The 69,237-nt window shown below is 55.8% G+C and overlaps 2 protein-coding genes across 3 annotated transcripts in view; both read right to left on the bottom strand.

Annotated features, from left to right (window-relative positions):
• Positions 1–3,683: 3,683 nt before the first annotated feature.
• Positions 3,684–45,889, bottom strand: PPM1F (protein phosphatase, Mg2+/Mn2+ dependent 1F). 2 transcript variants are annotated; one of them, XM_036741337.1, is made up of 8 exons: positions 45,808–45,889; positions 35,566–35,812; positions 29,332–29,483; positions 19,881–20,083; positions 18,097–18,285; positions 15,424–15,567; positions 10,957–11,050; positions 3,684–9,323 (listed from the first exon to the last, which is right to left on the bottom strand). In XM_036741337.1, exons 2-8 carry the CDS (start codon positions 35,769–35,771, stop codon positions 9,013–9,015), a joined length of 1,299 nt encoding a protein of 432 aa, XP_036597232.1. In that variant the 5' UTR covers positions 35,772–35,812; positions 45,808–45,889; the 3' UTR covers positions 3,684–9,012. The 2 variants fall into 2 exon arrangements, with proteins under 2 accessions (XP_036597232.1, XP_036597231.1); XM_036741336.1 differs by lacking the exon at positions 45,808–45,889 and adding an exon at positions 45,436–45,518.
• Positions 45,890–50,069: 4,180 nt separating this feature from the next.
• Positions 50,070–69,237, bottom strand: part of TOP3B (DNA topoisomerase III beta) — a 35,052-nt gene continuing 15,884 nt past the window's right edge. The window contains exons 8-18 of the mRNA XM_036741053.1: positions 68,029–68,142; positions 65,714–65,804; positions 64,529–64,683; positions 62,767–62,872; positions 61,857–62,003; positions 60,771–60,944; positions 59,528–59,656; positions 56,715–56,864; positions 52,987–53,087; positions 52,379–52,580; positions 50,070–50,623 (exon numbers count right to left, since the gene is read on the bottom strand). Coding sequence (XP_036596948.1) covers positions 50,142–50,623; positions 52,379–52,580; positions 52,987–53,087; positions 56,715–56,864; positions 59,528–59,656; positions 60,771–60,944; positions 61,857–62,003; positions 62,767–62,872; positions 64,529–64,683; positions 65,714–65,804; positions 68,029–68,142 — 1,851 coding nt within the window. The 3' untranslated portion in view covers positions 50,070–50,141. The remainder of the gene's footprint in view (positions 50,624–52,378; positions 52,581–52,986; positions 53,088–56,714; positions 56,865–59,527; positions 59,657–60,770; positions 60,945–61,856; positions 62,004–62,766; positions 62,873–64,528; positions 64,684–65,713; positions 65,805–68,028; positions 68,143–69,237) is intronic.

Here is a 69,237-nt window from a genome sequence, read left to right on the forward strand (position 1 = left end):
TCATGGAGGAATGAGTCCAGGAAGACCATCAGTGGCTGGAAAGCCCTCTATTGAGGGAGGGGTGATTAGACGACTTAAGGCCTTCCCTCAAGATCCAACCTCAAGGGACGTGGTTTTGGCCCATGAGGCCCAGGAGGTGGGAGCTGGTGGAGGTGTGACACAGGAGGCAGGAGTTGACTGTCCTAGGTGAGTCTGGTTTGGGAATCACTTCTGGAGCTCTGGAGAAGGCACTGAGACTGGAAGCCAGAGAACAGGAGGTAAGTGGCCTGGATCTGGGCTGACTCAGTATTATCAGAAAATACCTGTGCCTAGACTGCACTGTCCCCTCCCAGTGGGCTGACCCAGAAGTCTGGCGCTTCCAGGCTCTGGCAGCGTTGGCTTTCTTCACTGGACAGCAGTCCCTGGGGCTCCCCAGGAGCAGGTATCATCAAGAATGCCAGGCCACCGAAGCCTCACTGGCCTCCAGCAGGGGACATCTCCAAAGGAGCCTGACCTGCCTTTCTGGCTTTCCAGGACAGGGTGTAAGAGGGAGGAAGCTGATCTGCGCTGCGCATCCCAAGGATGGGGAGGCCTAGGCTCCTGCTGCCTTGGTACCCTCCAGCTCATTTCCTATTCTTTCTCTGCTGTCTCCTAGCACTCACTCTAATTACAGGCTTCATAAGCAGTTCTGGGGAGGAGCTGCACGGGCTTAGAGCGGAAGTTGCCTCGACACTGCTGTGTAAGGGCACCAGGCGGCTGCTCCAGGCTGGTCCTGGGAAGGGTCCGCTGCCCGTCCTTCAACAGGGACAAAGGCTTCTGAAGAGCAGGTGTTTCCCTCTTGTGTCCACCCCACCCAGGGACACCACTGCCTCAATGGGCCCCAATGTGCCGGACACACTTTGGAACCTCGGCAGCCCTGGCAAAAGCCGTCATCCCACGAGACGGTGCTTCCCACCCTCACACTAGGGGGCCTCCCTCAGGTACCCCAACTCCCAGTTTCTCAGCTGGCTTCTTCCATGAGCTCCCTCAGCCACACACAGAGCCTTGATCTTGTCGTCACCCGTGAGTGTTCCCTGAAATTCCTTTATCTGGCCATAATCGCTCATTATTTTACCTTTCCCTCCGCCTTATGACCCCAGTCCTGTTTGCCCTCCATTCCCTCGTGCCCTCAGCCTTCTCCCCTGCACTGACTACATTCTCCTCCGTCCCTCACCTTGACCCCTCGGCGGACCACTTCAGCCTACACTGCCCCCTCCGCTGGACTCCTTTGTCCCCTTATCCTATCACTGATCTTACTCTAACAGGTCTCAGTCTTGGATTACCCCATTGTCTGCTTCTGAACAAAACAAGAAACAATCACAAAACCACACTGACCGGGTCCACCCCAAATTTGTTATACAACCTCAACTGGGCCCTCGCTGCTGCACGGTGATCCTTTCACTCCCCTGACTCACCACAGCGGCTCCTCCAAATCCCCTCATCCTTTCTCAAGCCTCCCATGGCTTTTCCCCCTTCCCCCTTCTCTGCTGCCTCATATTTCACGGACAAAATTGAGACCATTCACAGAGAGCTCCCTCCTCCTCTCCTCTTCATCTCCCATCACCCAGATGCCTTTGGCCACCATCTCCTCCCCCCCCCCCATCTCACGGGGACAGGTGGTCCTTTCTGCTCGCCAAGGCCACCCCTTCTGCCAGCACAAGTGATCCCCTGTCAGCCTGTCTCCTTCAGCAGACTGTCCCCTCCATCACCCCTCCCTCTCACTCAGCTTCAGTTTCCTGGCTGCAAACATACCATCTCCCCACCTCAGAAACTCCTCACTTGATCCATCCATCTTAACAACAGCACCCAGCTCCCTCCTTTGGATCCAGACATCCTCACTGCCTATTGGTCTACGTTCCATACCACCTTCTTGTGTTGCTAGTGCCTTCCCTCTAAGATGGTCACTTCCTCCTGTCTAGACCTCATTTGCATATTGTCTTCTCTATTAGACCATGAGCTGGCAGGAAGCAGGGACTGGTTTTTTCTTATTTATATCCACTTAGCACAGTGTCTGGCACATAGTCATTTCAGTCATGTCCTACTCTTCGTGACACCATTTAAGGTTTTCTTGGCAAAGATGGAATAGTTGGCCATTTCCTTCTCCAGCTCATTTTACAGGTGAGGAAACTGAGGCAAACAGGGTTAAGTGACTTGTCTAGGATCACACACCTAGTAAGTGTCTGAGGGCAGATTTGAACTCAAGAGGAAGGGTCTTCTGACTCCAGGTTTGGCACTCTAAGAACTGTGCCACCTAGCTGCCCACCCGGCACATAGTAGACACTTAATAAATGCTTGTCGACTAGGGAGACCGCCAGTTAGGAGGCCCAATCAAATAGTCTAGCACTGATCGCCTCACCCCACTGCTGTCAAAGCCTCCAATGGGGCCCCCATTAGTCACAGGGTCAAGTCCAAATTCCCAAGCTTGGCCCCGCACAATCTATCCCTAATTTGTTTTTGAGCTTTGCATCCCTCAATAAAGACTTCTAGGGCACCTCCTGGGTTTACCCACGCTGTTCTCATCACTCCTGCTGCCCTTTTTTCTACTTACCTCAAGGTCCATCTCCAGGAAACCATCCTGGATCCCTGCTGGGCCCCCACTTCAGCGACAGACAAATGCTCTAGGTTTTGGGAAGAGATTCCTAAGTGTGGATGCAGAAGACCCTCTACAACCCCTGATTAAGGATCTGCACATGAAGGTTCTTAAATGTTTGTGCAATTAAATTGAAAAAGACAAAGGATAGCAGATTCTCGACAGAATGCAACCTCCTGGAGGACAGGGATCACTTCTGTTTGTTCCCCAGGAGCCTGGCGCAGAGTAGGCTTCAGAAGAGTCACTGTGGATTTCTGGCTGCAGACTCAGAACAGCTGGGCTCAAGGCCAAGCTTCACCACTGCCACTCCCCGGGCCTGTTTCTTCATCCGTATAATGAAGGAAGAAGAAAATGGCCACTCTGCCGACCTTTCAGCAAAGGATCAAATAAGATTCGGTTTTTAAAGTGCTTTGTAAACCTTAAAGTCAGTAATCAGCTCCAGAAAGAGGAGCCCACTTTCTCCAGAAAAGGCCAGAGACTTTATTTCTCTCTCTCTCTCTCAGACTCACCCGGTCTCCCCAGGCAGACTCAGTCCTGGGAAGGCCTAGTGTCTTTCTTCTGCCCCTTATAAGGATCCCCCAGCACCGCCACCTCACTGCTACCAAGGAGCTCAGTGCCCAGCATTCTTTGAGTGGGCCCTCTGCCTCAGGCCTTATGGCATGAGGAGGAGTACTGCAGAGCTCAGGGCCTGAAAGAGGGCAGTCCTGAGGGATGCCAACTCCTCTGGCTTGTCTCTCTCTCCCAAACAAGACAGGCTTTCCCTCATTTCCCAACTTAGGGGATGCGACATTTGCAACCAGCCTTCCTTCCCCAGTAGGCCTGGCTGCTGCCCTGGAGGAATCTGACATTATTCCCATCCCTTTAAGTGCAGCCTCAACCCCACACCTCTTAGGAACTCCAGAAAAGCACCTGGGAGGGGGAAGGTTGAAGAGTGAGTCAGCATGCGGCTTGCCTCCCAGCTGCCTACTGGGTCCTGTTTGCCTTTAAACACAGATGCCCACCTGTCCCCCTGTTTATGAAATGACTGTGGGTTATTAGAAAACTGAAGACACCCCAAAAACTCCAGGACCCAAGGTACTGATGCTCCTGTTTATTAATACTTTGTGCCAACTGAATCCAAATAGTAGAGACGCTTCCCCTTTTCCTTTGGTTTTGACAACTGCAATCCCAATGAGACACACACTGGAGAGAGAGAGAGAGAGAGAGAGAGAGAGAGAGAGAGAGAGAGAGAGAGAGAGAGAGAGAGAGAGAGAGAGAGAGAGAGAGAGAGTGTGAGTGTGTGTGTGTGTGTGTGTGTGTGTGTGTGTGTGGTCTCAGCTGCCTCTGAAGCTGCAATGGGAGCCCTGCTCTGAGATCTCTTCTCTGGAAAAGGGGAGAGTAACCCTCCCACTCAGGGCCTCAAGAAGAAAAGCTCCTTCTGAACAGAGCAGCATCACAGAAACGAGAGCGTCACCATAGTGAACAACCCCACGCTCTTCACCAGGATATATGCGAATGTATGCAGAGGCATCAGCCGATAAACGCAGTAGCAACAAGCAGCCCCCACTGGCCAAGGGAGAAAGGGGGACTCATTGGCAAAGAATACTGCCTTACTTCAGAGCCAAGGCACGTCCGAGCTGGGGAAGGCCTGAGGCCGACAAGACCACCCCCTCCCACGGAAATTGGGGCAGGGGGTGGGGTCTGAGGGAGGGGCTGCCCAAGAGAAAGCCCCTGGGCCTCTCCAGCCCAGGCCTGTGGCCGCCGCATCATCACTGGGAAAGGCTTCTAATAGGAATGGAAGGAGGCCTCCAAGGCCTGCTCCTCCTGGGGGAGGGACTAACGGAAAATCAGATTCTCTCAGCACTGTGCCACCTGGCTAGGGCCCCTTTGAATACTGACTCAATGTATATGTTGGGGGGGGGGGGCAGGGTGACCCCAGCCATTTAGCCTGACCTTGCGTGGGAAGGCACTCTGCCCAACCTCCATCAGGTCACTCTGTCCAGCCTCCAAGCAAAGGCCCCCATCAGTGGGGTACCACCTGCTGCCAGAACCAACCAGCCCACTTCTGGACAACTCTTAATCATTAGGCATTTTCTCCTCACATCGAGCAGAGCTGTCTCTTCTGTCACACCCACACTGTTCCTAGTTCTGCCCAGTCAATGCTTCTCACATGGCAGCCCTTTATCACACCCCACTCCTCAGGTCTCAAGATCCTTGACTCTTGTATAGCTTGGTCTTCAAGCCACTCTCCATCCTGGCTCCCCTCCTCTGGACAGCCTCCAGCTTGCATCCATCCTTCCTAAACATGATGCTGGAAGAGTACATGATACTTCCAGTGTAGTCTGACTGTGACATGATGCTTCTGGCCATGCATCCCTAGGGCCTCCTGTGGCTGCAGTTGTGCCTGGGCACTGAGGTGGGAAACATGTTTGTGTACAGCTCCTCTCAATCATTGGAATGCCAAGTGAGGCTGAGGAATACTTAGCCCTGGGCCAAAAAGCACTTGCATTCAACGCTGCCAGCTCTGAGCTCATCTGTATTGTTGGCAGACCCTGTGGCCAGGGATGGGCTATTCTCTCCCCATCCCAAGGCTCATACTCCTCAGGGGCCAACACAGCCTTTGGTTTGCCTTCATATGAAGCGCACATGCACGCGCACGCACACGTGCACACACACATACTTTCCTCTTTGCTCTTTCTTGGCCCGAGCCAGCCTTGACTCACCCAGGACACTTTCCACTCACCCTATAACCCGGGCCATGGAAGCCCTTGGGGGGAAGGTTGGCAGCCCTGATCCAGAGTCCAGCTGAGCCTGGAGGCAGCAGGGAGCAGAACTCCCAGGAAATGGAGCAGCCTTTAGGGCAGCCACAGAAGGGGGAGGGCTTGAGGGGTTGATGTTCACCTAGAAGGACTTCTCGCCCACCTCAGCTAACTCTCATACTACAGATGAGGAAGCCGATGCTCCAAGAGGGGAGGGGGCCTGCCCCAGGGGTCACCAAAGGCACTGTGGGACGTTGAGGTGTCTGGGATGCTGGGCACTGGGCCTGAGACAGTACCAGTCCCTTCCTGAGTTAGGCCCCCTGGTCTTCTGTCCTCCACCATCGACGCTGGGGGCAGGAGAAGGGAAGGGGACTCGCCGTGGGCAGTAGAACCCTTGGGCCAGCACCTGTCCTCACCTCCTGTCTCCCTCTCCTCCCACTCTCCCAGCCTGAAGAAAAGGCATCAGAATTAGCTGTACCTTAAAAAACACAAGTGTTGGGGGAGGGGGGCACCTGGCTCCTAGCATTTGGATCTCTGTAGAAGGAGCTGACATTTGCAGCTTAGTCTCCCAACCCACTTAATTTTAAAAATAGACACTAATAATACTTAATCATCCTTCTCTGCTGGAGACAGGGACACTATGCAGAGCAGTCCCAACCAACTGCTTGGCATTTGGCTGGGAGCGCCAATCCCCAGGTGGCATGAAGACCCTCAGGCTCAGTCCTACATGGCCCTGGTACTCCCCAGGGCCCTGTACTCTGAATGGAAGGTGCACCAAGCAACCAACAGACAGGAGATGCCATTAAGGCCAGCTAAACCCAAGAAAGCCTCTGCTTTCCCTGTTGCTGATCAAGAGGCAGCAGCTACGATGCTAGGCAGGGCAGACCTGGCTGGCCCCAGCCTGGAAAGGCACCCAGTCAGGACACTGTGGTTGTGTTCCCAGGCTAGCCCACCAAAGTCTATGTGAGCCAGAAAAGAGCTGCCTTACTCTAGGATGGAGGTGGAGCCTGGATTCTCAAGGGCACAGCTCTGGCAAATGCTGATCTGGGAAGGCTAAGAACAGCCCCAGTCACAAGCTGCCGGTCAGGGGGCCAGGCAAGTGTGGTCTACACTGGCATACTAAACAGTAAGTGGCTAATGCATTAAACCAGCGCTAACAGGGTACACTTGAGGGGTGCCCCTAGAAGCCAGCCTCCTCCAGGAAGGTTTTCCATAGTGAAGTGGTGGGGGCGAGGGGGAGGGAGTGCAGACTGAGGATCCTGGGACTCTGTCCTCTCCTTCCCTCTGCCACAGCAGCCTGGCTTCCAAGGTGGACCTGGCGGGGGTGGCGGTGTGCTGCTGCTCCCTTGGGCCCCAAGATGGGCAAGGAAGGGAACAGACATAGTCCATGTGGGATAAAGCATCTGTGAATCAGCCATTCCCCGTGAAGCCCATGTGAGCAGAAGGAGGGAAATGGAAGCAGCAAAGAATGAATCAGTCCACACTGGCCAAGCGCTCTAGGGCCTTCTTCCTCCTGAGGTCATTCTACCAGCTGCTCCCGAGTTGCTCTGGGGTCCAAGGCGCCAAGTGACCAACAGAGGAGGGGAGGACATGGTTTCAAGTGTGCCCATCGAGAGGCTTCAGAACCAAGGACGGGTGAGATCTGCCTGGAGCTAGAGCCTGTCCTTACGCAGAGGAGTGGGCACCACTGGCCAAGCTCAGACAGCTCTTCCTGATTCCCCTGGAGCTTCCCCGCAGCTGATGCTTATCTTTATGAGACATGCCCCTGGAATATGGCATGGAGGGGGTGAGCTCCTCATTGTTAGAGGTGTTGGAAGGGATCATCCATTGGGCCTTCCAGTGTAGATTCTTGAAGTCCCTCCCAGGCCTCTCTTCTAAGGCCCTGCAGACATGGGCATCCAGACTGTGCTGGGGACCATAAGGGCTCAGCAGCAGACCTGGGAGGCATCTGTATGGCCTGGCCGGGCCCTCTCCCCCAGGTTTCAGTCACCACAATGAACTTGAGCTTGGTTTGACTCACTGGGTCAAAATGAACCTGGGAACTGCCACTGGCAGGCCCTGAGCAAACAGGAGCCATCAGCAGAAACCAGTGGTTTTTCCAAGAGAAGACACTGACTCAAACCCGGGGCAGCCCCATTCACCCAATGTGGAGCCACACAGCCTTGGATCCTTGGTCTGGAGCTGGAAAGAACCTCAGAGGTCACAGAATCATCTGCATCATCAGGCAGAGGAAGAAACAGGCCCAGGCTGGGGAAGAGGAGGGGCCCACAGGGAACTCAAGCATCTGAAGCCTCTGAGTAAATCAGAGCCTTAGGAGGAGGAAGAGCCCATGAGCCTCCATCCCTGGAGGTGGGATGGCCACTGCTCAGGGATGCCGGACAAGATTCCTGTTCTGGTAAAGGCTGGACCACATGACTTCTGAGTCCTTTACAATTCTGGGATCCCCTACCAACCCAACCATTTCCAGGAAAGGAAAGTAGTGAAAGGGAGTGAGTTGTCCAAGATTTCCGGGCTAAGCCAGGTAGGTATGGCCAGACTCCTCAGGTCATTCCTAAAAAGCCCCCATGATCCTGTTTCTTAGGACAGGTCACGGGTCAGGCCCACCCCAGGCTTTTGGTGTGTTCTCCCACTCCAGGAAAATCCCTGGTCTCCCCTGGGGCCATTTTACAAACTGAAATCTTCAGTAAGGCTGGATTCCTGTCCCTTTCCCTGTGGTGGGGAACACCGTGCCCTGCCTGAAACTGCAAACTGTGCACCTGGCAACTTCCTGTCTGAGACTGCTGAAGGCACTTGGCGGGATGGCAAAGCCACCTAGAAGGGCTTTTCTTTTACATCTTCTTGAAAATAAAACCATTGCAAAGTAACACTGTATAGGAAGGGTCTGCCCTAACGTGCTCAGCCCAAAGTCAAGCTCACAAGGTACTGACCTCTGTGAAAGGGCCAGGACAACTGGCTCAGCCTGGCACGAGGGGCTGGTAACAGAGGAGACCAGCGAGGGACCAGCCTGCCCAGGTGGCTGGCACTGAGCTCTGTATATGACACCTGGCTTGGCCTGGCACGCAAAGAAGCCTGCTGTGCCCTCTCCCCACCCACTTGGGGCTGGTCAGGGAGGAGACTGGAGAGGGACCAGCCCACCCAGGCGGCTGGCGGACCCTGGGGGGGGGTCGCTGAGGGGGCTGGGAGGGCAGGTGGGAGGCTCTCCTTTCCTTTTCCTCCTCCTGCTCCTCCTCTGCCCCACTGGCTGAGAAGGCCTGGCACGTGGGCCAGCCTGCTTGTCTTTGGTCTGTTTGGTCTGTGAAAGCCTGCCCAGGACTGCCCCGGCACCAGGAGGGCAGAAGGCTTTACAGAACACTCTCTTTGGTAGTAACTGTTAACTGTTTGGGACATTTCTGTCCTGAGAATTCAGGGGACCATTGACCTAACTGCATAGGATGGAATCCAGTTTTCATAGCTCGGTGGGGAGGGGAGCTGGACATGAGACCCTGGGAAAGGGTTAGTAATACTGGAAGCAACAGCCCAGGCTAAGTCCTACAGTGGGGTGGGGAAGCAGGGGAGCAGGGGGAGGGGGTGCCCAGGTCACAGGACCTCTCAGAGCCCCAGGCTGCTGCCCACACTGCCACTCTGGGGCCCCAAGAAGGCAGAGACTGAGCCTCCTGCACTAAGGTCCTACTGGGCATCTGCTGCCTCAGGAATCCAGTCTTTGAGAAGCTCCTGGGGGTCCCTGAGGAAGACCACCAGGACAGTGATATTGTCACGAGAGCCCCGCTCACGAGCAGCCGCCACCAGCTCCTCAGCAATCCGCAAAGCACTGCCCTCACTCTGGACCAAAAGGTCACGGACCAGGCCGGCCACCTCGTCATGTGGGACAGAGTCGAAGAAGCCATCACAAGCCAGGAGAAGGTAGTCTTCTGTGCCCGTGAGATCATGGGAGGCCACGTCAGCCTCGCCAGATATGTAAGGCTTCTGGAAGGCATCCCCTAGAACGAGGAACCAGATGATCACCACCCATGCCCCACCACGGCCCAAAGGGATGTCTTGTCTTTGGTCCCTCCCACAGGCCTTGAGGCTAGCTGTGTGCTACTCTTCCCGAGTACAGGCCGCTTCCACAAGACTGGGGTTGCCTCTCCTTGGGGCCTGGCACATGCAAAGCCTCGATGGGTCTAGCCTAGATGGTTAGGTGGGCCGGACAGGACCTGGGGGCTTCTCTGTTCCAAGGGAAGGGCCTACCTGAGGAGCCATTTGGTCCAGTCCTCTGGTTTTAGGTTCCTAAAAGCCTCCACTGCGCTGACTGGGAATTCTGGCCTCAACCTCCCCACCTTCACTCACCCCCCAGGACTGTTTCCATCCCTCAAGCTACCAAAATCAAGGATCATCTCCCAGTCCCCTCTCTTTATGGCTGAGAAAACTAAATCTGAAAGGGCGCATGGCCTGAGCCGGGGAGTGTGGCTGGGACCCCTCCAGTCTCCTAGCTGCCCCGTTAGCACACTTACTTGCAGGGAGCATCCTAATAACGACCCCAACTCAGTTGGCCTTAAAGCTGACGGGTGACCCTGTGTCCTAGTCAAGGCAACCCTAGGTTGGACACCTTGGAGCCTGAGGGCCTTAATCTGGGGCTCAGAATACAGGAAGTAAGGGAAGTGCCTGGAGGCTGAAGCCAGGTTGGCCTCACAGTGGATGCCCTGCGCTCCCACAGAACCATCTCCCTGGGCAACTGGCATCAAACAAAGCTCTGCTAGGGAAGGCAACGTGAAGCTCCTGGGGAGGGGGGAAGTGGGCCGGGGACGAGCATCTGTGCGGGCAAAGGCTGATCCAGCCTGGATGGTCACTGGGGATCGCTCCCCTAGGGCCTCCTCCATGGAGCTGTGGCCACACAGATGGCCTGGCCTTTGAGGGAGACAAAACAGGAAATGAAACGAAAACCACCGTCCTGGAGGTGTGGGCTCCCTGGGGAGGTGGGGGTGGGGCAGGCAGGACACATCCCACCTCCCATCCAACAATGCAAGGACCATTATGTAGAGCGAGATCACACTGGTTCCACTAGGCTTTAACAGGCAGGAGGAGCAGAAGGGGGGTCTCTATCCACACAATCAAAGCTGTCCCAAAGGGGAACAGGGTGCCTTGGGAGCTAGTGAGACCACTGTCTAGGGACATCGTACAGGAGAGTCACCCTTCAGATCTGCCCAACATAAATCTATGGTCCTGATATCTGAAGGGCCATTGTGGGAAGGAGTGATCTCTGGGGAGAGGCTCAGGAGGGAACTCCTGCACCAAGCAGTGCCTGGCCTGGCTGGCCCCTGAGGACCTGCCTAGCACCTCTGCATCCCCAGGCCTCCAGAGGCCCAGCCAAGACAGCCCCGCAGAGAGAGGCCAAGGAGATGCAGCAGATCTGTGGGGGTCTCCAGGGGATGTCCTCAGGAGCCAGTCCTGGACACCTATGCTCCCTGGTCTGTATCAAGGGAGGCCAAGCACAGCCAGCAGAGGAGGAACCTGCTCTGGCCTGTGCTTGACCACTGCTGACAGTGGCCCCAGGTCTCTCTCCGCAGACCTGCCGTGACAAGCTCCCAGCCGCCCCCCATTTCATCAGTGCCAACCCATTGAAGGTCTCCTTACCAATAGCTCTGGAAACAGCCAGGGTCCCATTGACTCGCCAGCAGTCCATGAAGGACACAAACCCGCCCAGGGCTTCTATGCGCTCCTTCTCATCCTAAGAGAAAAGTGGAGGGGGGAGCTGGGTGCCCAGGCTGAAGGGCTGCTGGACGAGGGGCCCTGCTGGCCCACAGCAGCCTCCCCAGCGAGAGCGAGGAAGGGCATGAAACCCAAGCGACCCTCTCCAGGCCTGAGCTGACTGACGGCAGACAGGGTGTCCCCGGATGATGGATGGGGGCACCTCCCACAGCTGAACCCCAGCCCCTGGCCAGCCTTCCTGCCGGGAGGTGCTCAGAGGCAGGATCCAGGCTGCCAGGCCCCATGAAGGCCCTTAGCCTTCACGAAGCTGAATGGAGTCCTCCTGGCCCCGGATGAACCTCCAAGGTCCCAGGACCCATGGCCCACACATGTTCCAAGGGTTCCTTGGCCAGCCTGGCACCTGGGGGGTAGGGGTTGCCAGCACACCTCACAGGAGGTCCAGGAGCTGAAATGAAGGTGACAATGAAGCTCAGAGGAGAGAGGGCTGGGCTTGGATTCAAATCTTGCCTGCCACTTACTTCCCTGAGTCCCCCTGGGCAGATCCACGGTTCCTCCTGGGTATAATGCAGGGGGTCAGGTTGGATAAGCGGCCTCTCAGATCCTTCCCAGCTCCCTGAGTCTGTACCACACTGCTCATGTTAACTGCCATCTCCTCAATGCTGAAGGCCACATGACACTCACAGCCAGCCTCACCAGATGCCCAAGCAGCATTTCAGGATCTCCACTTCCCAGGCCGTGTCCCAAGCCCCACAAGTGCCATTCTGCGCCCTGCCTGCCTTCCATGGGGAGGAGGCTCAGGGGGGCCTAGACTCCTGAGGCTCCAGGGGGAGCTTTCACCCTTATCTGAGCCCCCCCGCCACCGTGGGCCGGGGGCAGGACACGGAAGAGCACCCTTCTTTTACCAAGGAGGTGGCTGAGGCTTAGTAACAAGCCCCAAACCCACAGCCCATGGGGGCAGAGCAGAGCCCTGACCAGGGCCTCAGTCCAGTGGGTCTTTCAGTGGCCCACAGTCCTCTCCAGGCTGCCCCTTGTGTGACGGGCTTCCCAGCTCCCCCAACCCTGGCCGAGCCCTTTCTAGAATGCAGCCCTGCCACCTGAAAGTCCAATGTGCTGATGGAGCAGAGGATGGGGGAAGGTCTTTGTCCCCTTGGGGACTGGGCCCCGCCAAAACCAAAGGGCACAGGATTCAGAGATCCCAGGACAAGCATCAAACTGAGAAACCAACCAACTCAACACTTCTCCTTTCTGGTCAAGGCACCCACTCAAGGTCATTCAGCCAGCTCGTGGTACGGTCTCCTGACTCCATTTTAGGGAAACTTCAGGGATAGCCACCTGCATAGAATTCTGGGAAGAGGCCTCCAGCTGGGGGTCAGTCAAGGGAATATCAGAGCCAGGAGGGGCCTCAGAGGCCATTCATCCATCATCCCTCTGGCCTAACCCACAATGAGGCAGCCAGCCTCCACCTGAGGCTCTCCAGGAGAGGGAGCCCCTCACCTCGGGACGGGCACCAGGCCTGGAGTCAGGAAGACCTGAGTTCAAGTCTGTCCTCAGGTACGTTTGCCTTGGTTTCCTCATCTGTAAAATGGAGATGATAAAGGGAACGGGAGGGTGCCAGGCTGTGTGCCGTGAAGGGCCTGGTTGCTGCCTTCCAAGAGCAGAATTTTGCTCCCCAGAGGCCTCCAGAGGCCCTAGAAGGCTGGGCCTCGGTTTCACTGTCCAGGAGGGAAACTCAGGACGGGCCTGAGTGTGCAGGGGAGGCAACTGCCCAAAGAACCGGCCCACTGCCTCCTAAGAGGGGGATGGGATAACATGTGATGTCATGAGAAACAAAGGGACTGTCCAGGAAGACTGAGGTGGGGCTTGAAGGCAGAAGACCCAAGTTCAAATTCAGTCTCAGACACTTCCTACCCCAGTGACCTTGGGCAAGTCACCTCACCCCTGCCGGCCTTGGTTTCTTCATGTGTAAAAATGGAAATAAGAACAGCGCCTCCCTCCCAGGGTCATTCTCAGGATCCAATGGGATCACGTGTGAAGTGCTCAGCACAGGGCCTGGCTGATCCTTGGTGGCCCGAAGCTGTGGGCCAAGAGTCAGCTCGTTATCACCATCAGCTCTAAGCTCCCCCATCACAGATCTAGAGGGCACTGAGGCCCCTCCTTTTACAGATGAGGAAACTGAGGCACACGGGGGAAGTGGCCAAGCCAGGATTCAAATCCTGCATCACTCGGCCCCAAAGGCCCCCCGCCTCTGCTTGCATACCTGCAGTGACAGGGAGCTCACTCATTGTTTTGCAGAAAAGCACATTCCATCACTGGGCTGTTCTAAGCCTCGGATCTTTGTGGCTCTGCCCATTACTCGTGGCTCCTTCTGCCCCACGGGCCAAGCCCACGTCCACTTCCTCTCCTCTGTGGCAGCCTCTCCTCCTCATCAGGTCCCCCCTTGGACCTCACTCTCCTCCAGGCCAACCATCCCTCATCCCTTCAGCCACCCCTCAGAGAAATCAGGTGACTGTCAAGCATTTACTGAGGGCCAACTGCGTGCAGAGAGAGCCCCGAACTCCAAGCCCAGGGGATGGGAGCAGCCAGGTGAGGCGAGGGGGACCAGGGCCACCACGGAGCTCAGGGAGACCAGGCGGGAGAGGCAGCCTGGCTCCACATTCTGTTGTACTCAGATGGGGGCTGCTTGGAGGTGGCCACTGGGCCTCCCCTTTCACTGTATCCCCAGCACTTGACATACAGGCTTGTTGAGTGACTAAGTGACGGCTACTTTGGAGCTATTCTAGAAGTCCTAGTAATTAGGACTAGTAATTAGGCAGATGCATGCAATTTGCCTAACAAATAGAAATGCTAAAAGGATGAGATAAAAGTGAAATATTTGCTCCTTGGGACAATCGGGATCACTGGAGTTCATTAAGTCAAGGAGGGGAGCACTTTGGGAAAATCATTTTGGCAGGTTCGTGAAGGACAGAGGAGAACCAGGGAGACCCAGGAGAAGGTGAGGCCAGGTGGAGGGCAGAAAGTGAGGGACAGGCCTGCATGAACAATACACTCAGCCCCGGGAGACCGGGCAGCCGGCAGGGCTGAGCCAAGAGATGAGGGCATTTGGAGCAGAGGACTTTTAGGCCAGAGAGCTCGGCTCTGTGTCCAGGCAAAATTCTAGGACCGAGAACGACCGACTCACAGTCTCCATGGCCTCAGGTCCCTGCTGACAAGGGGCACCTGGCCTCCCTGAACACCCCAGGAGGGGCCAGGAGCTCACTCCTGCCCACTCTGGGATCGCCTGAGCTGTGAGCAAGTCCTACTGTAGACTAATCCAAATGGGCCCTGGCTCTGCCTTGGGGGCAGAAAAGAACAAGGTTGAACCCTGGGCCAGGGGGAGGGGGCAGCCTCCCGCATGCTCAAAGACTAACTCAGTGAGATGTTGTGCTGAGCTCTTGGCCCACCTCCAAGGGCTCTGGGGATGCTGCCGCTATCTCTCTTCTCCAGCGCTTTCCACGGGTCATTCTGGGTGAGGCAACCCCTCAAAGACTCTCTCTGGGGTAGCCTGGGTGGACCCTCACACTATCAGATGTGCCCAAGCCTGAGCTGAAGCGGGGTGTCCCCAACAAGTGGTTGGCCAAACCTGAAGATTCTGGGCTCTGGCCTTTAGCTCTGGGCATTGGGAAATGCTCCTTCCAGAGGGCTAACATCTGCCTCCTTTTACCAGGTGGGACCTTCCTTACTGCTGGCTCATGTACTATCCCATGAGCTGCCTCGAGACGCCCCATCGGGGCCTGGGGAGGCCAGCTGCCAGGCGCCCATGACAGTTCCAGGGTCTTGGCTGCTCTCTCGACATTCCCATTGCTGGCTCAGGCTCAGGCATAGGACAGCAGGGTCACTCCTGGGCTGAGTTCTGCTCCCACACCAGCTCGAGCCAAGGCAACAGAAAAATGGGCCCTTAGGCCAAAATAAGAGAGCCCCATCTGCCTATTACAGAACCAGAGAGGCCAAGAACACCTGAACCAGACACATCCCCAGGCCGGCCCGGGGCCAGTCCTAATGCTTCCCCTCGCTAGTGCCCGTGGCCTCTCTCTGCGCCTTGTGAGTGCACCGTCTCTGTCACTGGGAGCTCCCTGATGTCACTGGCTGTCACCTCCCAGGCCCTCTCCTATCCTGAGGCCCAACAAGGGCCTTAGGAGATTCACTCCAGCAGAGTGGGCAGCTGAACCTTCGCCAGGGGAAAGCAAGGGCAATCAGAATTCCCATTTTCACAGTCCTTTAGGGTTCACCAATGACCTGTGAGATAATCATTCCCACTTTACAAAGGAGGAGACTGAGGACTCCAGCCATGTCCTTGGTGGTCAGGGCTGTCACCTGGGGCAGTTTCTCTCTGGGGACAGTCACCCAGGTCCTTACCTGGCGCTCTGGCTTGTGAGGCTCCATCAGTACCAGGGCTCGCCCCTGCTGCACCAGCATGACCTGAGAGTCCCCAAGCCAGGCCATGTGGATGGTGCGTCCCACAAGGAATGCACAGACCCCCGTGGTGCCGCTGTGCAGCTTCTGTAAGGGCAGAGAGAAGATGGGAAGTCAATGTTTGGAGGGCCAAGAGGAGCCTGGATGGGTAGGATTCTAGCCAGGTGCAAGAAGGACTAGTGGGAGCATCATCTTCTGCACAGCACCTCTTCTCTCCTTCTTCAGACCCCTCCATGGCACCCCACCCCCACCCCCAGAGCCGAGACCCTTCACAAAAATAATGGTGGCCTCTCCCCAAGAGCCTCCTCTTCTCTCATCACCCAGACGTCCTCCTTCACGGTCTTATATGAAGCATTCTCCCTCTCCGGCCTTGGCAGGCCTGGCCCCACCGGCCGCCACCCGCACCCTTGGTTCCATCCCTTCCTGTCTCTTCCAGCCGACTGCCCCTGCCATCATCCTCCCTCAATCTCCCCACTAGATCTAACCATCCCAGCTAAAGTCCTGGAGAAAGCCTCTCCTCCATACGATGGCTATGGAGGGCTCTAGGGACAGCTGCTGCACCTCAGCTCTTCAGGCTCTTCAAAGCCAACCCTGCAGGCCTCGGGCCCAGGAGCGTCTCCAACCTTGTTGTCTTGCCCTCCTCTGGTCAATGACCTTCCTAAAAATGGGGCTCCCAGAAGCAAGCCTGATACTCAGGATGGGGTCTGACTGGGGCAGAGGGCAGTAGGACCATCCCTTCCCTGTGTCTGGACAATGGGACCAACAATGCATGGACCTTCCTGGAGACACTATAACCACCAACATTTTCATCAATCCCAGCCCAGCCCAGATTTCCAATGACCCAGGAGGCTCAATCTTAGAGCCAGTTACAGGACAATGTGGTTTAGTGGGAAGGCAGGAAACGCTCGGTTACCACCCTACTTGCACCCCCCTCCCTTTACTAGCAGTATGAGCATGAGTAAGTTGGTCACTTCCCTCTTTGACCCTCTGTCTCCTCCCCTGTCAAGTAAGACTAATACCAGCAGTAGCTTGTTGAGTGGAGGAGAGGGGGCATGTGTTTGTGTGTGAGAGACATGGTCAGACCTGCACTTTAGGAAAATCCCTTTGGTGGCTGAAGAGAGGATGGATCAGACTGGGAAGAGACTGGGGGCAGCAGACCCTCCAGCAGCTATGGCAAGAGTCCAGGTGTGAGGTGATGAGGACCTGCCCCATGGGTTGGCAGTGTCAGAGGAGAGAAGGGGACACTCTGCAGAGGTTAAATCAAAGAGATGTTGCAAAAGTGAAATGGGCAAGAGATGCTGCAGAGGTGAAATGGACAAAGATGTGCTAAGATGTTACAAAAGTGAAATGGACAAAAGATGCTGCACAGATGAAATGGACAAAGATGTTGCAAAGGTGAAATGGAACACTGCACAAGTAAAAGTGACCAGAGATGTTACAAAAGTGAAATGGACAAGAGATGCTGCACAGATGAAATGACAGGCCTTGGCACCAGCGTGGATGTGTGTGGTGGGGGTGGAGCGTATGTGAGAGAGAGTGAGGGATCCAAGATGGTTCCTGGGTTGGGAGCCTGAGGATTCCCTCTACAGTAAAAGGGAAGGGGAGGAGGGGGAGGAAAAGGGGAAGAATTTAGGGGGAAGATGATGAGCTCAGGTTGACGTGTTAAACATACAACATAAGGTGTCTCCTGGACATGTAGTTGGAGATTTCTGAAAGGCAGTCTGAGATGTGTAGAGGTCAGCAGAGAGTTTAGGGCAGGAAAAGTAGATATGAGAATCAATAGCATAGAGATGGTTATATTAAATCCATGGGAGCTGATATGATCAGCCCGTGAAGTAATACAGAGGAAAAAGAGAAGAGGGCCCAGGACAGAGCCCTGAGGAACGTCTATGGTGAGAGGGCATGATCTGGAGGAGGATCCCACTAAGGAGACAGAGAAGGAGCTGTCAGAGAGGGAGGGGGAGAACCAAGAGAGACAATGTCCTGACAACCCAGAGAGAAGAGAGGATCCAGGAGGAGAGAGTGCTGGACAGTGTCCAAGGCTGCAGAGGGGCCAAGGAGAAGGATGGAGAAGAGGCCATTGGATCTGGTCACTCTGGAGAGAAGTAGTTTGGATGGGATGATGATGACCTTACAGGAAAGGAGGGGGACGGGGCTACACCTGTGATCTTGGTGGCATGGGGCACTCCCGGAGGAGACTCCCTTCACCTGTGTAGGTCCGCCCCTTCTCTGCACCTGGAGCATCTCAGAGTTGCCAAGAGCACAGAAAGCTGGTGGACGGGTGTCAAAGTCCAGGACCCCTTGCCTCTTAGGCCACTACACTGAGGGGCCTATATGCTGGGGGATCAAATGAGATCATGGACCTCCAGCAAACCTTCCAGACTGAGTGAGCGAGCTCCTAGAAAGCCTGCTCTCCCTCACTATGGGCTCAGACAGAAATGGTCTGGGCACAAGGCATTACCCTGTTCTTCTTCCTTTGCAGCAAGGGAGATAAACCAACTGCTTCTTCTTACTGAGTCAAAGTACAGGGCATCAGCTCATCCTTGGGCCCCCTGCCAGCACAGTATTAGGATGATTATAAGGGATGAGGCCTGTGTCTGGCCTGATGGCTCTCACCTCCCGCCTGGCTTTCCGGAGGAACATCTCATCCGTCTGCTTGAACGCCGCTTGGAGGGCCTCTGCAGGATCTCTGGTCACCTCTGGATGCCGGGCAACATTGACATGCATGTGGACTGCAGCATAGCTGGCAGCGTCGACTCCTCCATGACCATCAAAAACGGCAAAGTAGGCTCGATCCACCTGGTCCTGGGGAAACAGACCCACAGACAGGGATCTGCTGAGTGACCCCCTCCTAGCCCAGGGCTGCTAGGCTGTGTTCAGCACAGAAGGGGTGGTCTAGGGGCCTGGACACTCACCTCATGGCTGCTCCAGGCCCTCTCCTCAAGCTCCCCGCCTTTCCTCAGCAGATAGTGTTTATAAAATTGAATTGTTCTATCCTAGGCCTTACAACACAAGCCAGCAAACAGCTGCCTTTCCTGTGAAATCTGTAAGATGAGGCTAAGGCCTTCTCTGTGAAGCAGGCCTGGCAGTCAGGGGTGCTGAGTATGATCCTGCCTCTACCACTGACTCGCTAGGTGGCCTGGGCCCCAACCTATAAAATGACAGAGTTGGGCGACACTGTCTCCACAGTTCCAGGTCTACAAGCCCACAGCTCTGTGACTTTCAGGAAGGTCCTGCCTGGAAGAATTAATCCTTGTGATAAGATCACGTACCCAAGGAGGACTTTGAGATCTATGAACCCTACCAATGGCAGCCCTTTCTTTCTGCCTCTCTGCCCTGCGAAAAGCCAGTTTTGGAAAGGCCTCTCTGAGGGAGCCTCCCCTTCCTCTGTGAACATGCTGGCCATCACTCAGAGATCTTGGAGAAGAGCACTGGGTCAGCAAGAAAGAAGTGCAGGGATCAGAATGGCCCAGAACCCATCACTTACTCTCCTTGCAACACACCCATGGCCAATATCTCCCCCAGCCTCATTTCATCTCAGTCAAACCAAACTGGAAGTTAGGCCAAGAGTAACACTGTCCATTCTAGGATCTGAGGGCCCTCCTGGCTTTGACATTTTCTGCTCCAGGTTCTAAGGCCCCTTCTCACACTGATATTTTATGGTAAAATGATTAAAAACAATATTAGAAAGGGCCAAGCACTCTTTCTGGGGCGGCTGGGTAGTGCAGTGGATAGAGTGCTGGGCTTGGAGGCAGGAAGATGATCTTCCTGAATTCAGATCCTGCCTCAGACACTGACTAGCTGGGTGACCCTGGGCAAGTCACTTAACCCCATTTGCCTCAGTTTCCTTATCTGTAAAATGAGCTGGAGAAGGAAATGGCAAACACTCCAGTATCTTTGCCAAGAAAACCCCAAATTGGATCACAAAGATTTGGACGTGACAGAAATGACTGAACAACAAAGCGCCCTTTCAGAGGTTGAGTGAGTCCAGAGTGGATTTTAGTTCCCTAGCCCCCAAATGATTAGTCTGTGCCGACACCATGTGTGAGTTTCCATGCAGTGGTTCCTCAATGGAAACTGGGCTTGAGGACCACTTGGGAGGAATGTTGCTCAGGAGACTCTAACACTGAGTGGGACACTGACTCAGATGGACTCTGCTGTTCCTCCCAGATTTAAGACTCTGTTTCTAGTCTATGGCCACCACAGGCTCCCTGGGAACAGCCCCCATTCCTCACCCCAACCCCCCAGGCTGCTCAGTTTACTCTATAAAACTTCTCAATGGCTAGGGCCAGTCTTAACTGTGCAAAGAGATGGCCCCTGACTCTGCTGACTCCTGACTTTCCTACCCCCACCTCCCCAGGACTTAGGGCTGTGAAGGGAGCTGGACCCAAGATGCTTACACAGAAACCAAAGAGCTGGTTGAAGGCGGGAAGGGAAACATGGCGGTCCTCCATCTTGCGGCGGGTGTTTCGGATGGCATGGATGGATGTCAGCCAGGGATGAGAAGCACATCTGGAATGGGCTGGCATCTGCTTCTGCCACTGGCTGCAAACTTCCCAAAGCTTATTGAAGAAATATCGCTGCAGGCTCTCTGCATCCAGCACTGGGCAGAGGAGACAAAGGGAAGGTTATGGTCTGGTGCCTCCGAGTCTGGGCAATAAGCCCCATGGGCACTGTCATCCGCTCATCTGACAGGTGAACTGAGGGAACCCCAGAGACGGAGGGGGAGAAGGCGATGAGGCCATGAGCCACGGCAGGCTCTCCAAGCCTAAGCCCCAGGCTCTGTCCCCTCAGTTTGGCCATTTGGTGGGAAAAACCCAACTCTGGGCAGCCAGAGGCCCGAGAGCTAAGATCTCTGGACTTCCTTTGTCTTTTCGACAAAGCAAGTAAACCAGACTGCACATTCTCAAAGGTCTGCTCTAGCTTTCCAGTTCTATGATCCCAAATAATTCCCCCATTTAATTCAATTTCCAACTCAAAATACTGTGACTGTCTTAAGGAACATTATTAAATGCCTAATATGTGCAGAGACCCAAGCGAAGCCTCTCTGAGCGCGCAGTCCTTGTACCCGAGAAGCATGAAATCTAACGGGGGAGTCAGGATATGTACAACAGTGAGTGAGACAGTAACAGCAGCACTGTGCAATGACTGACTTTGATGGACTGAGCTCTCCTCAGCAACGCAACGATCCAAGACAACTCCAAAAGATTCAGGACGGACAATGCCGTGGAGTCGAATGCAGAGCAGAGCAGACCATCTTCACTTTGTTTTCCTTCTCGTGGCTTTTCCCTTTTGTTCTGATTCTTCTTTACAACATGACAAATGTGGAAATATGTCTAATGTAACACAAATAGCCTAAATAAAATTGTGTGCCATGTTGGAAAGCAGGGAGAGGAGGGAAGGAAGGAGAAAATTTGGACTCAGAATCTTACAAAAGTGAATGCTGAAAAGTATCTTTGCACGTAATTAGAAAAAATAAAATACCATTTAGTGGGGACAAAAAAAATGAGTGCCAGGAGTGTGGTGAGCAGGGAGAGATGCCCTTTGTGGATAATGGAGGCACATGAGTTGCACCTGCGGGAAGGGAGGTGGCGGCATCTTAGGGTTCAGAGGTCGAAGGGGACTAGCATGTGTCCTCGGTCCAACCCCCTCCTCTGACGCACAAGGAGACGGAGGAGGGGAGTGACCTGGGTCACACAGGGAGGAGGGCAGCTGTCAGGGCTGCTGCTTTTGCTCCAAGGCCTGTTCTGCCACACAGGGACAGGGAAGAGCCAGCTGTCCAGTTCTGTGGGTACAGAGGGACTATAAAGACAGAAACTAGACTGGGGAGCCAGGCTTTGGAGTGTTCTCACTGCCAACACACTTTACACACAATCTCATCAGAGCCTCACAATCCCTGTGAGTGAGGCACAACAGGTTCCCCTTTCCCCGTTTTGCAGATGAGGACATCGAGGCTTGGAGGGGTACTGTCTGACTGGGATCTGACTCTGTGTCCAGTGCTCTGCTAGCCCATGGGAGCTCCCTGAGGGGATTTTCTTCCACATCTGGGTTGGACTGAATGGTGTCTGGGGTCTCTGCCAACTCTGTGGTTCTGTGACTCTGCTCTGGGCTCTAAGGGCCCATCTGTCAAAGGAAACAGTAGTCGGACGGCTTCCCTGGGCATGCTGCTTGAAAGGGCACTGCCAACCTCAGTGTGCCAGCTTCAGCGAGTGCTAGCAATAGGAGCCCTGAGAGCCAGGTCCGGCACCTCAAGGGGACCTCTGTGATTCCAGCACGGGGGCTGAGGACTAGACGGGGGCCAAAGCTGTCGTCAAGAATGAAAAAAGCCACTGAGGTGATGACGGCTCAGTCAGCCTGAGCTAAGTGTCTACACCCAGGATAACCCTCCAAGGGGTGAGTTTAGGGTTTCCAGCCTGGGGTCAATCCCCCGGGGTAAGGGTTTTGCCTCCTGAGGTCTTGGAACATTTGCTCAGAATGAAGAGAGTGGCGATGCAACGGCACAGAGCCAGAGAACGGAGGAGCAGTCCCAGCTCTCCTCTGAGCCTGGGTGCCCTGACCTTGGTCAAGGTGGTGATCCATCAGGAAGTGTATCCAACATAGAGACAATGTGGCTGGGAGCTCCAATCAGGCCCCAGATCCAGAATCCAGGAAGACCTCAGCAGGCTAGAAGGAGTTACTGAATTCATTATGATGACCGGATCTATCGCATGATTTACCCCGCTGAATTGCAAGTCCTGATCTTGTGTTCCCAAATTCTCCCCCAGCAGCAGAAGATGCCGGGAAGTGTGAAGAGATGGTAACTCCTATGTTCCTGAAGCCTGATGGGAGTCAGCCCGAGGGACTGGCGCCAGGATCTCTGGGTTGGGCTGTGGCCAGGCGGGTCCTGGCCTGGCCCATCAGGGCCCTGTCACAGAGGAGGACGCCTGGGATGGGACAAGGCCTAGGACTCTGCCATGTGATGATAGATGGAGAAGAGATCGTGGGGCTGCCACAGCATCTTTAAGGACTGAGAAGCCCTCATGGAGAGGAGCAAAGACCACTGCTCTGCCTGCCCAGAGGTACAGGGAAGTGTCAGCTGGACAGAAAGAAAAGCTTCTCCTAATGAGCCATTCCCCAATACAATGGGCTGCTCCGGAAGGGGGGGAGGCCTCATCCTTGGAAGCTCCCAGTGTAGGCACCTGTCTGGGATTATGGGAAACTTCCTGGTCTCTGTCCCCAAGCCCTCCCAACTCCCCAAAGAACCCATTTCCATCTAAGACACCACCTCCGTCTCCTGCCCCTGCCCCTGTCCCTCCACTCACAAACCTGCCCGCATCCCCTCTTGCTTAGGTTACTGCAGGGTCACGTTGCTGGTCATTTTCCTCCTGTCTGGGTCTGACCATGTGACTCTCTCACTCAACCAAGCCAAGTGGCCTCCTGCCTCCAGATCCAATGTCGACTCGGTTTCTCACAACCAGGCTCCAACTGGGCCTCCTTATGGCCCCTTGAGGTCTCTGGGATCCAGCCAAACTGTCCTCCCCATCGCCCCCTCGACTGCCCTGATGATCTCACCTGTCTAGCCTACCCTCTAATCATCTCCGTTGCTCTCCTTCCTAAATTACAGTGGATTTTGTAAATTTGCTTCATAAATACTTGGATTTCTTTATATTTATACTCTTTATGTTTTCACACATACATGTGCTCCCATGAGGAAGGAGTCATGGGGACAGTATCTGGATGCTGGCATACAGCAGGCGTCTAATAACTGCTTGTTGACTAAGTGCTTGCAGGATGTGAAGAGAGGAGGAAAAAAGGGTCGCCTTAGCAGTCAGAAGGCGAAGTTCTCCCACACGGAGGGGACAGCTGGGGAAGAGAACAGGAAGGAGCAGAACAAAGATGCTGTGCAGCTGGTGAAGGGGCACAGGGTGGAGGGAGGAACAGGGGCCCAGGTCTCCCCCTTTCAAAACGAGGACACTAGACTCCACGACTTCTGAGGGACATCCCCTGTTGGATTCTTCCAGGTCTGACATCCTGCATTCTAAGGCTCCTACAGTGTAGGCCTTCTTCCTCTGTCCTGGGGTCTGACTCTAAGGGCCCCTCGTTCTGCTGATCTACAACTGGAAGGTACCGGCTCTTTTCCTGATCGTCCATGCATTTACTCAGCAACCTGGGTGGGGCCCAAGAAGCATCCCTAGAGCATCCTGAGGCTACTGACCCTAGAACAGGAAGGAGAGACTCACTCAATGTGACCTTCAGCCTTTCAGGTCCCCAAAGACAAGTCTAGGGGCCCCCAAGGACATGAAGCCTTGATTCGCTGGACAGGTGCCGGGGCAGGGGGCGGTGGATGACCCAGCAGGAAACCCACAGTCGCCTCCAGGCCATGTGTGGCCCTCTAGGAGTAGGTCCTCAAGTGAGGCCTTCTGACAGTCCAAGTTTCATAGTGCAATTCCTTTTATGAAGGGGATTTGTTCTATGAAGTTTGGATTCAGTCAGAGGGCCGCATGTGAGGACCTAGAAGGCTGCAGGTTCCCTAGCCCTGGTCCTGTGATGCTGGCCACAGAGACACCCAAGAGAACAGGGAGGAGCTCTGGAACTGTAGAGAGCTAAACACTGTCTGCAGAGCCCCATCTCCCTCCCATGACAAGGTTTTGATTTAATCCTTTCAATTACATAAACTGGACTAAGCTGGCCTGGGGCATCCTGTCCTGGGGGCAGACACATCTCCATCTCTTCTCCCCAGCTCCCTGCCCCTGCCCAAGGTGGCCAAACCTGAGCTCAGCCCCGGAGAGGGGGCTCAGCCTTGGGGAGGGGGCTGGCTCAATAAGTCAGGTTACTGGGAAGGACTGGCCTTTATCCCCTGTCCCAGAAGCACTTCTGCTCCCCAGGCAGGATGGATCCCAGACCTGGTGGTCTCCTCGATCCAGATTCAGACACCCCTCTCCTGCTGTGAATTACTCATTCTCATTCTCAGTGATGGACAGAAACTCAGTATTAGGTCGTTCCTCGCAGCAGAGAGCTATCCCTTCTGTCCAGATGTGGCTGCGTAGAGATCTCCCAGTTGAATAACCAGAGAATGTAAGCTCCTCTAGGGCAGACAGGGATAGGCCCGGCCCATAGTAAGTTTTAATAAAGGCTTGCTTGCTTGACTGCAGTGACCCTGCTAACACCTGCCTGGAAGAGCTGGCCCCAGCCTCTTCCCAGCAGAGGGGGCTCAGGGGCAGGCTGTGCTCGTCCTGGGTCACCAGCTCATCCTTGTCGGGGCACAAGGCAGTCTGGCCTTCCACCAGCAGGGGGCCCCAAGAAGATGAGAGACAAGGCTGGCCTGGGCAGGAGGGACGGGGCCTGGGGGTCGGGGCCTCTGCTGAACCCACAACTGGGGCTATTTTCTCAGGCGCGCTGTGTCACTCCTACCCCCTTGGCTCTGCCAGCCAGTACGATTCAACACACTCAGGGCACATGCCCCGCAATCATGTCTGGCACAAAAATTCAGAACTTCAGCCACTGAGAAAAGCTTGGAAAAGAATGAAAAGAGTCACACCCAGGTGGGGCTCTGGGAGCAAGGGGCAGAGAGAGGGAAGGCAGAAGGCCCTGATCAAGGGGCTCCCTGCCTCTGCGAGACTGAACGCCCTGCTAGGCAAAGGGAGGCACTGGAGCCATGTCTAAAGCCCTCCCAGCTCTGATACTGTAGACTGTCAGGTCCCTCCCAGCCCTCACAACTTAGTCTCTAGGTGCCTGCCCAGCTCTGACATTCGGTGCCTCGACTGCCAAGGAATCTTCACAGTCTGACGCCTTGCCTCCAGGTGGAATTCCCCAAGCTGGACAAGAACAGAATAAGGAAATGGTTATGGGTCCTCTATGCCAACAACGTGGTCATCGTGATGCCCTAGAATCGATGGACCAGCTGACTTTCAATCCAATCTACCCCAACAAGGCTTCATTAAGCACCTACTATGCACCAGTTGGATTTTATAGGCCCTGGAGATACAAAGAAAACAAAAACTGGTCTGTGCCCTCAAGGGACTGACACAGGATTCAGCCAACACTGATACTGCCCACCAGGCCAATTCCTTTGGTTCCTTGGGGGTGTGAGCTGCTCTGGACTCCACCCAGCCTGGCCAGACTCGGTCCTGGGCCCAAGGGACCAGGTGCCTTAATGACCTCTGGTCATATCTGCTCCTCGGTCTGAAGGTCAGAACCATCTGATGGGATACAGCAATATCCTGGGATCTCCCGTGATTTGTGCAGGTGTGAACGACCCTGCCAGGAGGAACGGGTAGCATGGCCAGCAAGGCCAAGGAATACAAGATCACGGGCAGAAGTGAGGGCCCACATCGTACAATGTGAATGAGGACCGCATCCCTGCTGCCCAGTGATGGCCAAGAGAAGATAGGCCAACATGGGATGTGATATTATCTGGGAATGGGGTCAGAGCTTGGAATATGGGATGGACAGGCTCCCGGCCAGGGACGGAGAGTGCAAGGAAGGTCTCTGCCTGCAGACACACACAGCCTAACACCAAGGCAGACCCTCCAATCAAGAGTTTTCACATGAAAGGAAAGAAGGACTGAGAAAACTGCCTCTGTATCTCCACTGAGCCAGGTATCACAGAGAGGAGCTACAGAGGGGGGAGGATCCCAGGAGAGGTACCCCAAAATCCTCTGGAGACAAACCCCAAGATAGAAGTTATCCAAAACCCCACCTCAGATGTCGAGTCACAGATGTACCAAGTACAGGTCCCAAGCAAAGTAGGAATTCTGACATCACAGAGATCATTAAAGCTCGGCAAGATTGGACCCAGGATCAGAATGTGGCTTGGGAGGGGTCTACCTTCTGTCAGCAGTTCTCCAGGGAGGTGTAGGGACTTCAGTTTTCAGAATACAAATTCATTTCAATATTTAACATGGTAAACACTGATAGACATAAACAAAAGTTCTTTAGGAGGGCAGGGTCTTCAATAATTTTTAAGAGTGCAAAGGGGTCCTGATGCCAAAGTTTCAGAGCTGCTGCCTTACACAAATGCGTTAGGCTAGGTGAGGGGGGAGGGGTGCTGAACAACCCAGACATTAGGTCAGATTCCTGTGAGAAAATCCAGGAAGTACCAAGTAAGGGGAGGAAGCCCACAGGAGGCAGGAGCATCAGTGACGTGGTCCTAGGACTTCAGGCGTGGAGCTTAGAGTCCTCTAACAGAGGACAGAGAGGGTCCTGCAGGTCACTGCAAGGCAAGGCATTGTAGAAGCAGGCCAGAGACCTGGCATGGATCCCAGCACCATGGGAACACAGCCCACACGTGATGGGCACTTTCAAACATCCCCCCAGCTCTCTGCTGGAGGCTCCTTCTGCCCAGCCCAGGATACAAGGTCCTGGCTTGCCTAAATGGTCATGTCATCCTTCAAAATACAGAGAAAAACAGTGATTCTGGCCCTGACTCTCCCCCAAGGAGGAATTGTGTGTTCAAGTGTACAGACAGGAGAGAGGCAGCAGCCAGAACTCCCAGGGGAGCAAAGGCCCTCCTCCAGAGCAGTGTCCAGTCAGAGGGGCATGGGCATGGGGTCATGGAGCCTCATGTGGGGCTGTTTGTTAGCCAGTATGCCTCACTGCTTCTAATTGTTAACTGCCTCTGCTCATTAATTCCTAATCATCCCGTAATAAGTTTGCACTATATAGATTTGTTGTCTCCCCCTTAGACTGTAAGCTCCTTGAGGGCAGGAACTGTCTTCTGCCTTTCTGCATGTCCAGCGCTGAGCCCTGGCACATAGTAGGCATCTAATAAATGCTGACTGATTTGAGAAAGCTAGAGGGGCACCGTGAACCTCCCACGGGAGAATTTGTGTTAATGAAGGAGACAAGAGTCCGGAAAAGTTCCACAAGAACCCGACTGGGAGAGCAGCGATTTCAAACGGTCCAGGAGGATGATGGGAAGCTCAGACCTAAAGCTCCCCAGGCAAAGCCAGGCCAAGAGGCATACAGGATACTCAAGAGTGACAGCCTGAGGACAAGTGATTCTGAGAGGCGGAGGCAGCGACGTGGGCAGCCCTAGCCCTGCAGCCTCCTCAGAGCCTCTCCACAAGCCCAGGAAGCAGGTGCTCCACGTGGAGAAGAGGACACTGAGGTTCAGAGTGGAGCCCTGCTGCCCACGGATGCCTAGACTGCTGTGCTGCCCTCAGGGAGGTGCCCGTGGAATTCTGATCTTTAAAGGCCCCCCAGAGGATGGAAGCCAGGCCAGGCAAGAGAGAGGACAGACACAAGGGTGTGTGGCAGGGACGCCCGGGGCAGGAAGAGCGGGCCTGGCTGGAATTATGAAGCGCTAGAGAAGGTGGCTCCAGGACACTCTTAGCTTTAACAGTGAAAGAGCATGAGCCGAGACCAAGGTCGAGGTAGATGGACGATGATGACTAGGTGCAGGAAGGCAGTGCCACCCCCTGCTTCCTGATTCTGTTCTCCCATTGGGGGGAAAGAAGGAAGAAAAGCGGTTCTGAGGAAGGGAAGGCCGGGAAGAGGAGGGAGGCAGGAAGAAGCCTCAGCTCCCCGGATCACTGCCAGTCACAAGGCCCAGGAGCTGACCGCTGAGCCGCACTGTCAGGGTTCCCCGAGAGCCTGTGGGGAAGGAGAGTGGTGCCACCGGCCAAACCCTCGAGCATGCTCCCCCAGGGACGGCCCGGGAACCGCCAGCCAAGAGGGTGGGGATCACCCCACAGGTCACGCACACGGTACACCAAGGCTGGCCGAGGGCTCCCCAGACCCGGCCCCAACCTCCCAGGTGGCTGGCCCTGACATTTCACCAGCCCGGGGAGTGAAGACCTCCCTCTCCCAAGACTTCTCTGTCACAGATGAGGGGCCTGGGGCCCTGAGGGTGAGGCAGCCAACCCAGGGTCACACGGTGCCTGGATGTGCCAAAGGTAGGATCTGAACCCAGAGCTTCCTGGCTCCAAGGCCGGCTCTCTGGTTACTACCACTCACTAAACCATCAAATGCTTTATTATTAGCCTTATTTTACTGATACGGACACTGAGGCTCAGAGAATGACTTGACCAGGGTCACCCAGCTAGCAAGGGTGGAATTCGAACCCAGTTCTTTCTTACACCAAATTCAGGCTAGTTTCCTTTCTTTCGCCGGCAAAGATCCACCAAGACGATAGGTGGGAATGCCACAGACATAGTTTATACGGCACGCAGCCAAGTATTTGACAAAATGATGAGCTCGTGGAACATCAGAGACGTGGCCTCAGAAGTGGCTGCCCAGACCCAAAGTCTGGGCACTGGTGACAACGCTCTGGAAGGAGGCCTCCAGAGGAGGGCCCAGGGACCTGTCCTCAGTGCCGCTGCTTCTCCAAATGTAACCAACCACACAGGTGAAAGAAGAGAAGATGTGGCTGTTGGGCTGGCACCGTACAAGGCTGACACTCTGGGGGTCTCGCCCAGCGGCGACACTGAGCCAAAGTGACCAAGAGGAGATGCTGCACGGTGCTCTGGGTGCCCCAGTTTGGGAAGGAGCCGGCAGGACAGAGAAGGGCGTAGACCTGGCTCCTGATCTGGAGACTCTCAGCCTTGGGAGGGACGTAACCACTGCCTACTGACTGACCAAAGGGCAGCAGGGGAGGACAATGAGATTGGGCACTCTGGGAATCCTAAAACACTAAGGAAGCATTGGTGCCGTCCTCCACACCAGGCAGGGCTGTGGGTAACGCGGTCACCGCAGACGTGGCACCACTGCAGAAGGGGAGCAGAAGCTTGGTGTGAGCAGTGGGGCTGCCCTCCGCTAGAGCACAGGCCACGCCTCGGGGCCTGCACAATCAGCAAGCTCTGAGCTTTTTCCATCTGTAAAATGGGATAGCCCTAGAATTATCTGCCCACAAGGCCAAGCAAAGATACTCACAGGAGACACTGACCCCATCTTCTTCCTCTTCTTCCTCCTCTTGATCCACTTTCTCCTGCTTGGGCAGCTGCCTAAAGACGGACAGGTCAGCCTGCAGGAGCTGGGTAACAGCTTCATGGGTCAGGGAGCACGCCAGCGGCAACAACGCATTCCTGGAGGGGAAGGGGCAAGAAATGTGATGGGAGAAGGGAGGCGAGCACACGGATAACAATGCCCCCCCCCAAACCTGCCCGGGGCACAGCCCTGGTCATGACTACAACGTGCCTGCCACACCAAAGCCTGGTCAGGGGGTCCCTGGGCACGATAATCCCCATTATATTACTGGATGACGAGACCTGCCGGCAAAGTCCTAGAACAGCTGGCTAGCTGCCACCTAGAAAAGGAAACGGTATGCCCCGAGATCCTGGCCGGCTGCCAGGTTCACCACCCTGTGGACACCTCTCACGCCCTCTCCCTTCTCTGCTCAGACTCAGCCCTCATCACCTCCTGACCAGACCACGGCCATCGCTGCTCTGCCCACACCAGTCTGTCCTCTACTCGGCTGTCAGAGTGTTCTTCCTGGAGCTCAGGGCTGACCCACACCACCCCCCTCATTCAACAGACCCCCAGGGCTCCCTATTACCGTGAGGATCAGATACAAAATCCTCTATTTTGCATGCAAAACCCTTTGTCACCTGGCTCCAGCCTGTCTTTCCAAGATGGTCATGTGTCGCCAACTCCATGCACACATGCCAAACTCCAGGCAATCTGACCTCCCACAAGCCTTATCATCCCATCTCCAGGCCTTTGTTCAGGCTGTTGCCCCTGCCTGGGAGGCCCTCCCCACCCCCCACCCTCCCCCACTTCTGGCTTTCTTCAAAGCTCAGCTCAACCACCACATCCTCCAGGAGGCCGCTCCTGATCCCACGCTGTGCGGGCCTCCCCAACTGAGCGTCCTGAGCATTGGCTTTGTAGGCATTCTGCATCTGCTTACCCTACATGCACATGCTGCTTCCCCCAGTAGAGGGGCACCTCCTGGAGGGCACCCTGTGCCTGACACCGTGCTTGCACATAGTAGACACCTCATGTGAGTGATCTCTGCTTACTGATTGGCTTTGTTCCCTTTTTATCACAGTGTGCAGACTGGTAGGTCAGAGGTATGGTGTGAAGATTCGGTGGGCCAGGACCTTCACAAAGCATCTGACAAAGTCTCACATGCCGCTCTTGCGGGACGGATCGCTGGAGGATAGCTTTAGGCCTGTCTAACCATAAAGGATGGTAAAGGACATCGGGTCCAAGCCCCTACCTGGGGGAGGCTGAGGGACTTGGCCAGGGTCACGCAGCTACGAGGTGCCCAAGGCTCTCCTTTCTCCAGGTCTGCACTCTGTCTGGAGCTGCCTGGAGAGGGATGAGTGCACGGCCGGCCCCAAAGAGAGGTTACTCATGGGTCGGAGGGTCACAGACTCAGAGCTGGAGGGACTTCAGGGTCACTGAGTCCAAACCTCCACATGGATGAGCGATGAGACTGAACTGGGCCCGATGAGGGCAGAACCATGTAGGATGGACATTGCAAACCAAGTCTGACAAACATGCCCACGTGCACGGGGTGGCCTCAGAGGCCGTGGGCTGGGGACCTCCCTGCAGCAAAGACTGAAGGACCATTCGGCAGATGTGCCAGGGAGGCCATTCTGTCTGTGAAATGTCTGAGCCAGCCCGTGAAACCATCACTCCCCATTCTGAATTCTTTCCACTCCATCGTTTGCCCATGGACCCCAGGACTTGGATCAGGAGATGTGGAACCGACTCGGCCCCTGACACAAGGTCGCCTTCTCAGCAGGGTCTAGCTTGGGCCTGGGCAAACACGGTCACCCAAGCAGCCTCCTGATGGGGCCACTCTACTTGATAGATCTTGTTGTTATGATATTTTCTCTTCTACCACATCCAATGTTGCCCTGCTGTGACTTGCACCCACTGCTCTGCCTTCTTGGGCCAAGAAGGACCGGTCTGATCTCTCTTCCATCTGACAAGCCTTGGGAGACTGGAAGGAAGTCCTCCCTTAAGCCACCTCTTCTCAATTCCAAACGAAACCCCTGCTCCTCTAACAGATGCTCTGGGGGCAGGAATCCCAAGCCCTTCCCCATCCCAGTCACCCTGCTCTGGAAACTCATAGCTCAGAATGCCCTTCCTCAAACGGGAAGCCCAGAACTGAACATGGCAGTCCAGAAGGGGTCTGACCAGAGCACGGGGCAGCAGGAGGATCACTTCCCCAAGGGCAGCCTGGCATCACTTCTTTCAGTTGTTGTTATCATCCTATTAATTCATAACAAGCTTGTTGGGGTCCTTTCAGACCCCCAGATTTCTTTTAAATACTCTGCTCTCCAGTTCCACCTTCCTTTAGAACTCAGGTGTGAGATTTTACATTGAGCTGCTCTATTTCGGCCCAATCTTACGGCCTGTCACTCAGTGTGTGACCTGCCTCTCTTGGCTTTGTGTCCCATGCACAGCCAGGCCTTAGTCAAGGTCCCGAAGAAAGTATTCACTAGAAGAGGGAAGCACAGATCCCCCAGACACTACAATCAGACACCTTCCAAGTTAACAGCAAGCAAACCATTAGTGACTGCCCGACTGCCCGAGAGGCGGAATCTCTGAAACGTACCTTTGTCTAGGCGCCACTAAAACCCAGACAAAAAGTCTGAGCCATGACACAGTTTAAAAAGCAAATGACGTTCACCTGGCACAGCCCGCTCTTGATGAAGCTCCCTATGCCTGCCCTTTATGATCACTGCTTCCTTTTCTTTCTGAAAAAAGGACACTTCACTGATGCCTTTTATCCATCCTGGTCATTCCCACACTGAGCCCTCCGTCACAACAAAGAAAACATGAAGCCAAACCAACTGACGTGGCCAGCATCTGACCAAGGACACGACACTCCAAAACCTGTAGTCCCCCCACTGAGGTGGTGCAGTGGTTAGAACAGAGGACTCCAAGTCAGGACGACCCATTCAAATCCAGCCTAGACTGTGTGACGCAGGCAAGTCACTTTACCTCTGTCTGCTTCAGCTTCCTCAACTGCAAATCGGAGATAAGACTGAATATATCTCCCAGAGCAGATGTGAGGATTGTGATAATGTTGGTAAAGTGCTTGGCATGTAGTAAGTACTGAATGAATCCTCCCTCCCTCTCTTCCTTCGTTCCTTCCCTTCTTTCCTCTCTCCCTTCTGTCCCTCTCTGTCTCTGTCTCTCTCCCTCCCTTTCTTCCTTCCCTTCTTCCCTCTCTCCCTTCTGTCCCTCTCTGTCTCTGTCTCTCTCCCTCCCTCCCTCCCTTCTCTCCCTTCTGTCTCTGTCTCTCTCCCTCCCTCCCTTCCTTCCCTCTCTCCCTCTCCCTTCCTTCCCTCTCTCCCTTCTGTCCCTCTGTCTCTGTCTCTCTCCCTCCCTTCCCTTCTTCCCTCTCTCCCTTCTGTCTCTCTCCCTCTCCCTTCCTTCCCCCTCTCCCTTCTGTCCCTCTCTGTCTCTGTCTCTCTCCCTCCCTTCCCTTCTTCCCTCTCTCCCTTCTGTCTCTCTCCCTCTCCCTTCCTTCCCCCTCTCCCTTCTGTCCCTCTGTCTCTGTCTCTCTCCCTCCCTTCCCTTCTTCCCTCTCTCCCTTCTGTCCCTCTCTGTCTCTGTCTCTCTCCCTCCCTCCCTTCCCTCTCTCCCTTCTGTCTCTGTCTCTCTCCCTCCCTCCCTTCCTTTCCCCCTCTCTCCCTTCTGTCCCTCTCTGTCTATTGCTCTCTCCCTCCCTCCCTGCCACCTCTCTACGCAGCAGAGGGAAGTTATCTGGTTTTGCCCTTGATCTCAGTGTGGCCGCCCTTCAAGGCTGTCCCTGTTGACAGGCTGCACGCTGTGTATACTCTTCTCCAGGTTCTGCTCACTTCACTGTATCAGGTCAGATGAGTTTTCCCAGGTTTCTCTCATGAGTGTTCCATTCCTGCAACACGAGTTGTTCAGCCACCCCCAAATCAAGGAGCCCTCCCTCCTGACACAAAAAGGACTGCCATGCGTGTCAGATGCCTTGCTTTCTGCCTGTGACCCCCTCTGGGCCACCCCACTTCCTCTTGTAAATGCACATTCAACCCTTTCTCTAATAACGCAGTCTAGAACGTTGCCAGCCATCTCCAAGTCAGGGTCACTGGGCTGGTGTTTGTAGACTCCTTTCTCTTTTGTTCCCTCTTCACAAGCCCACATCATCTCCGTCACTTTAGCACCCAAGGACAGAGTGGCCCAGGTGACCTGAGCTCCCCCATAAGAAGCAGGGCCTCTCCCATGATCTCTGTCCTTATCTTGGGTGGTCCCAGCTCTGTCCTGGCCATCCGTGTTCTTGCAGCCTCTGGCCTCTCGCAAAGCCTGTCATCAAGCTAAGAGAGACACACAGCTATACAGATACTGGAAGGTCCCAAACACCACCAAACGTCACACAGATGCAAGATGCTGCCTGATGGTCCCCTTCATTTCAGCAACTCAAGTAGTCATTAAGCAGCTGTATCCAAACGGCGCTCTCTGGACCAGACTGCAGATTCTCAGATGTGACCAATGGGGAAACTTAGTTTGTTTGACTTGGTCAGAAAGAGTCCTCTCCCTCAATGTGTTGGGGAGAGGGGGGAGGGAAGGAAAGGAGTGTCCCCCAAAAGGGAGGAAAGAGCACATTTCAATGCACAGAAAAGAAGAGAGGGAATGCCAACAGGAGCTCCAGACAAGAGGACGGCTTTACGAGTTACATGACTCATTTGTAATGTTCTTAAAGACAGTGCATGGCAGAAGAGACTGGTGGCCTTCGGTACTGCCCTCTTTTTCCCTTCTACGATGTACACAGAAGAACTCATTCTAGCTGGAACTTACTAATGTCAGACTTTCAAAAAGTCAAACACTTTTTAATTAAGATAAAGCACCCGGGAAGCATAAGTAAATGAGACAAATAGAGATGGCCACCAACCCTGGAGAAAAGGAAAACCCAAAGCAAACCATCCTCTTCCACACATCAGCGCCCTCATTCAGGCTTTAGGGCTTTCCCAAGTTGCTGCAAACCCCTGCTCCTGACTATGGGACCAAGAGGAACCCTGGCCAGAATGTCCTCCAAGAAAATGAGGAGTTTTGGGAGAGGCCCAAGGGTGAGATGGTGGAGAAGAAAAACAGATGACCACGGAACTCCATGAAAAAAGCCCCCATCCTGGCTCTTCATGGGATGGGGAGTAGGGGAGAGGGAAGGGAGGGACCGGTCCTGTCCTTGATCAGCCCGGGAGAGGGGTGGGGGTGGGGAGGGTGGCCCAGAAAAGAGACAGAAGAGCCCACTGACATTTTTGAATGGCAGAAGGCGGAAGGGTGACCTCCGAGAGACAGGCCCAGCCTGATCTTGGTACTGAGGGAAAGAGAAAGAAAGCTCAGTTCTCTGCCCGGCCTCCCCCCATGCTGATTTCCAGAGGGCACAGCTTGGCAGCCAGGTGGGCTTCATCAGGAGGGTCACTTGGAGACATGAAAGTCCTCTGAGGCTCCTCTGGGGGCCACGCTCTAACACCAACGTAAATCTAAGGGCGGTCACTGGAGTCCCTGGACTTGGAGGGGAGAAGGGCAAACCTCTGGAATCCAGACAGTGGAGGAAGTAACCGTCCCTGTGGGGATGGGGGCATTCTTGGTTCCCGAGGCAGGAAGGGAGGCCTGTTGTCCTGGCTCCCCAGAGGTCATCTCAGTGGGCTGTGAGGCTCCCCATCAGCCCTGCTGGGCTTCGCTTGGGCGGCGTCCTATTTGGAGGGCCCAGACAATGGCTGGCGGGGGGCCACTCGCTTCCTGTTTCCTCACACTCCACCCTCACATCCTGCCGCTGAGAACTGCTCAGGAGTGACATGGGCTTGGTGGCTTGCTGGAAAATTTCCAAGAGGGGAACAGCTAGTTGGAGATGTGGAGGAAGGCTGTCTGCATATGATTAGCTCATCCCCCAGTGGCCAGTGGGAAAGGCAGCCACTGGCTGGGCCCCTCAGTGGAGAACACTGGCTCCCATCTGCTGAACAAGTGACAGGTTACACAGAACTTTTATGGACTAACTTCTCTGGTCCTCCTGACAGCCCGTGAGGAAGATAGTAGAAGCTCAACTATCCCTGTTTCACAGATGAGAAAACCAAGGCTCAGAGAGGACACACAGAATCATGCCCTCGAAGCCTCGAGCCCCTCCACGTGCTGAGCTGGCCTCTGCTCTGAGCCTGCAGGGAAGGGAAGGAAGCAAGCTCCTACCTGCTGCTGAGGAGGCCCAGGGCCAGCTCGATCAGTTCCCCCTCCACTTCTTCCTGGCTCAGAGGCGCTCCCAGCACCTTCCACGGCAATGCTGCCTCTGGGCTCAAGGGGCCTGGAAACTCCCGCAGAAAAGAGTCCAAGAACCTCTGGGCAGCCTCCATGCTAGAGGCCAGCGGCCCCCTCTCCTGTGGAGCAGCCGAGGTCATCGTGTGAACATCGCTGGCACTTGTCAAGGGGTGTCTTCCCTCTGGAGAGAAACAAGGAAGGCCCTGCTGGTCATGGCCCTGCCAGTCAGGGCCCTGCCAGTCACAGGGACCGCCTCTGCCGGCTCTCCTCCCGGCCCACCGTCCAACCCCAGGAGCCCTACGCGGCACTGCCCTCCCTCCCCACACTGAGCCTTTCATCGGGCATTCCAGGAATGCATTGGCATTTGGGGCTAACTCATACTGTATCCAGTCTGACCAACAGCCCCAGAGCACGCCCACACCAGAGCAGGCAAATTGGACCACCCCATCTTCAATCACTTGAAGTGTAAGGCTTTATGTTTTGAGAGCATAGCACAGTGCCTGGCACATAGTAAGTCCTCAATAAATTTGTATTGCCTGACTTATTACCCTAATGTTCTAGGCCCTTACCCCCCGCCCCCGCCCCAGCTCTTCTGGTTCCTGACTGCCACCCACTGGGTTAGGCTGGCCCTCCAGCCTGGTCACCAGCAACTATAGGATGGGCCAACTCTGTGAATCAGAGAGCACAGCCTCACTGGGCTTCCCAAGCATTCCCCTCCAGGGGGGGCCACCCTTGCCAGTTCTGATGCCACCTGACCCAACCTCATCTCTCCAGCTTTCCCACAAAGGGAGACAAAGAAAGGCTTTGCTGACATCTAGGAACCCTGTCAAAAAACGTTCCCACGTCTTATACCTCTACTGCTATGTACTGGCCCTCAGTCTCTCTCCTCTTGGCCTCCTTTAGCCCTCTGGAATCTGGCTCCCCTCCTTATCACTCAGCTGACACCCTCTAGGTGGGGAAGGGGAGAGATGCTGCTCCTCCCTTCCTCCCTCCCTCCTTCCTTCCCAGTCTCCTTTGCCAGTTCATCCTTCACATCCTGACCCCTAAATGGCTGGTCCTTTTCTGCTCCCTTGGTGACCTCATCAGCTCTCACAGGTTTCAGGATCAGCTTTCTGCAGATGACTTACAGATTTATATGCCACCCCACCCCATTATCAACTGCCTTTTGGGCATCTCTACCTAGTCCCATAGGCACAGGAAACTCAAAATGTCTGGGACTCAGCCAGTTATTGGCCCCTCAAACTCTGCCCCTCCCAAACCCCCCCACCCCCGCTTCCCAGGCTCATTACCCTGGCTCCACACCCCACATCTCACTTTTCCAGGACACCAACAGCTCCAACCTCTGTCCGATCTTGTGGAGTCTCTACAGGAGTCCACTCGGCACGCAGCCCCCGGCCTAGAGGGCGGCAAGGGCCCCCTAATGGGCGCTCTCACCTCAAGCCACGGCATCCTCTGAAAAGCCACCTTCCTAACACATAGAGCCCACTGCTCGAGACCACGTCACCCCCTACCCAGTAAACTCCTGTGGCTCCCCATGGCCTCCAACAGCAAATACAACATGCTCTGTTTGGCCTTCAAAGCCCTTGGTAACCAAGTCCCCTCCTCCCTTTCCAGTCTTCTTACACCTCATCCCCAGTATTGGTAATTAGGGTGGGACTTTTTTACTATTATCTCTTTTAAAATGCTAAAGTAACCAGGTGCCTTTAATTAAGTCTGGCTAGGTGTGAAGCCCCAGGCCTGTACCCTTTTGCTGATTAGATGTGAAGCTTGGGCCCTAAGAAGGTTAGCATTTTGTTTGGGGCTCTCGCTGGAAGAGTGTTGGTGTGGAGACTCTGGATAGCCCCTGGAACGCCCCCCACTTGCCCCGGCTTTGAAGAAACCCAGATGTTGGTGTTTCTCTGGTGAATACTGCTGTCGATAGACTGGTTTGTATTGTTTGCTGTTTCTGTTGTCTCTGAAGTTCAGGATGCTGAACCAAGTGAATGATGTTTGTATGTGTGATTAAAGGGAGCTTGTTAACCCCTTAAACTTGTTTTCCTTAGAAAAGCAGATCAAAGAACCTGTGCTGGCAGCTCGTGTTGGGTCTCAGCAGCAGCTGCTAACAGCATTGCTGTCACACCCCTGACTCTCTCTCATCCAGACATTGGCCTCCTGGCCGCTCCATCATCTCGGCTCAGGCACCTTTTCCTGCCTCCCCAGGCCCGAGTACCCTGCCTCCTCATCAATGTCTACGGACCTCCCTGCCTCCTAAGTGCCAACGAAAAGGCCCCCTTCCGAGGACCTCGTCACGCAAACCTCTTCCCTCTGTCAACTACTTCTTATTTCTCCTGGATATAGATGCAGCTGTTTGCACGTTGTTCCTGTGACTGTAAGCTCCTTGGGGGCTTCTCTTTGCATCCTCTTAGCACAGTACCTCGTACACAGTAGGTGCTTAACCAATGCCTGTTGCCTATCTGTGGGAGCTGCTGCAGATCAGAGAGCCGCCAATCAGAAGACTCACATGGGTGAGGATGATGGCGTCAGTAAACATGACCCTAGGACGGGGCTGGCCATCCTCAGCCCCCTGGCGAAGCAGGCCTGAGGTGGAGGAGAGCAGAAGCTGTAGCTGGGATGCTAGGCTGCAAAGTGGCCCCAGTGTGGGGGAGGGTGGTATGCCAGGAGGTGGCCTGGCACACCAAAGGCGGTGTTAGTGGGCTTTCCCAAAGGCTGGTCCTGTTTCTCTAGGCTGACGCACCTGCCCTGCCCACATCACAGAGGCCACAGGTGCTCACTTCAACCACCAGGCTTTCTTTGGGACCAGGACCTCCAGAGGGGAACAGAATGTCCAGGGGCCACTGCAAACAATGGAGAGGACCCGGCTGGAGGGCTAGAGGGCCTTGGGCCTGAAAGGCCAAAGGAGGAGCAGTGGGTGGCAGATGTGGAGACCTATTATAGCTCAATCTGAGAAAATAAAAAATCTTAAAAATGAGAGCTGTTCAAAGAAGGCACAGGCCCCTCACTGCGGCCATGGGCGCCCCCTCCTTGGAGGCCCGAGGGCCACTCCTCAGAGAGGGATTGGGAGGCCCATGGAATCCTTTCCAGTGGCTCCCCACAGAATCGAGTCCAGATTCCCTCCACTGGCCAGCCAGACCTTTGTGATCCAGCCCGCCCTCCTGCCATTACTGGGGACCCTTCCCGGGCACTACTTTGGTCTCTTTGCCCGGCTGTTGCTCAGGGCTCCCCACTGGGATGTTCTCTACCCACCCTATCATCACTTAGGGACTCCTCTCTGTCATTCAAGGTCCAGCTCAAACGCCATCCCTTCCCCCCAAACCCTGAAGGCCTGAGATAACATGGAGCTCTTAGGGCAGCATTTAGATCCCTCCAAAGCCTGGCTCCCAGCTACCCTCCAGTGGGGAAGGGAGAGACTGCCCTGCCAGCGAAGAGCAGCACCCTCTCTGCAACCTTCTGTCTCCCAGAGTTCCTTGGGCAGCACGGATTGGGACCCACAGTCAGGACTTGAACCTAGGTCTTCCTGACTCCATGGTCAGCTCTCTGACCACCAGGCCACACAGCCCACTGCTCTTCCTGGAGCTCGGCATTCCCATGCTCCTTACTGCCCCTCTACACCTTGGAATCCTCAGCTCCCTTCCAGGTCCAAGCCAGGCGCCACCTACTCCAGGAGGCCTTCCCTGATCTTCCTCACGTTGCCATTGTCCCCTCCCCTCTATTCACCAACTAGGTAAAGGTGGCTATCCCCCAGCAGAACATGCCCCACCCGGGGCCTGTCTCCTCAGCAGGAGCTCGGGACACATGGGGGCTCTCAACCTTCTCCCGGGTGAACTGGGCCTTTGGCAGTGCAGTGAAAACCACGGACCCCTCCTCCAAATGATGCTTTTAAATGCATGACATAAAGTACACAGGATTCCAACTAAAGGTAGTTATACTGAAATACAATTATCCAAATAATTTAAAAACCAGGCTACAGACCCCGAGAATCCCAGACGGTAACTGGGGATTACAGCAAGACTCCACTGGATAAAAGAATCTGCCGGCCAGGATGGGACAGGAGCCAGGGCCTGGGCCTGAGTCTCTAAGAGCCTCCCCCAGAGGTCAGGGGACCTGCCCCGGGCAGCTGTCCTGGTTCCAAGGCCAGGTATCCCTCTACTAAACTCTCCTCTGCCTCTTCTCTGGGACGGGAGAGAAGAGTTTGGGGCCAAGGGAGGCCTAGTTGTTGTTAATTATCAGAAAATGATGGCATGATAAGGAGGAGGCCTGAAGGCCTGCAGAGAGGGAGGGTCAAGGGAAGCTTTCTGCTTTTATGGTTTCTTCTAGTGACAGAGGGAGGGTGACGAGTGGAGATCATTATGAGGAAGAGAAACGGGGAGTCTGGATGTAAACTGTGCTTTAAGGTTTGTGAGCCGCTTCCCAGAAATCTGCCTAGAGGCCTCAAAAGAGGAGATGGAAAGACAAGGCGGGCAGGAAGGGACTAAAGATGCCCAGGAGACTGGAAGCCCCTTGGGGAAGGGGAGGGGCCAAGGAGGGTGGGAGGAGCTGGGCTGGGGGGAGGGGTCAAGGAGGGTGGGAGAAGCTGGGATGGTGCAGGGGTGGGGGGTGGGGGGAAAGGGAAAGAACTGAGGACAGCAGTTTGGCCAGTGACACCTTGGGATGAAAAGGGGAGGGGAGCCTTCTGAAAACACCCCCTAGCAATCTGGGGACTTTGATTTCTGGCCCAGGGCCCTCTTGGGACTTTGCCCAAATGTGGCCTCTCTGGGTCGCTGTCCCCTCTGCTGTCCACTCCCCTGGCCTGGGAGCATCCCTCCAGCCTGTCTCGATCCCTGTCCCTACCGCCCCAAGCCTGCCTGGGCCTCACTTGGTTCCTGGTGATGGGCAGAACCAGGCCCAGCTTTTGCTCCCATTCAGCAGGAACAGAGGGCCTTTCATCTGAAGACTCCAATGTGGGCCACGTCAAGAATGGCCCTCTAACAAAAGGCAGCTGTGGTCCTTTGAGCAGCAGCCACAGAACCAGTCACTGAATGGCTAGGGCCTGACTCACTGACCCACCCACCAAACCTTTCTTCCACAGTTGGGGGCAGACGGCGACCCAGGCATTTGGTCTTCCTGTACAAGGACATTTCTGGCCCAGCCCGATCTTGGAGAAAGACTTGGTTTCCTCCCCTGAGAAAGAAAGGGCCTGGTATCTCTCTGTGTGATTCTGATACCAAACCCCCAACCCAGGCCATCACCTAGGAAGCACTTTTCAGAGGGGTTTGCTGGGAGCTTCATAAAACGTTCCCTATCTAAATCTTGGGGTGAAATTGGGCCAGTAGGGACAGGCAAGGGGTCAGAGCCAACTAACACTCCCAGGGCACCGTGTGCTCCCTCCTACAAAAGGGACGGTGCTGATGGGTGCTGTGCCGACTGTCTAGGGTGCATGAGGGTTTACAAAACCACTTGGAGCCTGGCAGTCCCAATTCAGAGACTCTCGGACCAAAGGCCCCTAAGAAGCCCTGCATAACCACTCGTGTCCCCTGCCCTGAGAGAATCCCTCCCTCCGGCCAGCTGGCCTCCCCCCTTTGGAGCAGCTCTCATGGTCAGGAAATCCCTCTGGACAGCCAGCTGGGCCTCTCTGTGGGGCCCAGAAGAACAAACTGAGACCCTCCTGCATAAAGAAATGACCTTGTCCCCCAGACTGCCCCTCTCCTCAAAGAGTCAACACCATGTGGCCCTTTTCTCACAATAACCTTGGCTTGGAGGGAGTAAAACTATCGCCTCATTTGAAAGAGGGAGAAGCAGGCTTGGGCAGATGATTGGCTTGCTGAGGGGCCCCCTCCCAGCCCTAGACATGGGCTTTAACCCAACCTTGAGGCCCATCCAGCCCTCCCAGGCCCCATCCCTGCCCCTCCCCCCCCAGTCCCTCACTTACTCTTCAAGCTGCCTGATACCTCTCAGGCCTCCCAAGCCAAACCCCCAGCCCCTCCAGCCTCCCTCTGTCAGCCTGCAGGAATGGGGAATGGCTCCGTTGTGTGCACCAAAACTCTACCCCACTGAGACTCAGGATACACAGGTAAGATATACAAGCCAGCCCAACTTCCTAAGCTTGATGGGCCAGCCTCCAAATCTGCTACTCACTCAAAGGACCTAAACTTGCCTTGGGCAAGTCACCCAAATTCTCTGGTTCCTCCTCTGTGAAAATAAGGGGTCTGGATTTTATGGCCTTCAGGAGATCTGAATCCATGGACCCACAGATGACCCTTCTAGGAACGGATGACTCATAAAAGCAGCACGAAGAGAACTGGGAATTCCACAGCCAGACCATTTTTCTGAGCTGAAGGGACCTGAACTCAGCTCCTCCCGATTCTTTATTTTATATATAAAGGAGGGTTAGGCCAAAAGGGGCTTCAGAGGCCAAGCCCTTCCCAGAGGCCAAGTGACTGGCCAAGGTCACACAAATATTATCAGAGGTGACTAGAAGTCCACTTTCCTCTCCCCTGGACCGTGGGCCTGCTGGTCTCCCTGCCTCTAGCCCAGCACCTCCTCAGCCCACCCTGCACTCCTGCACTTAGTACCAGGGTCTAGGTCAGATGCCATCAGTGACCAAAAAAAGCTCCCAAAGCTTCAATAGAGCATTCAGTGAGGCAGGGGCATGGGGCTGGGTGACCTCCAGGCCCCAAAGCCAGCCAGCTTCCTTGTCACACATTTCTTGTGTTCCAGGCAATGCCTACCAGAGTTTTGCAGGGCACTGATGCTCTGATGCTGAATAATTTATTATTTATGACCGGCTGAGGGTGGGGAGTAAGATTACTATGGAACCCAGTGGTGTCTGTGGAAGAGGATGTGAAGCCCAAGGGGCCTTGAGGACATGATGGATCATAACAAGCATGACCAAAGGTGTGGAAAGGAAAATAAAGGCACATTTAGAGGGACAGAGAGTGTCGGTTTGGTGGCACACAGATGCCAGCAGCCTCCCTGCGCAAGGCCTCGAATGCCAGGCAAGGCTGAGGCTTTCTATCCTGAACAATCAGAGCAGTAGATGAGGAAGCTAAGGTGCCCTCTGCCTGCATCAGACAGGGGGCAGCGGGTATCAAAAGGAGGCGGCTGTGGGCAGGGAGGACTTGGACAACCCTACGGTTCCCAGCTTGGGAAACCAGAAGAAGAGAAAGGCCACTGGCAGAGACCCCTAACTCAGGATGGGGATCTGGCTTAGGAAAGAGAATTCAACAAACTAAGTGCCCGTTAACCACACACTGGATATAAAGCATACAAAAGGGCTCGATGCTCTACATGGTGGGCACGTACCTGTGCTGGCTTCAAACGTGAGAGTTATAAGCTGGTGATGTGCAGAGGCTGCCAGATGACCCCCGTGCTCTCCATGGCTACACACAGGGCTCACTTCAAAGGGATGACTGAGGTGTGAGGTGTCTCGTCAGGCCACCTCTATAGAGGCTCTCTGTTTCCTGTGCCTATCTGTGCCCGGTCCCCGATGCCCAGCTGGGCAATGAAACGGTGGAGATGTCTTCAGGGACGGAGCCACCCTCGTGGCCCAGCACCATTACCTCCCCATGTCCTTCATTCCACACAGACTGGTCTGCACAGAACACTGGTCTCCCAGACTCTATCTTTCCCTTTGGCCTCTCATAGAATTCCTGGCTTCCTTCAAAGCTTAGCACAAGGATCTCAGCCTGGACTATGGGGCCTTCCCTGGTGCCCTCAGTTGGTAGGGCCATGACTTGTCCTGTCCCCATGTCTGGAAAGCATCCCCTTCTCCCGCCTTGCAGAAAAAGCCTCCACTTCCTTCAAAGCAAAGACTAAACGCTAAGGACCACAGAGGACTCCCTGCTCACCCCCCAACCCTCCTTCTGTACTGCACCCCATGACTTTGCACTTTTTCTGCTGTTTCGTACCTAAGTTCTTTGTTGTGTCCAATAAAATGGAAGCTTCTTGAAGGTGAGAATGTGCGCGTGTGCATGAGCGTGTGTGTGTGTGTGTGTGTGTGTGTGTGTGTGTGTGTGTGTGTATGTGTGTGTTCCCAGCTCCTAAGCACAATACCCGGCTGTGGTGTACGCTAAGTAAATGCTGTCAAATCTATAAAACATTACAAAGATACACAGAATAAAACAAAAAGGAAATTCCGAAGGGGACACAAACAAACGAAGGCAGTAATACCACTACCTCGTTAAATTTAATAGCAGAGATGTTCGTGGTTTTGTACACAACACTCTTAAAAATTCTCTGCTGTTGTAATGTTTATGCATGTTGACGATTTCATTCCTAATAAAAAAAAAAGGGGGGGGGCTAGAATCCTTATCCTTAGGGAGCTTCCAGTCTCAAAAGGACAGATCTAGAGCTGGGTGCGATGACAAACAGAAGGTGCTGGTGTATGAGGGAGGCACCAGTCAGAGGCTGCGGACAGTGTTTGAGTTGGGGGAGCCTGGGCTGCAACCCCAGCTCTGCCACCCACTAGACTGGGGAAGGATCCTCCCTTCCCTTGCCAGGGGTGGGGAAACTGCAGCCTTCAGGCCACCTGTGGTCCTCCTGGTCCTCTAGGTCCTCGGGGGCAGCTCTTTGATTGAATCCAAACTTCACAAAACAAATCAGGATTTGGTTTAGATTCAGTCAAAAGGCCACACGGAGGACGTAGATGGCCACAGGTGGCCTGGAGGCTGCAGGCTCCCCACCCTGCTGGGCCTGTTTCCTTTAAAAAAGGAAGGGGGGGGGGTGTCAGACTCAGGGTGTAACCCAGTAGATTTCTTTTTTTAAAACACACAAAACCCCATTTTAAAACGTAACTAGCAAAGACCAGAGAGCTGCGGTGAGGCTGCCCCTTCTGAAATGTGGGGCTCTGGGGCCAAAGCCTGTAAGGCCCTTCTCCCCAGGGGGCCTCCCTGAGCCTGGGGTGGGTCTGAGCTCACTGAGCCTGGTACCAAGGGTGAGCCTTGGGACAAGAGGGCACAGGCCCCCAAAGGCTCACTACCTCCTGCCAGGACAGGATGGGAAGACTAGGCTCCCCCCAAAAGGATCCACCTCTCTTGCAAGAAATTGTGAACCAGCCCCTTCTTTTTACTCCTGCCCTAAACTCTTCCTCTTCCCCCTTCTCCTCCTCCCCCCCCTCCCCCTTTCACTGCCTCCTTTCGGGGGGAGCATCCCTGCAGCTTTTGCCCCCCTCCCCCTTTCACTGCCTCCTTTCGGGGGGGGCATCCCTGCAGCTTTTGCCCCCCTCCCCCTTTCACTGCCTCCTTTCGGGGGGAGCATCCCTGCAGCTTTTGCCCCCCTCCCCCTTTCACTGCCTCCTTTCGGGGGGGGGCATCCCTGCAGTTCCCCCCCACACACACATCAGGCTCCAACATCCGCCCTGCCACCCCTCCCAGGCAGGGCCTCGGAAAGGAACCCAGACTAAGCGGCGAGTCCTCGAAGGTCACCTCGCTCCCCGCCCCCCACACACCGGGACTCCCTGCTCCCTCCCAGCTGCTCCCCCCCCCTCCGGGGCAGGGGAGGCCGAGTCACACACTGGCCGAGGGTGGAGGGAGCGGGGCATGCCCCGGGTCCCCGGGGGTCCCCGAGGCCCAAACCAGGCCCAGTGAGGCCGGGACGCATTCATGCTACGGAAACTGAGGCAGGGGGAGGGGCCTGGAGCGCACACCCAGCGCACGTGCGCCGCGCCCCCGCCCCGCCCGCGCGGCCCCATTGAGCTGATGAGGACACTGAGGCTGGCAGCGGGCGGGAACCCCCAGGCCAAGCCCGAGGCCCTCCGGGAGTGCCCGCCGCGCCCCCAGGGACCCCGCCCCCCTCGGCGGGCCCCCCCGCCCCCACACCCTCCCGCCTCACCTGGCTCGGGGCCGCGCCCGCGCTCCCGTACTCTCAGGGTCCGTGCTCGCCGCCGGGACCCGCCGGGCGCACGCGCACGCGCACACCCGGGCTCAGCGCGCCGGCCCCGCCCCCGCCCCGCCCACTTCCCCCTCAGGCTCCGAGCTTTCTTCTCTTTCACTTCCCGTTTCCCGGGGAGAAGCGCGGGCGCAGGCGCAGGCCGGATAGGGGCGGGGCTCAGAGCCGCATGGGGCGGGACCTAGTGGGGGTGGGGCGGGGCCCGAGGGCGCTGCCCTCCCCGAGCCGGGGCTGCGGGCTCCCCCAGGGTCTGCAGGCGGAAGAAGGGCGAGGACAGCCAGGACCTCCTCCCCTCTATGAGCCTTCCCCCACTACCTTGTATTTGTGGCGTGTCTCTATATCGATGCCAACCTCGTGAATGTCCTTCCTTCGCTCCTCGAGGCCAGGGATTGTCCTCCTTGGTAGCCAGGGAGCACGGCGAACGAGGGCTGGACCTGGGCGTAGGAAGACCCGAGTCTGGACGAGTGACCCTGGGCCAATCACTTCTCGGCTTCCTCCGGGACCTATCTCCTAGGGCTGTCCTGAGGGTCAGACCCTCCTTGAGGCTCTTTGCCAACCTTAAGGCTGCTATGTAAACCCCAATTTTTACTCTGACCTGTCTACGCACCCCCAGTACTTACCGCAATGACTGGTCCACGCCTGGGGGGTGACCTGGACAGGCGCAGAGAGGCAGCTTCAGGCTTGATCTCTGGAACAACTTGCTGACCTGGTTAGGGTTGCCCCACAGCGGCAGGTCTGGAGTGGGACCGTCCTCACTAGCGGTCTTCCCAGGAAGGCTAGATGACCACTGGTCAGCTTTGGTTCAGGTGGGGCTATGAGGCATCTATGAGCCCTGTCACCCCGGGGACCCAGCTGGAGGGAGTGCTCACCCAGCAGATGCCCATTTGCCTGGGTCCCTAACTCACAAACAACTCCAGCTCTGACCTGGAACGTGGCTTTGGGACTGGCTGACTCAGGGATTCTGCCAGTAATCCCTGGCAGAGCCAGGATCAGGATCTGAATCCAGGCCAGCTGACCCCTGCACTGTGGCATGGTGGGGGATGGCAATGTGTCTGTGGAAGGAGGGGTGCTCACACCAATAGAAACACAACCAGGCCTTGGGATGTCTGGGCCTCCTAAAGACCTCCCGCTAGAGACCTCCCCAAGTCCATAGACTGGGTCATCACCATGGTGCACATTTCTACTGGCTTTATAAGCCTGCCCGTACAACAATCCTGGGAGGTAGAGGGCGAAGGACTATCCCTGTATCAGAGAGGAAGAGGCTCAGAGGGCCAAGGTGACTGGCTAAGGGTCACCCCCACAGGTGGGAAGTGTCAGAGTGAGGAGGTGGCCCTGCTAGACTCCACAGATGGCCCTCTGCTTGGTCACCCTAGCCTGGACTCTTTGGGTAGCTACAGTCCTCTGCAGTGGCCTGAGTCTGGGGGCAGGCAGAGCTCTGATATCGTGCCCACTCTGCCCATGCCCATGGATTCTGTGGATGGCTGACCACGATCCCACAGGAGCTGGGAGGCTTCCTGGTGTCAAACATGCAGAGCTGGAAGGGACATCACATTGAGTTAATCAGACAAGCATCCCACTCCTGCTGTGTCCCAGGCAGTGGGCTAGCCCAACCCCTTTGATTTACAATTGAGACAGGTCTGGGGAGGTTAAGTGAGGTAGTGGGGGGCAGAGGAGGGGTTTGAACCCAGACCTTTGGGACATCACCGCCAACTGCTATCGGCTTCTAATTAGATTTAGTGATTAGTAATTGCATTTGGAGTTAGAGCGCCACCTGCTGTAGTCTGTACTTGGGAATTCTTCTGATCCAACCTCAAGCAAAAGAAAGGCCTCTGGGTCACAGAATCAGACTGTTGGAAGGGACCCGAGGTCTAGTCCGACTGATACCTGGGCAGAATTCCGCTGTACGATAACCGCCCCACCCCATACACACACCAAACGGTCATCCAGCCTCTTCCTGAAGACTTACCCCCTGGGACTATTTAGGAGGCTCTTCCTGCCACCAGGCCTCAATCTGCCTTTCTGTACCTTCCACCCATTCCTTCTACTTCAGCTGAGTGCAGAGCTCTAGCTTTGGTCTCAGAAAGACCTAAGTGCAAATTCTGCTTTCACCTATTCACCAGATGTGTGACCCTCGGCAAGTTACTGAGATATTTCGGCCTCAGCTTCCTTATCTGTGAAATGGCACAACAGCAGCACAGGGTCTTTGGGAGGACCAAATTGATAAAGTGCTTTGTAAACCTTAAAGCACTATCATCAGCTTTTTAAAAATTGCTAATCCCTCTTCCACATGAGACCTAATCACCTCCTGTCCATCTCCTGCAAAGAGAAGATTCCCACTTCCTCGCACTGGCTTTCCCACAGCATAGTCTCTGGGCCCCTGCCATCCCAGGCACCCCTTCCTGGATCCCTCCCAGGATGTCCTTCCTGAAGGGGGCCGCCCGGATCTGAACAGTGGTCCAGCACAACCTATCATCCCCTGCCACGTTCCTCATCTTGCAGCCTTGACTCAGGTCAGCCGTCTAACCCAGTCCATCAAGTGGCCTTTCTTTGTACTCCCAGTGGTTAGCTCAGTGCCTGGCACATGACCCACAATGACTGGCTGACTGAGGACACTGGCCCCAGGTGAGGCGCATTGCCTTGGGTCAGAGGTCGTAACCTGGCCTCCCTACTCCAAATCTGGAGCTCTTCCCACTAAAAGCAAAGTTTTAAAAAGTAGGAGAAAATGAGGTTGGAGCTAGAAGCAAAGGCCATGGGGCTGACTCAGCCTGAAGGGCAGGAATTCGCTCATTTCCCCTGGCCTCCACAGGAGATGGGAACAAAGGCCAGGAAGTGACCAGTTCACCCAGACTAGTGCCTTTCTTCTTCTGTTTTATGGGAAAACCTCGCCCACAGAATCACAGAATGGTCCACCCAGAAGGAGCCTCAGGGATGTATTCCAATCTCCCTTCAGAAGTAGGGAAACTGAGGCACAGGGCGGGGTGTGTGTGTGTGCATGTGCCGCAATGTGTCCAAAGTCAGTGAACCAGGCGGTGTCACAGACCAGGGATGAGAAGCTGGGTCCCCTGATGGCCAGTACAGTGGGCAGTGACCCTCTGGGTGGGTGGGGGTGCGGTGCAGGTGACTCCCCCACGGTCAGGGCATGTGGCAGAAGAGAGGCCCTCCTCTTTCCATGTCATCCCACTGCCTATCTCTCCCAGGATCTGCAGGCATGCCTGGTGTTTCTGTTGCTGGGGGTGGTTTGGGATTCTAACTCATCCCTACCAAAAGGCTTAAAGCTGCAAGAATCCTCCGGAATGGTCCAGACCAAGAGACCAGAGAGGGGTCCCTTGCCTTGCCCCTGGGCACACAGCCAGAAGGGAGAACATAGCTGGCTGAATGCATCCTGGGGCCAGAAGGGACCCAGGCCGGCCACATTGGGCCGCTGCTCAGAGGATGCTCTGGGGGGGAGAGGAGAATGGGGGCTCCGATGGCTCCTGACACCAACAAAATCACAAAATCAGCACCAAAGGAACGCTCCGCCCCTGCCTCCCCAGCCTGCCCCCACAGCACAGAAGGTATAATCAGGGCTTTTGTTCTGCAGAGAAGGCACGTGGGCTCCCGGCCCACAATCAAGTAATCACGGCTGGGAGCTGGAGCAGCCCACATCCACACGGGGCTCTGGAGGGTTGGCTGCACTAGCGACCCTGGGAAGCACCTCCTATGGGCGGCATCACCCTCCTTTTGCCTCATTTGCAGTGACCGAGCCAGCCTCCTCTCCCCCTCGGCCAGCAGATGCCTTTGCCCACCGCCCAGCTCTCCCAGCCCTCCCAACTGGCTGGTCCCTCACCTCCTCCCCAGCAGCCTTCACAGCCTGGCACGTGCCATCTCTACTTTCCTCCATCAGAATGGAAGCCCCTTGAGGGCAGGGCTGCCTTTCTTTTGCTTAGCACAGTGCCTGGCACACAGCAAGCACTAAGTGCTTTATCTAGTACCTGTCCATCCTGCCTCGCTCCACATGCCAAAGCGCTTCATGCCCACAGCCCCACTGTGGGGTGGGACAGGCCTGGGCTGACCCCACCAACCTTCTCATTGTCTCCCCACTCCTGGGACCAGATGAGCAAAGCTCTGGGACCCCGACCCTCAGCCCTGCCCGTGTAAAGGAGTCTTCCCCAGGATACCTAGTGCCATATGTGTGCCCACAGATAGCTACTGCCCTCTCTGGAGGGTTCTGCAGGCCAGGGGGCAGTCTGGTGCATGCTGGGTTCCCCTACGGCCCCTTCAACGCCTTGTTAAAGTGTGCCCTGTAAGAGCAGGCAGGTTGTGGCCCAGGCTTGGAGTATAGCCCAAGGAGGGTCAGCCAGGCCAAGAAAGGTTCTGCTTCAGAAACCTGGCCAATGGGTGTGGCCACAGTAGCCCCTGAAACTGCCCACACTGAGGCCCTGGGCCTGGCTGTGGAGGCCATCATCTGGGCCAGAGAGGGGAATGAGCAGCACAGGAAGACAATACGAGGAGATAGCAGCCCCCACACTGGCTTCAAGGACCACAGGCTCCTTGGCCCAGCCCCAGCCCCTTACAAAGATGCTGCCAGTCCTCCCCCAAAGAAGTCCAACAAAGCTTTAATGGCTGTCCCCTCCCCCCCAGGGGCCAGGCTTTAAAAGCCATCCTTGGCATCATACAAAGTAGGCAGCCAGGGCCGCCATCTTGTCCTTGGGCCGCCTGGGGTTGAGTCTCCCTGCAGGGCGCCGGCCCCTGGCCCGCCCTCGGCCCTGCCTCTTTCCCGGTCCACTTCGATGCATGGGGTGGCATGGGGCTGCGTGCTTCAACTCCACCAGCTCCTGGAAGACTGGGTCACAGAAGACACAGCCCGTGTGCTGGGTCTCGTCCCCCGGCAGTGGCGACTTGGCCTTGTTGAAGTCGACGTCCACCAGGGCGGCCTCGCAGGCATCGCAGGTGTCTGCCGAGACGCGCACGCGGTGGGCATTCTCAAAGAAGTGGACCACCACACTGCACTTGTTGCAGGCCATCTTCCACTTGGGGCCCGAGGTGGGGTCCAGCACCAGCACACCGCTCTCACACTCCACGCACTGGCCGATGCCCAGCATGCTGAGCGAGTGCTGGCAGGAGGGGTGTGTGCACTCATTACAGCCCATCCCTGCAGAAGGAGACAAGCAGGAGAGGAGGAGTCCGTGAGAGGAGGAGGCCACAAGCTGGGAGCCTCTTAGCTGGAATGGCTCATCCTGAGTGGGAGGTCATGAGCTGGGAGTGGGAGGCCAAGAGCTGGGAGCAGTTGCCTGAGTGGAGGGCCATGAGGCCCCAGGAGTTTGAGGCTCATTTGTGTGATCCTGGTGAGTCCCTGTGGCCTCTCAACCCTCAGGGATGAGCTGTTCCAGCTAAGAGGCTGAATGGATCAATGCGGGGGGGGGGGGGGGGGGGAGCCCTTGTTTCCAGAGAAAATTCAGGTGAAATGAGGAGCAGAGAGTGTAACCAAGAGCGCAAAGGGCACCTCTACTCTTCTCCTGGACAGGCCCAGCCCAACCCCCTTCAACCAATGAGAGCCCTCAGCCACCTCCCACCCCCGTCCAGCACCCACAGGCCACGACTGGGGTGGGGTTGTCTCCTGAACCTAGGGGAAGCTCACTCCCCCCTGGCTGCCTCCTCATCTCTCTTTTCCTAAGAAAACCTCTTCCTGGTTCGGCTGCTGAGACTGAATGGCCTCCCTGCCTCCGGGCTTGCTGCCTTGAATCCTCCAACATCCAGCTGCCCTCCTGCTCCCCACAAAACTGGGCCTCACCACTGTCACAGCCCCACCAAAGCTGCAGTGGTTCCCTAAGGCCTTCTCCCCTCGCCCAACCTCATCCGATGTGCCTCCCCTTCCCACACTCTTTGTGGCTCGCTTCACCTCCCACCTCCCTACCTTTGTCCAGGTTGTCCTGATGCCTGGAATGCCCTTCCTTCTCCCCTCTGCCTCTCAGAATCTCTCATTTCCTTCAGCATTCGGCTCTAGCCCCCCTCCTCTGGGATGCCTTCCCAGACCACCACCCCCCAAGGGGCTGGGGCCCTCCCTCTGCCCCAAAGCTTCCTAGTATTTATTCTGCATATATCTGGATACGTAGCCATGGTCATGGTCCATTGGACGGTTCTGTTTGTCTTGGTGCCCCCAGAGCCTGGCATAGTGCTCAGAACACGCCTGCTGACTGACTGAGCCTCACTGAACTGGCAAACACCTCTAGGCTGGGGACCAACTCGATCTTGTCAGCCCAGGGAGCTCCCCACTTTGGCCATTCAGTGCGCTCAAGGCTCAGCTTCCAGCCTCCAAGCTAGCTGCCACCAGGGCCTGGCACAGCTGACTGATGAGGAAACAGGGACTCCCAGTGGTGGGTTCGAGAATTTGCCCATGGTTTGTCAGAACCTTAACCTGAACCCAAACTTGGGATCTCAGATCTAGGGTTCTCCCTGCTCTGGCACACACGTTCTAACGAGGGGGTTATGTGCTTTCCGGGCCCCCTCCTCCTTGGCTGAGCAGAGCTCTGCCCTCCTTCCCAGCCTCCCATCACACCCAGAGCTATGAGGGAGACCTCTCTGCACACACCAAGTGCCACATAAACGTTAGCTGTCACCATGATGATGGCGTCACCAACTCCCCAAGGAGAAACATCCCTTTCCCATCTCAGCCCGTCCACATTTGTTTCTGATGCTCACCCTGTCCTCCCCATAGGCCCTCCAAGGCCAAGTCTTCCCTGACCTCTGACATGGCACCTGCTCCTCTACAGAGTTTACTTGGGGAAAGCCAAGCCACCACAGGGTTGAGCACAAATCGTCTGGCCGGGGAAGGCTTCCCAAATGCCTGCCCATCCACCCATGGGGGGCAGCCAATGAGCCCCTCACCTTTCCCCCGCCACATGCTTACCTTTCTTCATGTCCCTGAAGGGCGGGTGGTTGTAGCAGTATGGGCACAGAGGGTAGCTCTTGCCTCGGGACCCTGAGGACCAGAGGACCAGCTCAAAGTCGTCCAGCGGGCACCGCAGCTCCTTGTAGAGTTTGATGGTGCCGTTCTGGGGGAGGGTGTAGGTCTCGTCGCAGTGAGAACAGTGCAGGCGGCTGGGTTTGGCCTAGAAGTAACAGGCACAGAAATCAGGGGCATGAGGGGTCTGGGCCCTGCCCTCCATGATGGGGGCGCACCCCAAGAAGGAATTTCTCTGTCCTTCCTTGCAGTGACAGCCCTGCCTGAGGCTGTCGGGCCCAGTTAGGCCTCCTGCCTGACCAGGCAACCTGAGGCCAGCCTCTTTTGTAACAGGGGGCTCCGAGGCACTTCCCCGCCCTCCAGCTCCATACCTTCCATCTGTCTTCCCTGCTGGTTGGGAGTAGGGCTGGCAAACCCTCTGACCTCCTTGGAGATCATTTTCACAAGGCCCCACTGGGCAGAGGCAAATGGCAGCCGGGCCAAGCTTCGCCTCCCTATCCACTCGGGTCTCAGGTGCCCTCTGGCCCAGGGGGGCTGGGCCTGAGGACTCTTACCTGGATATACTTCATAAAACGATGGCACTTCCCACATCGGGAGAGGGGTTTGCCAGTGGCAGCAAGAGGTGAGAAAGACACTTCCATCAATTCATCCATGCCTAAAGGATGAGAGGGCCGGGAATGATCATCCAACCTTCCCTGCTCTCATACCCCTGACAGCACCCTGCATGGGAGGAGACCACTGAATGTGGACAGAATGGATGCTGGCCCTCAGACAGAGAGGCGGGGCTGCCAATGAGCAGCAAGCAAGTGGGACTGGACGCTGGACGAGGCTGGTATAAACAAGTGTGTGGAACATGAGAACCCAGGGACCAGGGGAACCAGCTATGAGAGCCAGGACGGAGCGTAGCTGAAGAGGCAGGATGCAGGGAAGGCCATGTCAATGACCGGTTCCGTCTGCCCAGAGCCCTGCCTCCCAGCATTTCCTGACCCTACTGGACCAGCCAGGCTACTGGGTGATGCACCTGCTTTTCATTCAGTAAACACATATGAAGCACCTACAGTATGCACTTCCTCAGCTGGGGCTCTAGGCACCAAGATGAATGAGACCTGCGCCCGCCCTCAGGGAGCTCATCATCCGGAGGCCGGCACAGCAAGCCCCAGGACACACTAAGATATGAGCAGTGCTTGAGAGAGAGGCGGTGGAGGAGGCCTCAGAGCCAGCCACAGCCTGGCAGTCAGAAGGCCTGAGAGTCCAAGCTCCAGCACCACCTCCGAGCAACTTCACCTCATGTGTGAAATGGGCCCCTAAAACCCGACACCGCCCCCCACACACCTCACAGGAATGTTGGGAGGAAAGGACATCCCATAACTGAAACGTGAGGATGGGATAAGGACGACTCATGGGAGGGAAGGGAGACTCCCTGCGGAACCAGGCCCACAAGCTGGCCATCGCACCAACAGGAATGGCTGAGAAGGGGAGAAGACTTGCAAGCTACTGACTGCCCAAAATGTTCCACATTGCCAGTGGGAGAAGAGCAAAGGTCTCATTGCATGCTCAGCAGCCTGGCTGAGACGTGTGCCCACGGGCCCGCACACTGGAGGAGCTGCCACGGGAGCCCACTCATCTGGAGAGAGAAGTCACTGACCTGTCCGTACCCTCTGACCCACATGCAGCTCCCCCCATGTTCACCAAACTGCCCAAAACAGCACTTTCTGAAGTGGCAAAGAGCATCCCTCAGGGAACAGCCAACCACGCCGCAAGTGCCCGGAAGTAACCAAATGATGCTGGCTGCTTCTGGAGACCAGTCACAGTAATCCTTCTGTTAGTTCTGCTAACCCAAAATATCACGTCATGAGAAACGACAACGGCGAGCACTTAGTAAAACGTAGAAAGACGCGTGAACTTGCGTAAACTGAAGCCAGCAGAGAGGGCAGTGCAGGGGACAGAAGAACTGATGGCTGGGGGTCCCCCGTGACCGAGCCTGTCTCTATCTGCTGCCATTTTTTCTTTGGCGAGTGGGGCTCTCTGCACAAAGATGGCTGCTCAGACAAGGCCGCTCAGGAAGCTGGGTGGCTTCGCCTTTTGGGGGGGTTACCAGGGATTAGGGGAAGGGGCATATCTGCAAATAATGGCCAGAAAAAGAAAAGGCATCAATACAACTAAGGGAAAACCTTTCTAAATGGTAGCAGCAATCAGTGGGAGATGAGGGCACCAGGCATTCCTGGCTCAGGAGAAGGTTCAAGCCAAGGGAAGGCATGGACAGGAGGGGCCGAGCGGAGGAGCAGTGCTCAAAGACAAGGGAGGCTGGGCCTGGCACTCCATCAGTCCAGCTGAGAGCCAGGAGGGTGATGGGGCGGGGCGGGATTGGGGGCCAGACAGGTGGGATCTGAGAGATACTGAGATCACAGGTTCTGAGAACCAGAGGGACCTGCCAAGGGTCTCCCAGACTGTGAGGGGCAGAAGCAGGACCCTGGAGGTCTGCTCTCAGGGCCTTTCCAGGAGTCCACCCACCTGCTTGGTGCCCAAGTAGAAGCAGGGACAGGAGAAAAGGAAACAGATGAATGTCATCTCCTGGGAGCAGCGACCCCCACTCCTAAGACGGTGTCTAGCACACAGTAGGTACTTAATAAAATGCTTGCTGATTAATGATCCAAAGGCAAGCTGCCCCACTAAGCTGCTTTCATAGAAGGAGGCTGTGGGCCCTACATGCTTCCCCTACAGGCATTTTGCAAAGTTTCTCTTCTCCTCCTGCCAAAGTCTGAGTTCACACTTGTCACTTGAGGAAAGCAGACACTGAGCTCTCCTGACAGGAGGCAAGTCTGAGCACAGAGCGGCTGGTGCCGAGGACTCACTGGGCGGCTGATGATCTGAGCCAGGAGACCCCCTGCCCCTCTCAAAATAAACCCTTCTCTTGGGATCTTCTGGAGCTTACACTCTCCTGAATTTCCTTCACTTTCTAAGGCGAGATCCCCGAGGTCCACATGGCCGGACACCAGGCTGGGTGAGCGGAAATAGGTGTAGGCATGGAACAGTGAAGACACGTCACACCTGGGCCCTAGCTGTCTCTGAGGAGCTTAGGAGGGTCTCATAAACTTTTCGGCCTTGTCTCCTCTCTCAAAGGAAGGCATCAGACAGGATGCTCCCTGTGGTTCTCCAGGCTGCCCTCCTAACTCTCCACACAGCAGCCTCTGCACACTAGAAGCTCACTTCCTCGCTGGATTCCCCACCTGGGAAGGAGCCTCTGCCCCTTCCCTTGCCAGCTGGGCCAGCCCGGTCTCTGTCCCCACCTGGGCCAGTCCAGCCTCCATCCCCATCCAGGCTGACTCACCTCATTAAATACAGGCTCCCTGAGGGCACAGGCTGTCTTTCTTCCTGCCTGTGTACATATGCCTAGTGCCTGGCACATAGTAAATGCTTAATACACGCTGTAAATGTGCCCGACTTCCCTCTACTGCCAATATTCAATGTTTCATATGTTTAACGCAGATTTGTGTCCTTCTCTTCTGAAGTCTGTCTGCTTTCTGAATGTGGCCTGCAGTCACCCTGAGCCACAGAGCGAGACAAACTCAACAGTGGGCCATTGCGTTGGCCTCCTGACAGCCTGAGGCCCCCCAACCAGGAAGAGGCTCGAGGGGGAAGGGACCATGGCCTGCTTCTCTGGGGCTCCCTCAGGACTGGACACAAGGCCTTCAGGAGGCAGGAGCGGCCACGGAAAGAGGTCCCACATTATGGGCCCTGTGCAAGCCATGGATTTCTCTGGGGCTCGATTCTTTCAAAGGGGCACAGTAATGCCAGGACCCCCAGGACTGACAGCTGGCATGCTCCTGGGCTATGACCTGGACTAGTGAGGGAACATGCATGCTGATGAGACCCCTGCTCCACCTTGGTCTCGGAGCACCACTCTCCTGGGGGAAGGAGTCAATTCTGTTGTAACCAGTGCCAGGAGAGGGAAGGCCTGGGGCCAAGAGCCCCCACGGGCTGTGTGCCCCTCTCTGGGCTCTAGGGAGCGGTCTCTGAGGCTGTCCCTGTCCCTAACCTCAGGGCACTTTCTCCTGGCTGACATAGCAGAAGAGTGATGGGGTGTGGACAGGGCTGGGAGCCCCGGTTTTCCACCAAGCTCTGACACTGACCGAGGATGGGCCAGTCCCTTCCCCAGCCAGCTGCCTAGTTTCATCAGCTCTAAAATGGGAAGGGGCCTGCTTGGGAGATCTCAAAGCACTGGAGACAAGTGAGGAGGTCGCCTCATTGACCTGTGCCCAGCGGGGCAGGGGTGGGGCCTCACCTGCGATAGAGTCCACAAAGTAGTGAAACTTCCTCTTGAAGATGTTCAGGGTGTGCTCCAACACCTGGTGGTAGTCGGCCTTGCCCAGGGCGATCAGGCTGAGCTGCTTCTCCACGGCGCTTCGGATTGTCGGCAGCACCAGCTCAGCATCTGTCCAAGAACCAGAGGAGAGGGAGGGTGGGCAATCAGTGGGGACCTGGCCCAGGGCCCCCTCCGCTGACCCAGGTGCCCCAGAGGGCACCAGCAAAAGGCCCCCAGGGTGCTGTGGAGGAGGCGGGCCTCAGGTGACCCAAGACAAGTATCCCACCCTCTGACCCAGGGCCCGGGCCTTTGGAAGGAACCTTGTGTGGCCACACCTTGGGCAGCTCTGAGGCCTGCAGCATCGCTGAGGGGGGCTGGAAAGGACCTCAAAGGTCACCCATCCCTCCACAAGTGCCTCCACAAGCGGTCACCCAGGCCGTGCCTCAAGTCCTCCACTGAGGGGGCAGTGACAACCCCTGTGGAAATCCTTTCCTCTTTGTAGGCAGGGCCAACTAATGTTTCCTCCTATTTGCTAATGTTTCCTCCTATCAAACCTACACAGGCCTCTTTATCCCCAGCACCAGCTGCTCCTGGTTCTGTCCTCTGAGCCCAAGCAGAGCTGCCCTAACCAATCCTGGACCCCATGACAACCCTTCAAACACAGGAGACATCTCAGGTCTCTCCTCAGCCTTCTCAGTCCAGGATGAACTGAGAGGAAACCAGGCCCTCCAGGGAAAGGCCCCCCAGGCATGTTCTTAGAGGCCCTGAAGTCACCGTCACCATCTGCTCCTACCTGGACAACGGACACTCACTCCTCTCTGGGCCTCCATGACCCACCTCCGTCCTGGTGCCCCTCCTGCCCCTCCGACCCATCCTTCCCCGTCTCCTCTGCTGGGGTCCTCCTCCAGATCACATCCCAAACTGTGAGTAGTCCCCAAGGCTCCATCCTAGGCCGGCTTCCCTTCTCTCTCTCCCTCAGTAACCTGGTCAGGGCCCGTGGCATTAACTGCCCTTGTCAGGCAGGGAGATGCCTGACCCCAGGCTCCCAGGCTTCAGTTCCACATCATCACCACCCTTGGACATTTCAAACTGGACGTCTCAGAGACGCCTTTAACTCAATCAGTGCGTTCTCTTTCCCTCCACGTTCCCCTCTTCCTGTCCCAGGCCCTACCGTCCTCCCAGGATTCTAACCTTGGCAAGGTGCTGGCCACCTCCCTCTCCCTGTCCCTCTCCCTACATGGCCCAGCTCTGGCCAAATCGATTCATTTTGACCTTCACAAGCTCTCGATCCCAAAGCTGCCGCCTCCGTCCAGGCCCCGGCACCTCTTGACTATGTTCTCCCCGCTCACGTCTATCCCACACACTGCTGCTGACGCCAAAAGAAGCTTCCTTCAGTGAGGACCTGTCCACATGAGCTCCCTACGTAACCAGCAACCAAGGCTCCCTACAGCCTCTACAATCAAGACCTACGGCACCTGGCCTCAACTACCCTTTCCAGCCCCATTAAACACTCCTCCTCCCTACATCCTGTGATCTGGCCATCCCCCATCTCCATCTGTGTCCCACCTGCCTGAAACATGCCCCTCTGTGCCCCTACCTTGCCGCCTCTCTTGGTTAAGAGGCAGTCCAGATGCCAAGCTCCACCGGGAGCCCTTCCCGATCTGCTGTGCCCGGCCTGGTGCCCTGTCCCCAGATGCTGAGCTCCACTGGGAGCCCTTCCCAATCTGCAGCGCCCGGCCTGGTGCCCTGCCCCCAGAGGCCAAGCTCCACTGGGAGCCCTTCCTGATCTGCCGTGCCTGGCCCAGTGCCCTGTTCCCAGAAGCTGTGTATTTGCACTTAAATCTCTTTCTGTGTGTGCCTCAATAGACACTGGCTTTGTTCTGTGTCCCCAGCCCAGGTTTGGCAACAACGAATGAGTGAGCAACCTTCTCCATTAGTTACCCACTTCCCCACCGTCAGCCATCTCATTCCCCTCAAGGTGGCAAGTCAAGACAGGTCAACCTGCATTGATTCAGTGCCTACTGTGTGCCAGGTGCCATGCTAAGGCAGGGGAGACAGAGAAGGGAGAAAACAGCCCCACCTAATAGGGGAGACAGCGTACAAATGCCTGGAGAACAAGCCCCAGAGAATGGAGGGGAATGGAAAGGCTTCCTGCACAAGGCAGGGTTTGGGCGGAGACCTGAAGGAAGCTGAGAAAGCCCAGAGTAGGATGAGGGAGAGAGGGCAGGCATTATTCCAGCACCAGAGCTAATGGACAGTCTTGGAGGAGAAACAAGCAGGAGGCCTGAGCTGGGTGCATTTAAAGTGCACAGAGGGAATATGGCCTTAAGAGACAGGAGAGGTGGGGGGGTGACAGGCAGCTAGGAGAGCTTCCAGGGAGGCATAGTCAGGCCTCACACGTGGACACTATATGTCACACACGTGGGCACATGTTGCCTCCTCCTGCAGAGCGGCACACCCTGGGAACCCTCAGCAGCGATGTTCTGCACCAGAGAGAGGCTAACCAAAGGCCTGCTCTCGGGGCCTTCCCAGCTCTGACAGTCTAGGTCCCCACAACTGTCGGAGCGCTCACACACAACCTGCAGCGTTTCCAGGCCATCCCCAGGCCAGAAAGGCCATGTTCTACATTCTAAGACTTCTCTGAGGTTGGAGGCTCAGATCTCTACAGTCCAAGGACAGGCCACATTCAAAGGTCTGCTCCAACCACCATGCTGTGTTCTAGCATCTACTCAACCTCTTAAAACGTGTTCAGTGCACTCAGGGCCCTCCCTGCTCCGATGCTCTGCTCCCACCTATCTTGTAGTAGCCGTGGACCAAGACGATGCCCAGGTTGGTCGGTCTCAGCCGGCGCCCGCTCTCTACAGTGACGTAATTCCGCTGGCAGATGTTGTTGATATGCACGGGGATGCTGGCATCTGTGCCTAGGACACACAGGGAGACGGGGCCTCAGTGTGTCTCCTCCAACACCTCCCCATGCCCTCTCCTAGAAGAGGGCACCAAGGCGCAGCCACAGAGGTCACAGCTGGCTCACTCCGGCCACAGCACTTACCCTCTCTGGGGTTTAGTTTTATCCACTAGAGCATAGAGATAACAATGACTGTCCCAGGGTCTTGGGTTGTCGGGAGGAGATGGTTTGGCGGCAGCGGGAACTCTCTCTATAGGCCCCTGGGCAACAGGTCCCAACCCCAGCCCTGGTCACCCCAGGCTGGGCACTGCCTGCGAGGCTGCAGCGGCTTCCAGACAAACGAGTGGCCTGGTACTACGGCTGCTGCCCGCTAGTGTCCTCCTCTGATCCCACCCTGCCTCACACACAGATCACAGACAACTCTGTATCTGGGGCCCCGGGGACCAGGATGGGCACACACTGGATCTCTCCCACTCCCCACCAGGGCTGACTTGAGAAAGGGAGCCTACAGAAGGCTTCTTCAGCAGTTTTGCAGTGATGAGTGGGGCAGGGGCAGTGCCAGGTGCACACAGGAGAGACAGGACAAGGTCTGCCAAGGTGCTGGATATGCCAAGGGAGGGAGGGTGGAAGGCTGGGTGACTGGGATGGGGTACAGTAACAGGAAAGTCAGGAGGAGGGGAAGGGCTTCTGGGCCAGCTAGTGTGAGAGTGTGACGGGCAGGGATGCCCTGCCAATGAGAGGGGATGTAGCCAGGGGGGTGGCTGCCCCTCTGGCAGCTCAGGGACAAACACGTACTCCTGGATGTGGGTGGGGACGGAGTCAGCTCCACGAGCAGACTAGCCTCTGGTTCCTCATTTGTCAATTGTCCCTGCCAGCACAGTAGGTACTTGGTAAACGCATGCTGAATGACCAACCAAAGGGTCAGGACAGCACTTTGATTGGCAGGAAGCCCCACCCTCTGAATGGGTTCTTCTCCTTCATCTGTAGGACCTTTACCTAGGACAAAGACCCCCTCTCTTTGCCCCTGACCCTTTCATGGGAAAGGGCTCAGCCTGGAGAGCAGGTGGCATGGGGAGCCCTCCTCTGCCTGCCCGGGCCTGGAGCTCCCTGCGTGAAGGGAAGTTACCTACCAATCCCATGCTTCTCCATCAGTGTGATGAGCTCAGCCTCGGTCAGGTAGTCGGGAGGACTCGTCTGCTTCTCCACCATCTTCACTTCACTGAGGGCAAAGGTGTCCCCCTTCTGGCAGGTAGGGAGGCTCTCCTCAGGAGGGATGCTCTGCCAAGGCATGATCTCAGTGAAGCCTGGAGAAGGAAGCAGGTCCCCATGTTATCACAGCCCCCAGATCAGCCCTGTCCGAAGACAAGATGGCCTGGCCTGCCTCGGGGAGGAAGGAGTTCCCTGTGACTGGAGGGTCCTAGAAGGGGGTGGATGACTGTACGTTGGGAATACTGCTGAGGGGGGTGGGCCTGCTCCAATGGCTTTGGAAAAGTCCCCACCAAGACTCTATAACCTTAGACTTGTCTAAGGTGGAGGAGAGGACACAGGAGCCTGAGAAACGAGTACCTGACACCTGGCCAGGCTGCTGCTGTCTGTCCATTAGACCGTGAGCTCCTTGCGGTGAGGGCCAGTGATCAGGACAGTGCCTGGCACATAGTAGGCACCTGGTAAATGTTTGTTAACCACCTGATCCTTCTCACAAAGCCCATCTGAGGAGCCCTCCCCATCAGGCATGGGTTGGTGCCATCTCCCCCCACCTCCCCAGACGGCTCAGAGAGCCATCCCGGGGGCCCCAGACAGAGGCTCAGGTGACCCCGCAGGGACCTGTCACCCTTGTCTGACTCCCTGCATTCCCACCCCCACCCTCCTCTTGCCAACAGGGCCTGGTCCCTAGGCCTTCCCCAAGGAGAGACTGACATGTTGCTGATGGGGGAAGGCCATTCAGACCCCTTGCAACGAGCCTTTCCATCCTGAAGCTCCCTCCCCTCCTGATGCCTCACTGGAGTACGGAGGAGACCCTGGGCTCTCAGAGGCTCTGCTGCTAAGCAGGGATGCTCCAGGGTGAAGCTGAGAGCTGGGAGGCAGCCAAGGGCTGGCCAGAGCCCAGCAGCAGTGTGAGCACTGACCCAGGCAGGCAGTTGCACCCCCACCCCTCGCCCAACCCACCAAAGGGCCGAGGCGGGAGGGGAAGGGCTGGTGAGGCAATCCCCGCTCACCTGGGGAGATAAGCGTCTTCCCTGAGCAGGTAAAACGCTCTGGCCCAATCTGGAAAGAGATGGTGTTCTGGAGGTATTTGCAGTCATAGCTGACGGTGGCGATGAAGTGTCTGGTGATATATTCATAGAGTCTCCAGGCATCACCCCCTGAAATGAGCCACATGCCAGGTTACGAACTCAGTGCCAGGCAAGGCGTGGGCCACGCCACTCGCCTGTTCAATAAACCCCAATGGCTCCCAAGGAACCTGGATGAAAGCCCGCTCAGCCACATCACTCCTCAGACACCCATGCCTGCGCCAGCCAAAGTGTCCTCTTGCTACTACCCAGAATCGACTCTGTCTCTTGTGGCCCCAGCTGCTCCTCAGGCCTGGGAGGATCTCTGTGCAAACCCTGGCTACTTGTGAACCTGACATCAATGAAGATGGGCCTTTAACAACGCAGCACGCAGCTTCTTCCAGGGCAAGGTGAACTGAGGCTCAGACAAGGGCAGTACCTTTCCCAAACTACCAAGCTAGTGAGTCACAAGTCACTATCATGTCCGATCCCACAGCCAATGCTTGCTCCTAGACCCCACCTTGGACAATCCTCACAGAATGTGTGGTTTCTAGAGCCATCTCAGACGTCACATGATGGCCCTCATCATTTCTGCCTCCTGACCCCCGGCATCCCCTGTTCCCCAACACCCTTCACATTGCCCTCTGCTGGCTCCCATGGCCTTCAGACAGTGGGACCGCTGGTAGCGACAGCATGGAGGGTCTGAGTCTGCCCCCCCAGGGGCACCAAACAAAACCCTTTCCTGCTCACCACCAGAAAGGGGATGAAGTGGCCTGGGGGGACATCTCAGGCCCCTCTCCCATCTCTAAGAGCTCCTGGAAGCAGTGCACAGGAAACTGAGGGGGTCCACACCTACCTAACTCTGCCTCTGTGGCTGACCTCATGGGAGTGATTGGGGGGTGGTCTCCTGCGTCATGGCCCTTCCGTGGCCGATTGATGCCACTTGCTAACAGTTGCTTCACCTGGAGGAGAGGAGAGGAAGGCACAGGGCTGGGAGGGAGGCACACTAAATTCCCACAGGCAAAAGGAGTCATGAAAACAGCTCTCACAGACATTCATCCATGCTCAGGCCTTGTCCTGGATACAGTTAACGTAAGGAGTTTACAGGCCTGTAAGAGATGGCTGGCAGACGTGTAAGGACCAAGCAGGAGAGAGCATGCTGGTACACAGAAGCAGCCCAGAGAGCTCTGCTGGGGAGGCCTGAGAAAGGAAGAATCACTGTACGCTGGGGGAGGGACTGGAGGGGCCAAAGGAGGCTTCCTGAAAGAGGCAGCCTTTTCACTGGGACCTGAAGGATGGGAAGGATGTGAGCCTGGGACATGGGAGTGAGTGAATGCACAGAGGGGGACAGTGGGGGGACACAGGCAGGGGAGGCAGGTCTAATGAGGCTGGGGCACAGAGAAGGGGAGGAAGATGAGATGAAGTCTGAAAAGTGGGCTGGTGCCCAAGTGTGGAAGGCCTTGAATTCCAGGCTGAGGAGATGGGACTTTATGGAAGAGAGGGCAGGGAACCAACGAAGATTTCTGAGCAGGGGGATGGCAAAAGGAAGATTCTCAAGCAGTTGATTCGGGGAGGATGGGGGTGGGCCAGGTGGAGATGGGGCTGGAGACTGGGTGGGTCCAGGCAGAGAAGGCAAGGCTCGGGCTGCTTGTGTGATTCACCCTCATTCTTCTTTATACAATGGATGCTCTGACCACACTGGACTCAGGCCTTCTCACTTCCAAGCCTTTGCTCACTGTCCCCGGCATTCGCTGTGAACCCACAGGCCCCCCTCAGAAGCCTTTCCTGGGCTCTCCCCTCCTCCTGTGGCCTGAGAGTGACCACTTCAGTACTAACATGCCACAGATACCAAGACCCTGGAGGGCAGGGGCTGGTTTTCATCCTGTCTTGGTGTGCCCAATGCTTAGCCCAGAGCGCTGGCACAGCAGGTATTTACCATGTTTTTGTGGCACTGAGTTCATTCTCTTTAAAGCCCCAAAACAAGTCATGCTCTCTAAGTGGGCCTGTCATCGGTCTGGCCCACTTGACCAAGCACAATACCTTCATGGTCACAGCAGGGACTGGCAGTGGAGCCTGACAGTCACCCAATGCCCCGCAGAGCTGCCCACAAATCAGGACAATAGCCAGAGCTTGGCAGCCTGGCCCCCATCTGTGGCTGTTCCGTGGCATTCTGTCTGAGAAGGTAGCATCAGCTGGTCTGGGCCACTTGTTGCAGGGGTGACGGGTCTGTCTGCATGAGGCTTCCATTTCAAGTGTTTGCACCCTGTATCCACCCTGCCCAGGCCAACATCCTGCCTGTCAAATCTCCAGGTCGGAGAAGGGGTCTGGACAGCTGGATGGATTAGCAGCTGGGTGGCATTACTTAAAGTGACCCATCCATCACCCGCCACCCCTCCTAGGGTACTAACCACTTTCCAGCCAGCCCCAGGCACCAAGCAATCTGCCCCAGACCATGTCCAGAGTTTCTCTCTCTCTCTCTCTCTCTCTCAGCTTCATTTGGGCTTTAAGCCATGCTTAAAGTCTTGCCAGACTCAGGGTGGGGAGGCGGAGGCAGGTCTAGACTCCTGAAGCACAAGAAACTCGGCCCCAGAAGCGATCTGGGGGTAGCTCCCACTCACCGTCTGGGCCCAGTAAGGGTGGTTGGCTTGCTGCTTCAGAGACCCCTTCAGATCAAAGTTTTCCGGATAATGGGTAGTCTCCGTCCGAGGGTAACTGATGTAGCCCTGGGTATAAAGTCTCTCTGCTATCTGCATTGCGTGCTGGGGCCCCATTCCTACAAATAAAGGGATCATACAGTCATCAATTTTGAGCTGGAAGGGCCCTTAGAAGCCACCACTCCAACCCCCTCATTAACAGAGAAGAAAACTGTGGTACAGAGGAGGAAGGACCTTGTCCGGGGTCAGTGTATGAAGGAGGATCTGAACCTAGGTGTCCCCCCACCAAATCCAGCACTGTACTCAGCACACCACCCTGACCCACAAGGAGCCACCAGCCAGAGAGGTGACTGATGCCCAAAGACATCTCCCTGCGAGGCTGGCCTTCCTGGGCTGCCCTCCCACTGAAGCAGTGGGCCAGGACTCCCAGGGGCACAGAGGGAAAATTCGCACCCAGGGCCTCTGGCTCAGAGTCTGGGCTGCCACAGCCACAGCCACATCCACAGCTTTCTCCCTGACAACTTCAGGGCTCCCCAGATTGGAAGTCTGTCTGGCTGCTTCTCAGCCGATCAATGAGGGTTCAGATGCCATCACACCCTTGGTGAGTTCCATGCTGGCAGCTGGGATTTCCCTGGGGCCTTGGGAGGAATCCCTGAGCTGGGTCCTAAGGACCAGCCGGACCGGAGCCCGAGCTTCTCTGTGCCTCTCTGTGCTATTATCATGAACAACAAAGATGACAGTGCCCGTTTATGTGGCACTCTGGGGTGTGCAGAGAGCTTTCTCCAACTCGTCTCACCCTCACAACAGCCCTGGCAGGCAGACGCTGCCATCGTCTGTGTTTTATAGATGAGGAAACCGAAGCTGAGAAAAGTTCAGAGAGTGGCCCCGGGTCACCCAGCCAACCAAGTGCCTGAGGATGGATTTGCATTCGGGTCTTGTGGCCCAGGCTGCACACTAGCCAAGACATTGCCCTGGTGCCTCCTTCCTGAAGTGAGGCGTTCACGCAGGACCTCTGTGGAGGGCTCCCACCATGGAGGAAAAGCTCCTCACAGGACAACACGCCCTCTGGCTCGCTCCCAAGAGACACCACACTTGTACGACCCGGTGACCTGGCTAGGCCCGCAAGCGCCTCCTGACTTCCTCACCTACCCAGAGAAGAGCTGGCCACTCGGAGCATCTCCACGGTGTTCAGGGCCAGGGGTCTCTGCTTGGCCTTCTCCTTCCGGCTTGTCCCTTCCACCTGGAAGAGAGGACAAAGTCCATGCCCATCCAGAAGGCTGTGAGGGGAGCCTGGCCCTGCCCGCTCGCCTCAGGGGTCCTTCATGTAGCCTGAGCCCCAGTCCACCAGCCTTCAGGGCTAGGTCATCTACACAAGGGTCCTCTGAAGGTCCCCTTTAGTGGGGCCCAGCAGCACGAGAACTGAGCTCTGCCCCAGCACTCTGGCTGGGTGACTCTGGGAAAGTCACTGCCTTTCAGGGCCTTAGTGACTCAGAGGCACAGGCCTGCACCGAGAGATGGAGCTGCCTCATATCGTTCAAATTACACGTTGGGCCCCCTGGAGGTGAGCTGACAGCCCCACCCCCTCACCTTTCTGTAACGGTAATTTAAATCTGAAGATCTTTCCCACCCATTAATAGGCTATGTGACCTGCTTACATCACAGGAAGCCTAAGTCATAGGTGATGGAAGGAGCTTGCTGAGAGGAAAAGGAAAGTATGTCACAGGAAATGCCGAGAGTAGTTAGAACTGAGGGAAGGAGCAAACGTGTGCTGGCTGTGCTGTGAGTGATTGTTGGTGGGAGGGCCCCAGTGGGGGTGGGGGGAAGGTTATGAGATGGTGAGGCTCCCTGCTATGATGTTGTGTTTCAGGTTCATTGTTGTTATTATAAAGGGAACTTACTGGTTCTGGAATTTGCTTGCTGTTGTGATGGATTGGGTTTATTGGTTTTGGGACCTGGTTCTCTCGTGTCTGAATAAATGGTTTACTTCTTCTGCCTTCTATATGGAGAGTATTTTGTGATACAGAACGGCATATTTACAATTATTGTCTATGTTGTGACTACTGCCTTGCCAACACACCTTCCAGCAGACCAGCCCACCCACTGGCCGGTCTGGCAGCAGGCCATGGCCCTCCGCTTTCTCCTCTGTAAAATGAGGTCTCTGGAGGAAGCATCTTCCCACTCTAAATTTCTATAACCCTACAAATGTATGATCCTCATCTGCTGGCACCCCAATGGGCAGCAGAAAGACATTGGGGGTATGTGAACAGGGGAGTCTACTGTCTGTTAATGGGGACTTGCCAATGACAAATGGCAGAGAAGCCACCCCCAGGACACGTGTGGTCAGCCTCACTGCCACTGGGGAAGCCACCAGCACTGTATGTAGCTCCCCTTTGGACAAGATTCATGGAGGACACAAAGGCTGACTGGGACTGGGACCTGCAACAGTCAGAGGTGTGTCCCTGGGGCTCAGATGCCACAGAAGGAAGGAAACATGATTCTAACGACTGGCAGCAGCAGGGACAGACAATCCAATTTGACACTTCTGAAGGGAGCAGGGATGAGCCAAGGATGCAGTACTGAAAAAGCAGCCTCAGAGTGGGTGACAGTGAGAGTGTGTGTGAAAGCATGTGTGTGTGAGAGTGTGTGCATGTATGAGAGCATGTGTGAGAATGTGCGACAGCATGTGTGTGAGTGTGTGGGAGAATGTGTGTGTGTGTGCAAGAGGTGTGTGAAAATGTGTGAGAGCATATATGCACATATGTGAGAGGGTGTGTGTGCATGTGTGTGCAAGGTCATTGTGTGAGGATGAGTGTGAGCATATGTGCATGTACATGCATATGTGAGAGCATGAGTGAGCAAATGTGCAAGAGCATGTGTGCATGTGTGAGAAAATGTGTGAGAGCATCTGCTCTGTGAGTGTGTCTGCTCACCAGTGATCACCCATTAGCCTACGTGACCTCTCTCTGGAGACTAAAACTCCAGGGTATCCAGATGTTTGGGAAACAGCTATTGAGTCCCTACTCTGTACAAGGCATGCTGCTGGCTGGCTTTGCTTGGGGAGGCCGGCAAGAGCCAGACCCTGTGACCAGATGACCATGTGGATGGACGGGAGGTAGCACAGATGCTGGCGTGCACGTGGGGATGGAAGTGTGTGCATGCAAGTCCAATGGCCTGTGTGTGAGCACCTGGGGATGAGGAGGCCTGTCCTGGCCACTTCCTAGGTCTGTGCTCCCTGTTGTGAGCCTTAGCCCCCAAAGGATCTTCACTTCCTTGCAGACATCTCTCTCTCCCTGGCATGTGCTTGCCACTTCCCCTTTTTCTCCGTATCGCCAGCACTTGGTGCTGCCCACACAGAGCAGCCTCTAAGTGCATGTGGGACCAGGACTGGGGCTAAGCTGGCAGCATGCTCTGTGGACCGAGACCCTCCCGAGGCAATGGCCCACCCGACACACCCATGTCCCCACCTTGGCTTCCTTCTCCATCCTGGTAATGTTCAGGAACATCTGGGCGATCTCCCGGTCAAACACTCTCACGCGGTCCCAGTCCAAAAGGACCGAACTGTCCTTGTCAGGGTTAATCTGCAGCAAAGAGGGGACACAAGAGTCACGGTGGAAATGCTTGTCCCTGAAGAGTTAACAAGATGCCTCTCCCCTGCTTCTCTGCAGAGAGGGGGGCCGTGAGTACACAGTACTGTGTATGCTGTCAGGAGCAGGCGAGGTCTGCATGAGCTCCGCCAAGCTGCTTCTTTTCTTGCTCAGTCTTTGGTCTAAGGGGTAGCTCACCCAAGAGAGAAAGGAAGGAGATGCAGAAATGAAGGGGATAAAAAAAACAAAAGATCACAACCCAAAAAAGCAACAGAGAAAACATGAGAAAACCACTTCAAAGGTGCCTGAGCCTTTGCCCATGCAGGCGGCCTGGCCAACACATGGCCAGCCCTTGCATTCATCCCGATGCAACACGGCTGCTGGGCCACAACTCTGGCCTCAGCACCAGCACCCATGTTACTGCACTTGGAAATTTCTAAAGCTTCCCTCCAGTGATCCAGTAAGAGGGCTTGGCTGGTTGGCCCCACATCAGGCTAGTCACTGGCCTTTCTGGGCCTCGGTCACTTCTTAGCATCTAGCACTTTCTGGAGATGTGATTTCACCGACACGGCCACTCCCTCCCACGGAGCACCAGCGGCCCTCCATGCTTCCTTGTCCTGGGCCATCCTAGTCCATACCCTTTCAGAAACCCTGCAGAGGGTCTCCCTGTTGGGCTGGCCCAGGTCATTGACGTGGGGGAGCTGAGTCCGTGTCAGCTATCACTCACAGCATGACTGGACCCTCACACATGGGAGGCCATCGTTGACGCTGCTTCTCATACACAAAGGATGGCTGGGGATAACTGAGATCCTTTATGGTCACCAGTCTCTCCATGGCCCGTCCATTTTAATTCTAGCCACCATGGAAAACCACTGGTTTTAAAAGATGGGTTTGTGTCAGGGAGCTCCTGTGGACTGGTGAAAGCCAGGTACACTTTCCCAAATGCACTCCATCTCCTATTCCTGTCTGCTGAGCCCGGCCAGGAAAGCCATCCTGCCAGGCTACCTCCACAGAGCGCCCATTCGGCTGCGGGTCACAGCCTGTTGCTCCAGTCAATCTGTCCTCTGGGGATGGCTCGGCTGAAGTCTG

This window comes from Trichosurus vulpecula, chromosome 1 (assembly GCF_011100635.1).
Source record: "Trichosurus vulpecula isolate mTriVul1 chromosome 1, mTriVul1.pri, whole genome shotgun sequence".
Classification (NCBI taxonomy): Eukaryota; Metazoa; Chordata; class Mammalia; order Diprotodontia; family Phalangeridae; genus Trichosurus; species Trichosurus vulpecula.

Excerpts from the sequence above, each read along its gene's own strand:
- PPM1F (XM_036741337.1), bottom strand. The coding sequence starts at position 35,771 with ATGACCTCGGCTGCTCCACAGGAGAGGGGGCCGCTGGCCTCTAGCATG. Across the intron at positions 29,484-35,565 it reads CTGGGCCTCCTCAGCAGCAG|GAATGCGTTGTTGCCGCTGG; the intron begins GTAGGAGCTTGC and ends CTTCCCCTCCAG. Across the intron at positions 18,286-19,880 it reads ACCAGCTCTTTGGTTTCTGT|GACCAGGTGGATCGAGCCTA; the intron begins GTAAGCATCTTG and ends CTGTTTCCCCAG.